Consider the following 72,089-nt stretch of genomic DNA (forward strand, 5'->3'; position numbering starts at 1 on the left):
TTAAACTCGTGACTGAACAACACTGATAATTAACTCATGTGCTACATACATTCGGGAATTAATGTGTTGTTCTGTCACTCGTTTTGTTTGAATTCTTCCATTAGTTTTTCTATAATTATTTATCAATTAATTAATGTTATGAATTGTTACACAATATGGTTTTAAAACAATCTATGCGGTAAATAATACATGTTGATTTTATTGTAAAATATTGCTACCATGGTTAGACCCTCCTTGTTCAAACTCTTTAGTATACAAGATATTTTTCTGTCAGTCGATTTAATGGTATGATACAAAGTACATTTGAATTCAGAATAATGATCTGTTATGTGCTCTATATTTGGTGCTGTGTATTGATAATACTGTAACATCTTGTTTATTGATATTACTGTAACATCTCATTACTAACATTTACCAATGTGTTCCTGTATCATTCATGTACATCATCAGTTAATAATTAAATATTTTATGGAATTAATGATGTGTTTATAATTGTCTTAATTGCATTGGACTGAGACAGGGATTACTATCCAGCGGCGTTAACTATTTGTATAAAGCTTTATACTTAAGAAAGTAGAAGACCTAGATGCTCTATATTTTGTATGCAGGACTGCGGTTCCTTATGTTACCAAGTTTCTGTCCATCATATATAAATACAAGAAGATGTGGTATGAGTGCAAATATGACTATTCTCCGTCCAAGTCACAATTTGTAAGAGTAAACCATTATAGATCAAAGTACAGTCTTCTACATGGAGCCTTGGATCACACCAAACAGCAAGCTATAAAAGGCTAAAAAAAAATATGCCCATTATCCTTGATCTCATATTCATGGTTCTGCGACTGCTTGATAAAAAGATACAGTTTTCATCATGTGAATTTCTCACTATTATGAGTAATAGGATAACTATATTTGGTATATGGGTTCCTTGCAACAGTTACATGTCTGACCGACAGGGTTCACCTGACCTTGAGGTCAATTCATGGATCAGTGATTAAGGTTAAAGTTACAAAAGCGGGTCTGTTTCTCAGATACTATAAGCAGAAGGTCAACTATATGCAGTGTATTAAATGATTGCATGAAATGATTGCAAAGGGTACATGTCAGTCTGAAAGACTTCATCTGACCTTGACTTTAATTTCATGGTTAATTCGTCAATGTTAAGTTTTTGTGTTTTGGTCTGTTTTTATACGACCGCAAAAATTAAAAAAGCTAATATATTGTCGTATATTGGTATCATGTTGTCGTCGTTGTCTGCGTCATCTTTGTCTTCATCTTCAGGTTCGGACGGGTGATTTCCAGGTAATAACTGTTCGTATTAGTAAATAGAAATCAATAAAATTTTAACACAAGTTACAGTTACTAAATAAAAGATTTCAACCTTAATTACAATGCTTGAGCAAACATTAACACAAACTTAACAAGTAAGCCAACCCAACTGTTACTGTACTCCGCATGCATAAGCAATGACTACCAGTATAACAAAATTTTATGAATAAAGGTTAGATTTTTAAAGTTACACAGGACTCTCAACTTAATCACCATATAGCTAAAGGATAATTGAAACTACTAGTATTTACAAAATTTATGTAATTTCAAGGTCAATGTGATGGCTGCTTAAAATCCAGCATAATATAAAATTAATATGCAAATTCAGGACAAGAAAATGTTATTGTGATATGAATATTAACCCTTCTTTGTACTAGACTGACATGCTGAATTTTAATATACTTGTTAACAAGGTAACAGTCTGTAAGAAGACCTTACTCAGACACATTACATGTATTATGAATCCAAGCCGACCAGTCTATGTCCTCACTCCTTAATGGGGTGTTCTTAGCAGAGAAGCAGCAAATACCAATTTAAGAGTCTTTGGTTTTAACACACAACATCTGACCCTCAAGTACACACTACCACAAGACCACTGATGTGGTTATCAATGTCAATTAGTTCAAAACATATTGCCATCACATAGACAGACAAAACCTGCATTCTTCCTTGGGAAGTAGAGTTATATTTTCATAGGCATCTATCAAGCTACTAAAGATAAATAGCTATCTGTGATGATAACTTTTAAAACAACACATTTATTATTAATAAACCAGTTGTTGGCATGACACGGGTTATGTTCTTCTCATATATGTTATGATGGTATGATACTAAACCCCTCACGGGGAGGATTGTACCTGATATTCATATGATGAAGACATAATTTTTCAATCAGTTTAATAGAGGTCCGGAGCTGGCATGTCAGTTAACTGCCAGTAGTCTGATGTTATTTATGTATTATTGTCATTTTGTTTATTTTCTTTGGTTACATCTTCTGACATCAGACTCGGACTTCTCTTGAACTGAATTTTAATGTGCGTATTGTTATGCGTTTACTTTTCTGTATTGGCTAGAGGTATAGGGGGAGGGTTGAGATCTCACAAACATGTTTAACCCCGCCGCATTTTTGCGCATGTCCCAAGTCAGGAGCCTCTGGCCTTTGTTAGTCTTGTATTATTTTAACTTTTAGTTTCTTGTGTACAATTTGGAGTTTAGTATGGTGTTAATTATCACTGAACCAGTATATATTTGTTTAGGGGCCAGCTGAAGGACGCCTCCGGGTGCGAGAATTTCTCGTTGCATTGAAGACCTGTTGGTGACCTTCTGCTGTTGTCTGCTCTATGGTCGGGTTGTTGTCTCTTTGGCACATTCCCCATTTCCATTCTCAATTTTAACATATTTCTAGAGAAAGGTTAAAGGTGGATATCTATCTTGCCTTGGTCGGCATTTCAATTCTGAATTGTTTACTTATTCAGGAGCAAATAAACAAATAAACAAAAGATAATCTTGAAAATTTATTTCCAACCTCATATATAATATGATATTACAAATAAGAAGAAAAAATGAGTAAAAAATATATTGCACATGCAGTCTAACAACTACCTGGATTTCTATCAGCCTTTTCAAAAACTATGTAATATTTCTCAAGAATTCATTGTCTACATATATGTCCTTAAAGAACCCAAAATTCAGCATAATATATAACATGTATAAGAAAGCTGGACTTTTCCTATAATGATTAATTCTTTAAAAAAATAATAACTTAAATTCGAAATATAAAACAATTTACTATTTACAACTGTGAATCTTTGATAATCAACAACACGCTATCTGTTGCATATAAAACAGGAGTGAATCCAGCCATTTTTAAAAGGGGGGTTATAACCATATGTCCTAATTCAAATGCATTGATCGTAAATAAAAAAAGGGTGGTTCCTACCCCTCAGAACCCTGCCCCTGGATCCGCCACTGTAAAGTGAGCAAAAGTGAGTAAGTATTTAAGTAATAATAGTTTCTCCTAAAGTTATTGAAATTAAATGAGATCAATCATTTATTATACATTTTTTATTCTATAATTCTATTTTTTTGGCTAAAGTTTATAAAAGCTATCTGTCTCATTTGTGTAGTGGAGACTACAACTACATTCTAAAATGTCCTGTGTACTGATAAATACGCAACTAATAAAATGTAAAATGTATAATTTATACAAGTGACTTTAAATCATGCGTGTCTGTGGATGTTTCTGGGTTAAAAATTACATCTATGTATGTAAATTCATTCTTCCCAAGGATTTAAAAACCTAAACTTTTCTTAAATACAAATGATAATTCTTATTACTTTTTTCCTCCATAAAACTATACAGAAATAAATATGCAAGTAAAAATGTCAATAAAATAAAAAAACAATAAATTAAAAGCAACTGAAAAATATATATATATATTTTAAGGCCAAATAAATAAAATATTGAATAAATATTCATACAATCAACAACTGTAACATATGCTTGCAATATGAAATACAAGAAACAAATCTTTATTATTTTGGCCTACAATAATTTTAGTACATAAATGGTATGGGGACTCTGATAAATACAAAATCAATCTAATCAAAAAATAAAATGTACAAAGATAGAATTATATTTACAATTTAACAACCATTAAACTCATTAAAATCAACAAATCACACATGTCTTTAAGAGATCGTAACAAACTGGAATGCTTTTAGTGTACAACTGGGATACAAAATCACTTCTCTGTACATTTCTTAATAAAATATTGGAGTTGGTTCTTTTGTCTTTGAGTCTATTCTCGTTAATTCTGTAAAAACTTGATTCGTCGGATCCATATCTTGCTGGAAAGCATGATTTACAGCGATACAAGCGAACCCTGATAAGTGGAATTATTTAGATCATTCTTCAGTACCATGAACAGATAGAGTGCTATCCACAACAAAACTTCTTTTTTGTAGCGCTATCATCCAGATGTAATGCCTTTTCAATTTCTTTATCCTCCTTCTCTTTTAGAATGCTGAAATTTCATACAAAAATATATATCATATAATAAGTACATTCGTATAAATTTGTTCATAACTTCATTGTTTTTGGTTGTTTTCTTTCCACTTTTTTTGTTGTTTTTGGTTGTTTTCTTTCCACTTTTTTGTTGTTTTTGGTTGTTTTCTTTCCACTTTTTTGTTGTTTTTGGTTGTTTTCTTTCCACTTTTTTGTAGTTTTTGGTTGTTTTCTTTCCACTTTTTTGTTGTTTTTGGTTGTTTTCTTTCCACTTTTTAGTTGTTTTGGGTTTTTTTTCTTTGACAGAGGTATGTTTTTTCATAGAATAGGTTCTATTCGTAGCATCAAAATTTATATTTACTGGTTCGAAACATTACTGATTTTGATCTCTTGGCCAAATTTGATTGATGTTGCATGCATATGGGGAGAAGGATTACTTAATATACATTTGGATCCTTACTTACATCAGAAATTAGGAATATTTAAGTGAGTAGTAAGATATTATGCTTATTTTGATAATCATAGATGTACATATGATTTTTTTCTTACTTTAAAAACTCAAATTCAGAAAGGTCTATCTTTAAAATGACTACAGCATTTTATAAATGGCTTTATACGACAATGATGTGTCCAAAGCACTTTTTTGATCTAGTAAAATTCTGTTTAAAAAGGTAAGAATAAGTTTTGAGGTCTGACTCCCGCTTATATTCTTTTGTAATACATTACTGTTAATCAATCCTTACCTGGCCATAGCTTCCATACTTTCTTTAACATTGTTTCCCATCTTAGCACTGGTTTCAAAGAAGATACCATCATACTCCTGCAATAATCCAAAATATAATTTTGATAATAAAATGTTCATGAAATTTCTATCACTTACCATAAGCTAATGAAATTGACACAAATCTTCTTAGCAAGAATTGCAAATTAAATAATTGCTTGCCTGCTAACTTTTTATAATCACTGTGGGAGGTTTTAAGCACAAGAGGACCTTATACTCCTCTGATATTGCCATTAGTGTTTTTAATCTACTACTATATATATATATCAATTGAATAAGTATCTTTGTGCTTTTAAATAATACCCTTTTAACTCATATAAAACAGAATTTCATAATTCAGGTCAGCACCTTTCATGGGGGACATCCCACATAAATTGGGTAAGTTGGCAGCTCTGATGAAGGTCAAAGGTTGTACTGATGTTTTCAATATTTTAATGCATATATTAAGATTAACTTACAACAGATAGTTTATTGCCATCTTTTGTCTTTACAGCACGGTCAGCTTCCGATTCTGCTATGTCTGTTTTATTTCCTACCAATAAGACAACTGTGCCTTCCTCAACTCCTTCCTACAAAAAAGTAAATAGTTTGAACTACATACTGTGGATACAATTATTTCTGTGGATCGAGTAAAAAAATTACTTCCATGGATATTTGAGTTCATGCTCTTTCCAGAGTATATATATATATATATGTCTATAGAAAGTAAATTAATTAGTTGAAAATCTAATTACATGGTGCATCTTTAACCACAAATGAATGTAAAGTATTAAAAGTGGCTCCATAAATTTCAACTTGAAAATTTTGTCACATCCATTTGTTACTGTGATAAATCTAAACATATGTTAAATCTGAACAAACCTGCACACTTTCCATCCAATTTCTGACATTAGTATATGTAGCTTCTGAGTTAACATCATACATGATAACAACTCCATCTGCTTTACGGAAATACTGCTTGGTTATACTTCGAAATCTACAACAATATATTTCATATTTAATATTGAAAGTTGTTTTGTAAGATAATGAAAAATCTTAGAGATGCTTAATTATTATTCATAGAAAAACAAAACCTAAGTACCTACCCAAAACTTTTTTGCCACCACTTTTGAATGTATTTCCAATTTGTCATTACTATGACTGTTAGAGTTTATTTGTCTCACAGTTTGGGTAGTGTTCAATATTGTAAAAATTTAAACCCTTAAGTAAATGTATATTTTTAATTGATTTGTATTGCTGGGTTGATTTTTATACCAATATTCCTTTTCATTTATGATCCAATAGTTTTTTCAAGCTTGAAGTTTGCATTAACAAGTAAATCTGTGAGCTACTGCTTACTTATGATACCACTGCCCTGCTAAATGGATAATGTTAACAGGAAGTTGGTGAGTGATGAATACAAACACATATCACACGGTATAGCAGACGTGAAACCAAGTTACACAAATCCTTGTAAAGTAGTTCTTGAGAAAGATGCAAGGAAAAATATTTATGGGACAGACCAATGGACTTACTGATGAATGAACAGATGGACGGACAGAGGTAAAACAGTAAACCCTCACTATTTTAAAGCAGGGGTATAATGACAACAACTGGTGTCTTAATGGTAAATGGACAGATTAATTTCTTGGGTATGACTGTGTTTCTCTAATTTTTTAGTTTTATTGTGTAGTGTTTGTGATTTTTAACTTTTTTTTATAAGATTCTAAAAGTTATGAAAAAAGCTTCCTCACCTTTCTTGCCCAGCAGTATCCCATAGTTGTAGGACAATAGACTGTCCACCAAGGTTTAAAGATTTTACTTGAAAATCAACACCTGGAAAAAATTATAACAGTCAACAATAAGTCATGGCACTGCTCTACACAAATTCACTATTACTGGATTTAACTACAAATAACCTGACATTTATGACAACCACATTATAAATTCATTGAAATCTGAAAAGAAATGCTTTGGATGAATTTATGAAATAAAAACTTTGCTCTTGTGACAAAAAAATGTTTTTGAAAACTTTATACATTTTTTGAATGAATTAATATAAAACAAATGCACATATAATGCATAATGTCTTAATTTGATATATTTTTACAAATAGGTTTGTAATTGATTTCAAAATTTGAAGCCGAAACTCAGTTCTTAACTCACAACGATAAAGGAAAATATAGAACCTACCTATTGTAGCACTGAATGTAGGATTGAAGTTATCATTACAGAATCTATGTATAAAACTACTCTTCCCAACGCCAGAATCTCCAACAAATACAACCTTAAAGATTCTCTGTCTCATAGCAACAGTTGATTCAAGGCCCTGAAAAAAATCACAAATTTAATTGAACAGATTTGAACTTTTTCACATCTTTATTTAATATTTTTTTACCCCATTGCACATATTTACATATTTTGTTTTAATACACAGTGCTTCTTTTAGATAGTCTTTATATATATTAGCAATGTTAGCTTTGAAACCAAATTAATACTATTTCATACTAATGGAAGTATCCAAACTTTTATTTACACAGTGGTTGTTTTGAATCCTTATGACTGGCACTCAGAGACCTGTTGGACTCAATGCAACATATTTAATATTTTAACACAAATGTGTTACCTTGCATCTCCTTATAGGTGGATAAAACTAAGTTCATACATTGTGAAAACTCAAAATCTAGATATCTTATACGTAACTTGATCAATGTTTTTATAAAAAAAACCTGTGAGAGTAATGTGAAGTTTTGTCAAGCCTATTTCATGCAGTTTTGCATTAACAAACGTGACACTTTTAAGTTATCCAAATATGTCACTATGATTTCGCTATTTTATTTAAGCTTGTATATATTTTTTTATTTTTTTTTACCTTTTCATTAGTTTCTACATCTGCTCCAACAGGCTGTCCTCTGGTTCCCTGTAATGCTTCATCATTACCTTGGAAATCACTGTAAAATGTACAAAAAAAATAAATTAAAACTGAATGATACCAGTTAATTTGAATTTTATAATTAAGATTGAGAAAAAATATATAATTGACATTTAAAAAGCTTGTACTTTTAAACTGAATATCAAGGAATTTCATTGCAAAGCTTTAAAAGTTTGACTTCCAAAAATAAGCAATTTTTAAAAGAAATAAATCCTTTGTGAAGCATCTGAAAGATTACTGTGCTTGTTCTCATGCTATAATAATTATACCACAATGTGCAAAACAAATTAAGCATGCATATTTGATATCATCTCACCAAAACTTGAATGACCACCACCACTAGTGCTTAAAGGTTAAAAGCTGAGATCCACTTGCACAGTGTTAGTATATATCTACTATTAACTTAATTACAGTGAACAGTCAAGTTATCTGTCATTTTAAGGTTTATTAAGGTATTTATCCCAGGAAAAAGTTGCAGGTTCATAGCCGTCACCATCAGAGTTTTGTTCACAAGGATAGTAAACACAGTTACGGGGACATTTTTTTCTTCTGTTGTAAATATACTGTCACCACTGCATGAAGGTATCCACATTTCATAATATACAAAGTTATAATGTACAAAAGAATAAAAACATACATTCTATTCCGAACAGGACCATCCATTGGTATAACAAACCGATCATTATGTTCCAGCACCATTGTTGTAACACCTATGTTAGGTTTCACTCTGTTCATTTCTATAGAATTTTCATCATTGTCAGAAACTCTGTTATTTCTTTTTAACTTGAAATCTTTCTTATTTCTAAAGAAATCCTTTTGAGAACCACCTTCTAATGAATTATCTATATCATTTATCTTTCCACCTTCCAACAATCCAAGAGACTCAGTTTTTTGAATGGTCTCATTGCATACATCTTCTCGATCTAAGTTTGACTCAAATTTTTCATGTGGCTGATATTTCTCAAATTCTGTATTAGTTGAAACACTAACTGAACAAACAGGAGATTCAGATTTTAATTCCTCTTTTGTTTGTTCTAGGTCATCAGTGCTTGTTGAACAATCGATTGAAGAAGAGACCGCCATTTCTTTTAATAACTTATTTTGAATATCATCAGCAGATTCAATGTCTGTATTAGTCGAAGAATCAACAGTGTCAGATCTTGTAAAATTTTCATCAGTATTACTAGAGTTGTCTACCTTAGGTTCAACAATATCAGTGTTTGTTGATGAATCAACACTTATTTGAGAGGTAAACTTTTCTAATTCTGATTTTGGTATCATTTCTTCCTCAGTCTGAACACCAATAGTTTCTGTGTTTACAGATTTCAAGTTTTCGAAAAATATAGAGCACCGTTTACCAGTTGGACTTAAAACTAAGCTGTCCTCGAAAGCAGGAGCTACCATCATGTCAATGTTATCTCCACTTTCTTCAAAACTATCATCTACACCATCACCACTAGATGGAGCTACAGGTCTCTTGGAATGCATGCTAGGGAGGAAAGACCATGTTAAGAAATCTTACTTTACTAATGATCACCTTTAATTTATAATTTTTTTTAAAAAGTAGTCTTTTTTTACAAACTGATATATTCAACTTACAAAAAATATCAAAGAATGTTAACTCTTTTACTGCAAGTGAAATAGCCAATGTTCCTAACTACATAATGCCAAAGACAATTGTACAATTTTCCTTCTTTTTTTTTTTTCTTTTTTTTTTTTTTAAAGGTGATCATTAGTAAGTGTTAAGTAACTATAAGAAAGTTAGTCATGTGAAGAGGACTTTCCTAGGAAATTTTCTTTACTAGGGTTCAAATATTGCTGCCATAGTAATTTCATTTAATACAGTCAGGTCTAAAATTCATGTAGTATAAAAAGATTCACTTTTTTCCCGAAAATTTCATTACAAATTCTGCTTAAACAATTTTCTTTTGAAAATGCTAGTTTTATTCTAACATTTCATTTTAATTTTTGCAGTTTCCCTGAAAAGTCCTTAAGTGCATAACAGTATAAAACAATGTGAAATGTAAGCAACTGTGAGAAATTAAGGATGACCAATAAATTTAAATCTGATTCATCACTTATTGCATTTGTTATATAAATAGTTAAAATTACTTCAGTTGTTTAGAATATTAATTTCAACTTTCCCACACTGTAACTTTTATTCTAAAGAGATTTCAGAATGAACAAGAAGTTGCCCACTTGTTGTGCTTAGCATACCCTACTTGTAATTCAAGATTGTATTGGTAACCAGGAAGTAAGTGTCTGACAGATACTACAATGGCTGATAGTAACTTTTTATCATTGTCAAGCTGCTGACATGAGATTATAACAGTTGTGGACACGAAGTGTGACGACCAAAATATCTTGTGTGACAAAATAATTCAAGTTTGTTTTAATAGGAAGTAGATTCTAAGAAAAGTGCTCACAAGTTTCAAATTCCAATTCATCATTTTAAAACTGCTGACCAAATATGAAGTAATTCATTTTGTTCAGAAATACATATATGTATTGGACAATTTGAATTCAATTTAGCCACCGTTCCTAGTTCTGTTCACTCTTAAGGAATTGAGGTGTATCAAAATGTCATTCCAATTAGCGGCAGTTTATATAAAATACCTTCTGAAAATAATTTGTATTTCTGTTGGATTAGACTTCTTTTTATTGAGTGTGGTCTCTCCTATCAGACTGGTAGATAACTACCATGTAAGAATCACGATTTCAATTTCAATCCCAACCTCATTATCATTTTTACGTAGGTAATCAGTTTAATTGATTTTTACCATTTTTTTTACAGATTCTTACATGGATTTTTTGAAGAATAATAAGAAATCCTGAGTACATAAGAGCACACTAAAATATTCTATTGCCAAATCTACAAAGCTTTTTTACACTTACCTAATAGGATGGAAACCAGGTTTCTTTGATGCTATCTTTCTCTTAGGTTTGTGTCTGAAAAATGAAATAAAATTTTCAAGATTCAGATTCAGATAGATGGTGATGAATGGGTGTTTAACATCTAACCATAACTAAAATGCATATTGGGAATACACACGTTTATGTAATATGAATGCTAACCATGCCTTGTACTAGACCACACACAGCAGGATTTTAAATGTGATAGTTCAACAGTCCCCTTAAAGTCATGTAATTCTACCAGGACTCATTATTCTAACTCTGAGCCAACAAGTATTTTCTCCCAACTCCTAAATGCTGCATGCTAGACAGAGCAGATACAAAGTATGGATGCACAGCAAATAAACAAATGGTAATACTATCACTATCACAGTAACACTGTATACAGCTATTTTAGTAATCAATACTTATATCTACACATTTGCAATAAAACCCCATCTACTTATATTTATACATTGGCATAATAACAATTTTAAATGATTACAACTTGGTGCAAGTGCATACTAGATCAGCATCAATTTTCAATTAACAAACTGTTTTCCATTCACTATACAGACCTTGATTTGTTGGAACCAGTCTTCCCAGCCTCATCTTCATCACTAGATTTTAATTGGTCCGGTATGTTAGAATCATGTCCATAGTAACTACCTTTAATTTTATCATCAGAGTCCCCATATAAAACATCATTATTATTTAAATTAGCACAATTATGTTCAATTAAATCATCATCATCACATTCAATGTCGTCATCCGAATACCCATCTTCCTTGCCTGAATCTACATCTAAACTTTCTTCAATTGACTCGGCTGTTGATTCAAATTTCCTCCTGGAAAAAAAGGAAGTCATATATATTAAATGAACTCCATAGTATTTTACAAAATAATTATACTTAACAGTATTCATATGATAGCAGTCCATATTTCAATTGAATTCTTAACTTACACAACAGTAACTTTTTGGCAACAAATCATGACATAAATAATTAATATTCAATCTTACTTTTTCAATTTTCCATTTCAACATCCAAAATTGTACACAGAATGAGAATGTAAATAATAGTGAACTTGTTTTATGTATGATAAAAGCACACTAAATCTTATATTTTAAAGGTGGTACCTAACACTACAGAGAGATAACTCTGTAAAATCATCTAAACATTTTAATCAGGTTGTATTGTAAAGGAAATATTAAGCTTCTCAATGATCAAAATCAGTGTTGGTCAAACTGCTATATATCAAATGAAATTTTCCTAGAAAGTGTGTAGTTCTAGTTTTTTTAAATTTATATATTTTGTCAAAGGGTCAAAGTAAATATTTTGTAAAATTTTATGAAAATTGAACTAGCCAAATCAATTTTAGTCATGGTGTTGGGTACCACCTTAAATATTCCCACACCAAGCACCATATATCTATTTTTAGAATACATACCTGCTGGTTGGGAAGTAATCTCCGAGGATTGAACCTTGTTTGAATAATTCTTTTTTTCTTGGTGTAGACCTGCCTGCTTCTGCTTCCAGAATCTGTAACCATAAAACATGTAATTTGTGTTAATACAGTCAAATGGTACTATATATACTCTTCTAATCTTGTGTTTATAACAATAGATAAATGTCAATTATAATTCTTATTTTTCGCTCAAGGATTAATTTTGTAAAATCTTATATTTAAATGAAACATAACAAAATTTTCACAGCAAATTACACCTCTATATAATATACAAAAAATGTGTAGCACTTAAAAAATCAAATTGACCACAAGAAAAGATCTATTCCAAGAAAATTAGTTTTTTTTATCGATTAAAAAGCATTTAAAGGATTTGGGGAATATCCAGGGAAATAAGCCCACCTGAAAACCTTTTTTTTTATAAATCATACTGAACAAACAAGTAACAACAACAACAAAGTTTATGTATGAAATCTAAAATGAAAGAAACAATTTAAAAGCAATATTGTTACATAGATCTTTCATAAGGATTATATCATTAGGTTTGCAAACAACTTAGCCAACTGGAACATGGTGTTTCAAAGTGGTTTGTATCATATGTCCCAATGAAACAAAACATCTATGACTGCACCTGCTTTCCCTGACAAAATTAAAAGGGTTTATAAGAATTTTTAAAACATTTGTATAAAAATGGTAGACCTATTCAACTCAATTTCCTGGTTAAAGAATTTCAAAAATGGAATTAAAAGAATTGAACGCTTTCTTTTCTTTTTTTAAGGATAGAAAAGTGTTGATTTTTTCGCACATTTTCTAGCATATCCGTCCCCAGGCTTCAGGCAACACTCCTATAACCCAATAAAACTACCAAAAAAGCATTCAATTCTAAAATAAAAATTACATTTAAAGACATTTCAGCCACTAGCAATGATTTGAATGGATAATATCTAAATGCTTTATTAAAGATGAACTAGATATCATTGAGATGGGAGCCATCTCTGTGGGCCCCGCTGTGAATAATGTGCATTAAAAAATTGTATCTTTACCATAGGACATGGGTTTGTCAACTGAAATCAAAGTTTTTGACCTTGACCTTTGACCTAGGAAGTTGTAAATAAATTATGACACACCCTTTGGTGTTGGTTTATAAACATGTCAAGTATAAACTTTGAAATGATAACTGTTCTCAAGATATAGAGCGGACACGATCTTTACCATAGGACATGGGGTTGTCAACTGAAACCAAAGTTTTTGACCTTGAACTTTAACCTAGGAAGTTGCACATAAATTATGACACACCCTTTGGTGTTGGTTTATATACATGTCAAGTATAAACTTTGAAATGGTAATGGTTCTCAAGATATAGAGCGGACACGATCTTTACCCTAGGACATGGGGTTGTCAACTGAAACCAAAGTTTTTGACCTTGACCTTTGACCTAGGAAGTTGTACATAAATTATGACATACCCTTTGATATTGGTTTATATACATTTCAGGTATAAACTTTGAAATGATAACGGTTCTCAAGATATAGAGTGGACACAATCTTTACCATAGGACATGGGGTTGTCAAATGAAACCGTTTTTGACCTTGAACTTTGCTCTAGGCAGTCGTTCATAAATTATGACACACCCTCTGGTGTTGGTTCATATACATGTCAAGTATAAACTTTGAAATCATAACGGTTCTCAAGATATAGAGCGGACACGATCTTCACCACAGGACACAGGTTTGTCAACTGAAACCAAAGTTTTTTGACCTTGACCTTTGACCTAGGAAGTTGTACATACATCATGACACGCCCTCTGGTGGTGGTTAATAAACATGTAAAGTATAAAGTATGAAATCATAATGGTTCTCTAGATATGGAGCGGACACAAAGTTAAAGTGTTACGGACGGACGGAGGGACGGACGGACGGACGGACGGACGGACAGACTGATCACTATAGGGCGACCCGCCTTAAGGCGGTGCCCTAATAATCTACCATGTAGTTTAATATCGTAAAATAAGAACTGGAGAAAGCTAGTGGCCAAAACATCTTTTTACATAATGTAATGCAAGGTTCCCTTTTGGAATTTCTACACAAGACAAACAATATTAATAACAATTGCTGGTAAATCAACTGCAACATTTAAATAACATGCAGGAAATGGTGATTTTAAACTAATTGGGTGAACATAAAAACATGGCGGAAATAATAAAACCTAACAAAAAATTTCAACTTTCAAAGATTTTGATATTTCTTAGCAAAGTTCTATGCCAATTGTTTTTCTTAGAATCTCTGAAAATTGATAATCACAAATAAATAACTTCATGTAAGTAAAACAAACAACAAATTGGATTAAAGGACAAATAACCAGTTTGTTTCAGATCAGGCAGGAGAATACCTGTTCAAGGTCATCCGTCTCAGGGTTACTCGTCAGATCCTAGAGTTAGCCGTAAGTATAAAGGAAAATGGAGTACAAATATTATCAAGCTAAATATTTATAACATACCAAGGATTGTATTGTATCATATGTTCATTCAATGAGTTAAATAATTATATAGTCATTTCAATATTATAAAAGGTTCAGAGTTCATTCAGAATACATTTCTAGATGCATGGGAAATACATGCTCAAGCAAATCTGTTATTTTCAAATAAAGGCAATGCTTATATGAAAGATGCCTATCAGAATGAAACTTGCATCTGAAAACAATTGTTTTGATACACCAACTAATGTACCCTAAGAGATATAAGCATTTTCATTAAAAAAAAAATCTTTCGATTGATTATCGTCAAGAATATAAATTTTTATTTGAGAATTTGAGTGTTAGGTAATCTCTAATAACAATTTATTTGCCTGAATCAAACTAATCCATAAAATCTGCTTCTAAAGAAATGTTACATTAAACTTTTAAAATAGGTGATTGCAGCCTTCTATTCTTATTACATAACCATGCCTAACTTGTTCAAGTGTACACTAGGTGTAAAAAGTGAAATGCATTTTCTTCCTATTTTATGTATAATATATATCATGTGCAGTATGTGTTTACATGCATTATCAAAATATAATCTATTATTGGAAAATATCAATAGTACATGTATATATAATGCAATAATAATTGGATGAACAACTTTTTTAATATTATTGATTTTAAATACTTCAATAACATATATGGTAGGCATTAGTAATATAATCAAAGTTAAAACTTTAAAGACAGTTAAAACAGTAAAATGACGAGTTAAAAAAGAGTAAGAACTGAAATTAGTCATGTACCGGTAGGTAGAAAAATTAATAGTTGTTATTTCTGACATTTTAAAAAGACGAGAGAAAACATGTAGACCATGAAAAATTAAGTCATGCAAGTTGAAAAATAATATTAGTTTTTAGAATTATAAAGACAAATGTCATGTATAAAAGCTCTTTTAGTTGTAGATTTTTTTTTAAAGACTTAAACCTAGACAGATCTGATAGACATGCATAGAAATTTCAGAATAAGACTGTCTGGGAGGGGTCTCCTGTCTGAAAATAACAAACGGTTTATATACCCGCCTTATCTCTGCCTCATCTTTGTCATCTCGTAACCTCTTGTTTACATCTCTAAAAAAGAAAAAAATACATATTTAACTTTTTTCCTCTGACTCAAGTATTTCTTGAGAGCTGAATACATATTAAACATTCATTAGCCTAAACCAGTATCGAGAACAAGCATATCTAAATTATCAAAAATTTGAATGAAGAAATTACAAATTATAAAAATAAAGTATATGTCAAAACACTTAATTAACAGAGAGTGGTGGTGTTTCCTAGCCTTTGGTTGTACATTATTCTTAGCTCTTTATAAAATGAACTTGTGTGGTTTCTTTGAAAAAGACTTCCCCATCATAAATTATAACATACATACTTGAGTGTGTCTAGCTGCTTGACTAAACTTTCTCTTTCCAAGGCAATGCTTTCAGTCAACTTAATGGCAGACCTGTAATGATATATAAATATATAAATTACACATAGATAAGGAGGGTGATAGATTTACACTGTGACAAGATTGTTTCCCACTGAGCCATAGAATAAAGTAAAATATCTCCTTTGCTTCAACCAATCAAAATTTGACATTTTAATAAAAAGTATCATATGTTTTATCTACACATCCTGGAAAAATATGGAATCAATGCAACGTAACTAAATTGAGAATGGAAATGGGGAATATGCCAAAGAGACAACAACCTCATCAAAGAGCAAAAACAGCTGAAGGCCACCAGTGTGAAACAAAGCTTATTTCTTGGATTTATAAAGTTCAATGATCTTTGTCAATTTATTTTTAATGCAAATAAAACTGCAAAATAAAACACCAAAGGACTCCCAATGTAATTATACTAAATACTATTTTGTCACTTATGTTTGTTCAACTCAAATTGTACTGTTGTATTTACCTTGCTCTGTCTTGTTTCTCCTTTTTCTGTTGATGTCTGAGTTGATCTATGTACATCTTAGAATCTTCTAAACCAACCTGAGACTTCATTAACATGTCTTCTAACTCTTCCTTGTCCTAAGAACGAAGCAGATTCAAGATTTAGTGAGGTTCTGTTAAAACCACATCTTTATATCAAAATATCTGTGAACGAGAATCATTATTTGCAGCTCTTTTATTCTCAAACAATTTCTACATCAATATTTAGAATCTTCTTAACCAATTGAATTGATTTATTCTAGTTTTCCCAATTTTGGTCGGTCTGCATAAGTTAAAATATTTAAAATGCATTTTTTTTATGAAAAGGGGGGAAAACGGGGTTGTTAGTTGCAAAAGGCTATGATAATCAAATGTTATCTGATGCCTCTATTGAATAAAATAATCATCATTTTGCATTTCTCATCGACAAAAGATATAATTTGATATTGCTATCAAAATCATATCCTAAAAGTGAAACTTTATCAACATTAAAATATAAATCTTAACAAGTACTAAATATCTATTTTGTATGTAACTTTTGTACCAAATTTAATATAGACTTTTATAGTTCAGAATCATTTTAATTCTTCATTTTACCTTTGCTAATTTCTCGTTTTCTTGTTTTGTTTCTGTTTCTACCAGATTTAATGTTTCCAATTTCTTCTCCATCTAAAATGTAATGTGTATATATACAGTTTAAATAATGGACTAATGATAGAAGAGAAAATATAACAGCTCTGATGTAAACATCCATCAGTGACAGTGCAGCAGTTACATCAGCTGACATATCAGGAGCAATGTAATCCTCCAATTTCAGGTTTTTGGTCAGAAGTTGTCTCCCCTTAATAACATTATCTTATAAATTCATAAATACCATTTTGAAAAAAGACACATTTTTACTTTGGTTGAATAATCACTCAAGTATGCAAATTGAATTATCCACCAGCGTCCCAATACAGAATACTTAATTGTCAGGTCATGAGATTTAATAGAAAGGCAGTGTATCAATATGTATTTTTCATGGAATGAAGTAAAATAGCTTTTGGTGAATACATGTATTTGAATTTGTGGTTTTGTCAAAGTTTGCATACAAGCCTACAGAAAATTTGACCTTGGTTGAAAGTTGGTATCCCATTAATAGTAATGAATCCAGTTACAGAAATGTTTCATTTTTGTTCCTCACTTAACATGAGAGGAATAAATCCCAATTAGGAAATTCTTCCCTAGTCAATAATATGACTGGAAACCAATTAAAACAAAATTTTAAAAAATACATTCAGCTGAGTATAAATTAAAGAACCTTAGTGGGCTCACATACCCCACGTCCCCACATTGTCACTGGAGAAAAAAAAAATAACTGTAAGAAAAAAAAATTGTTTAAGAAAAAAAATTGTTTAAGAAAAAAATTGAATCATAATTACCTGTCGATAATCACATCTACATAGTATGAAATTATTATCTAAAAAAGTTTCATGAAATTCTGTTGTGTGGTTTGAGAGGATTTGCGATGAAAAGAAACAGAACTGACAGACTGACAGACCGACAGGTCAAAAACATTATACCCTTCGCAACTTCGTTTTGTGGGGTATAATTAACCTACACTGCTATAATAATTTGACCCTACCTCTGAATGTCTGTTTAACAGTTCCTGTAACTGTTTATCCTTCTCTTCTAAGTCTCTCTCCAGAGTTTCTCTAACATTTCTCTCTTTTAATTGTTCCTAAAGACATGAATTATCAATTAAGTATTATTGGGGATAAAACAGTTCATACAGTTGGGAAATAACAATATCAATATTTCATCACTATTTCCACAACAGCTAGGATTTGAAATGTCATAAAATAATAGAGCTTAATATCAATATATAATTCTAATCAGCAACATTTATATCAATGATATCATTAAACCCCTATAACTATATATCTGACATAAATATTGTCAGAAGTTGTCTCCCCTTTATAACATTTTTTTTCTTCAAATTCATGAATATCATTATATATCATAATATCAAACTTGTGTAAATGTTTCACCAACTGTAAAATATTGTGTTTTCTTTTTCAACAATTTATTTCAAAAATAATTTCCATGTGCCTTCTTTTCTTTAGCAATATTCAACACAAATATTGTATTTGAACCAAGCTAAGATTTATTAAACATCTGTGGATGGTTGACTGTGTGAATTATAAAACATATCAAGTGGTTGAACCAAGTTTTTAGGGAAATAAAAATCTAGGTATAAATGACCAAGTTGTGCCATATTTAGGTTGATCAAAAATCTAAAAAAATATTAAGTAGTAAAAACAAATTTTGTATGGTAATATTAAACCTGTGGAGTGTGGATGGTTGACCATTTGAAATTATAATTGTAAAATCATTTCTTTAAAGCATCACTGAAGGTAGATGTACTTTAAACTGAGACAGCAGTACAAAATCAATGAATGGTTTATAAGTTAACTATGAAAGGCTTTTTACAGTGAACTAGACTGTTTAAAGTTTGATGGCAAATGAAAAAGAGTTGCATATTTTACACAGAATGTGTACTACACACAGCCAAATATGGCATCCCAAAACATTGACTTTTGAATAGAAGTAATATTTATGATAAATAGGATTATGAAACATAGGTTTTTATACCTTTAATTTAAGACATAGAACTTGAAGTTATAAATAAACTACTTGTACTTAAAATGACAAGAGGGATAAAAGTTTTGATTGAAATGATTTTTTATGCACTGTAATAAGAGTTATTTATTGGGGACCTAGATCAGAATACATAATGTCCATACTTTTATATATTAAGTATTTATTGTTTGACCTGAAAAATATATAGTAAATGTATTATTTATCTATTAAAAAATCAAATCAATCCTGTTTTAAATTACAGTTCAATACAACCAAGCTGTTACATTTACTGACATGGATGTTATTGAACCAGTGAAAAGACAGATGAATCATCACACATTTTACAGTATATTTCAGTGGGAGGATAATGGAACTCTGTAGATAAACTATGTTTTTCATAAAAAATATAAATTTACTGGGAGGATAATATTTCTATGCAAACAAAATATGTTTTACACAGATATTGATTAACTAGGGGGATTATAATTGTTTTGTAAATGAAGTATTTTTTACATACAGATTTTATTTACTAGTAGATCTTTGTAGTTAAAATTATCTATTACATAAAGAAACTTGAAGTCCACCCTCACATAAAGTATTTGCTTAAAACCCAAAAAAAAAAGAACACAAAAACTTATAAGTAGGTGTGCAATGGCATTACATGATTAAGACTCTGAGAAAATTTCATTAAATTCATATAAGGGGTTTAGGAGAAATGAATATAAAACAGATATCCTAAAAAAAAAAACAAAGACAAATTCAATGATTTGCTAAGGGATCATTCAAAAAGTCCAGTTCGTAAATAAAATACAAATTGAAAAGTTGTGGTTTGACCCACTTGGGATTCGAACCCACGTAACCTCCTACACTCTAGTAAGGCACTTTACCATACATCATAAGGCAGCATCTGTATGATTGGTGAATAAATCAAACACATCCTATTCAAGTCAAATTTTTCTTGTTTACTGTTCTTGGAAACCATTTCAAATTAAGTTTCTTTATAAGCATTCTTTATACAAATATAAACAGATAAAACTTTTCATACCTCACTCAGAATGCGTTCTTTCTCCTTCTTAATTTGATATTCCATTTCTTCGTATAGTTTCCTGACTTCCTCGTCGTGGGCAGTACTTTTACTGCAAATAGAGAAATATTCACAATTATACTTTTCCATACAAAAAGTATTTACCAAAAAGTGAAAAACTTTTAACCTCACACTCTTTGAATTCAAATTATCAACAAGTGAAACTGCGAGCTACTGCTCACTGATGATACCCCCGCCGCAAGTGGATAATATTAATAGTGTAAAAATATGCAAATGTTCGGTAAACAGGAAGTTGTCAAGTGATGAATCTGAAAACGCATCACACGGTATAGCTGACTTATATAAATCCTGAAACCAAATTTCAGAAATCCTTGTATTGTAGTTCCTGAGAAAAATGTGACGAAAATTTTCAACTTGGCTATCATGTGTAAAATCATACAAGTGTTCGGTAAACAGGAAGTTGTCGAGTGATGTATCTGAAAATGCATCACACGGTATAGCTGACTTATATAAATCCTGAAACCAAATTTCAGAAATCCTTGTATTGTAGTTGCTGAGAAAAATGTGACAAAAATTTTCAACTTGGCTATCATGTGTAAAATCATACAAGTGTTCGGTAAACAGGAAGTTGTCAAGTGATGAATCTGAAAACGCATCACACAGTATGGCTAACATATATAAATGTTGATACCAAATTACAGAAAGGGTGGATGTGTAGTTCCTGAGAAAAATGTGACGAAAGTTTCATGGGACGGACTGACTGACGGACTGACGGACTGATGGACTGACGGACGGACAGACAGAGGTAAAACAGTATACCCCCCCTTTTTTAAAGCGGGGGTATAATTAAATATTTTAAATGTAAAGTACAGAATATATTTGGAAAAAACTGATGCATCTTAAACCTTAAAATTTCTTTCAATATTTTAACAGTCAAATGATTTTAGTCCAATTTAAAAACTAAATTCTAATTAACAGTTGGATTTTAAGGTAAAGAGTTTTATAAACTTTTTAATATTCTCAATATCTCTATATTTCTATTTCAATAAGTCATGCATAACCTTTTAAATACCACTTTATGGAAATGGAGACTATATTTTAAGATGAATAGAATGCTTATTGATGCATGACTCTTATTTTGCACATCATCTTGTGTTTAATATACTTCTTGTACATTTAAATATAGGGTTTAAAGTGTCATACCTATATATCAATTAAAGAAATTATGCATTCTCTTATACATGTATAAGATTTCAGCGCAATAAACCATGCAAGCCAAAAAGATCACAAAAAAGTTTTTTTTCAAGGATTTTGAAATAGGTATTTGGCAGAGTTTTTTATGCTCCCTTTGCAGCAGAGGGGGATTAAGATTTACCCTTATCCATCTCTAGATTTGTACCTTTCAGAATTTGTTTTTGTTCTCTTATTTAGTCTGCCTCAACTAAATGTTATGAAACTTATTCACAATGCTTAATTTAACCACCAAACACAGATCAAGTTTGAATTTGGATGGCAACATTTTTACAAATCTTGAGTTGTGTTAAAGACATTTTCATTAGAAAGATGACAACAGTTCACCATGATAGAGTCCTACTAACCGAGATTATATGACTCAAATTTGGTTACTAAAGTTATGTTCACCTACAGAATTTATAGGTGTAAATACTTCCTTTTTTTACTTTTAAAATATGTCATTCCTTATTTCAGATTAGATTTATATGGATGAGCATGTTAGGTGCACATCATGATTAATTTTGATCGCTGACAAGAAACATTAAAATAATAGCCTATGGCATAAGGACATTGCCACCTATAAGTTATCAATAATATCATCCTACCTATTTGATGAAAGTGAAAAATTTCCCAGTAACAGATACGATAAATAAATCCCCCAAATTTTGTGATGACTGACTGGTTTTGTAGGTGCACTTTACAGCCAAATATCAGTGACAATTTTACAATACATGCATGACCTAGGGCAATATATATAATGTTGTCGCTTAAAACAAATTTATATGGCTCATATAACGACAGTTCAGTATTTAATCCTTATATTTGTTCTTTAAATACACCATGATTTATCATCCTTGGTCAAATAAGAGGATTATCAAAATTGAGATGCACTTTTCATGTAAATAAATACTAATGATTTGTTTTGATACATATTTTCAACTCCAAAATTTAACAGTACTTTCGCATATTTAAAACTCCTAAATTTTAATAATACTTTCACATATTTAAAGCTCCAAATTAAATAACACTTTACAATTATTAGCAGGTTTTAAATGTGAAGAAATGAAAATGTCTATTACACAATATGCACTGGAGAACCATGGAATTATTAATTTACGCATGTTTTCTGTCCCCATTTGTCAGGTTATAAAAATTGTCTCTTTGACACATTCACAATTTCCATTCTCAATTTTATTTTTATCATTGAATTAGATTTTCTTGATACTTTTACTAGCTGAGTCAGCATAAATATGATCTTAATTTATGTAGCATACTTGTATTTTTAAAATGACAAATATTTTGTTAAAAATGTGATTATTTTTTTCTATGCCTTTACTCGTAAATTTTTTTTCAAATATAAAAATTACAAGTATGTTTGAAATGTTAATGCCATCTAAATCATACACTATTAATACTCTGTATAATATACTGCAGTACCTCTGCAAAACCTTGTGAAAAAAATGTTAGCTTAAAGGCAAATCAAAGTTTCCGATATCATAACAATTACTTACATCAGCAAGTATCCACAAACTTTAACAACAAACTGACAATCTTTTCAAAGTAATTATCACAAAATTCAGGAAAAATTTCAGGAGATTGATATTAGTTATCAATGATAAAGACAGAACCACCCTGAGTAAACAAATATAATGCAATAAATTGTTTCTTCCTCCTACATGTGTATGACTTAAAGTGATCTTCTTAGGGACAAATCAAAAGGTATGCATATATTTATTAACAGGTATTTAAATTCATACCTGCCAAAAATCTTGTCATCCAAGGCCAGGGGAAGTAACTCTAAATTTCTTCACTTATTGAAGAGATTCATAACATTACCTTTTCAGAGCATTCTCCAGTGTGTCAAAGTCTGCCTTCTTTTTGCGTAAATCTGTTGATGTTTTGTAAAGAAACTCCTCAAAATTTCCAACCATTTCTGGTTCATCTCTCCTAATCTTCATCCACAAATTTTTAATAGTGTTTTCACTGAAAGACAAAAGTAATTGGATATAATACAATGACAAGATTAATACAGACCGCCTTGGACCTTAACCCACAACATAAAATTCTGAATCTACAGTCTGCACCATTAGCCACTAGTCTGATGCCCCAGATTAGTAAATATTGTTTCGGACTAGTGAAAATTTTCCAAGTTTTATAGTTAGATAGGGAGGGACAAGTTTTGATATTTAGTTTTAGAGGAGTAGATGAAAAAGTTTTTGGCTCAGACTGAATTTATGGTACAAAAATTAAGGAACAAAAGCATAAAAGTAATAATAATTTCTAACTTACTCATCAAACAAAGATTTTGCTCCAATATTCTCCATCATGTCTGTGAATTGTTTCTCTTCCTCTTGTCGCTCTTCTCCTTCGTAGACATTCTCCAGAGTATCGTCACCTTCCATTGTACTGTCTCCCATAAAGTTAATACCAAGGTAACTTCCTGCAAAAAACAAACAAAAGTTTATACTTCATACTGCCCATTGATATTTATTACATCTTTTGCATTGTCCTATTCAGTTAGTACTGAGAGTAACTTTATAAACTAAAGGCTCTGAAGGGCATGTGTCTCTCACCTGTTACTACATATAGTTTTAAGTGCATCCTAAACAAGAGTGCACACACTGAAATGTCTCGCCTTCTTTACTTATAAATTGATATTATGTTGATAGTCCTAAATATAAAGCTTTATTACAACTGTCACACAAACTTAACATTAACCACAAAAACTAAACATTGACCAATGAACCATGAAAATGAGGTCAAGGTCAGATAAACCATGCAAGGCAGACATGTACAGCTAATAATTCTTCAATACAACAAATATTGTTGACCTATTGCTTATACTTTAAGAAAAACAGACCAAAACACAAAAACATAACACTGAACAATGAACCATGAAAATGGAGGTCAAGGACAAATAAAATCTGTGCAACTGAAATATAAATCATAAAATATTTCCATATACCAAATATAGTTGACTTATTGCATATAGTATTAGGAAAACAGACCAAAACTCAAAAACTTAACTTCGACCACTGAACCATGGAAATGAGGTCAAGGTCAGATGACACCTGCCAGCTAGACATGTACACTTTACAATCATTCCATACACAAAATATACTACTCTTATTGCTTATAGTATCTGAGATATGGACTTGACCACCAAAACTTAACCTTGTTCACTGATCCATTAAATGAGGCAGCTGAAATGAGGTTGAGGCCAAGTGAAAACTGTCTGACGGTTATGAGGACCTTGCAAGGTAAGCACATACCAAATATAGTTATCCTTTTATTTATAATAAGAGAGAATTAAACATTACAAAAAATCTTAACTTTTTAAGTTGTCACTGAACCATGAAAATGAGGTCAAGGACAAGGACATTGGACATGTGACTGACAGAAACTTGTAACATGAGACATCTATATACAAAGTATGAAGTATCCAGGTCTTCCACCTTTTAAAATAAAAAGGTTTTACAAACTTATCTAACGCCGCCATAGCCGCATAGCCGCATAGCCGCCAGATCACTATCCCTATGTCGAGCTTTCTGCAACAAAAGTCGCAAACTCGACAAAAATGGGCAAAAACAAGAAGGTAAATAAAGTCATCATAGATACCAGGATTAAATTTTGTATTAATAGAGGACGCACGTTTCATTTAAATAAGACTCATCAGTGACGCTTGAATCCAAAAAAGTTATTCAGGCCAAATAAAGTACGAAGTTGAAGAGTATTGAGGACCAAAAATTGTCATTAAAAAGTAATAATGGTTACTCCTTGTCACATTTTCTGGGTTACTTCTCGTCCATTTATCAGTCAGAATTCTTTATGTATTTATTCTATCTGTTAGGATTTTTATGGAAAAGGATACCAGTAAATATATTTGTTATTTCCTTGGTGAATCAATTTTAAGAACTCCTTTTAATTCATATACTTCATATTTCTGAATATTGCAAAGATATGAAAATAACATGGAAACACTTAACAATTTTCTTTAGATATAGTAATAAGGCACTGGAGTATGGTTGACAATGAAACTATCCACCAATATATTGTATATATTTAATTTGATAATTATGAAGTAAACACTGTGGCTAGATTTATGTTCAAAACAGAGGCCAAAGATAGAATTTCTAATTTTAAATTTTTGAAGTACCCTGACCTCATTAAAGTTTTTCCAAGAAAAACTTCTTTGGTCATAACAATCTATTTACACAAAATTCAAACAAAATCATGATTCAGATAGGAGACACAACAATACCAAGAAACAGAAATAGCAATTCCCAATCTTACCAAGGTCATTTGATTAACAGTTTTCTGTTATTTTTATAATTCTTTTGTGTCTCATCTCTATTGCGTTATTAAAGTCAGTTAAAAAATGTGCAAAGCTGATGAACCATGCTCTAATATAATTAATCAACTAGCTCACTTCTAAAACAATAGAAACCCATGTAGTCATTGAAATTCACCTACAATAAAATGTTTAAGTGAAGAGTACATTGAATTGATTAATTGATTGTTGGTTGCTTAACATCCAGTGGCAAATATTTCATGCATGTTCAGGACGAGAACAAGTTAACAATAAATACAATAGGAAGGTCTAGTAGTAGAGGCCGTCTGGGAGGGTCGGGACATTTAGACTGCCACTGGAAAATGAGGGTATAGTGAATAGAGACGGAAATTTTGCCTTGCAACAGGCCACCTACAAACCTCAAAGAATTGTTGCAAGGGTTTTTAAGGTGCAAAGAGCGTGGCACAAGAGTACATTAAACAATTCAATTCTAATTTGCACATAAATAAAAGTCTTTCTCGTCAGTCTATGTATTTAAATCACAGAGTTCAACCTTTGCTGAGAATGCTCAGATGCCAGAGTCATCAAAAACAGTATGCTTCAGTCTCAAATTCAAAACTGCCAAGAATAAATAAACTGAACACTGATGTAAAAGTTTTTTTCCTTGAACTATCATATTCAATTACCTACTTACTTACATATACTTCCTAACTGAAACTGATGCATCCTAATATATCTATTTTCAAATCCTATTCATTGATGAATTTACTCCAACTCTAGTGCTAATACCACAATTTCAACAACAAATCTATTTATTTTATGTCTAACACAATAATTTACAGAAATGCATATTTATATAACTGTATATATAAATGTTAGTGTGTATGTAGATCTCAAGATTATTTACCTAACCATGACACACTGTCACACTTGAATTTCTTTAAATGTAAACTTGAGAGGCACTTTACTTATCATGTATAAATTATAATTTGTTCAAATATTATTTCAAATTACTTCCCTTATCTTCATCTCAAGGGTATCATGAGAAAAAATCATTAAACAAAAAGGATATATTTTACTGAATTTCAGGTTAAGCACTGAAAAATATATACTTTTTGGGGTCCAATAATTTGTAATAACAACTGTGATTTTATTATATTTGAAGGTGCTCAATGATTTGTTTAAAATCTACAATTTCAAATTTTGTTTGTAATAAAGTATACTTTTAAAGTAGTGAGTCATAAGAGGGAATACACATTCAGAATATTGTGCTTCCAGACAAGTAAAAGCAAATTTCCTATAGATGCAAACTTTAGTATTGTATGTTTCTGTTTTATTTAAAATGAGTGAATATTATGCATTTACATACATTTTATTCTAATTTCAAATCTAGATTTAATAATATTAAGCATGAATAACCATAAACAGTTCCTTGTGTAAACCAATCTTACTGTTTTTTATATAGCCACAAAGGCTGCATTTCATTCTTTTTTTTATATTTTTCTATTTAAATGAAAACTGTGGATAACTTACGCCTTTTACTATATTTCCTATGAGTAATCATGGTTATCATTTAATACAATAAGGTATTCACAAAATAAACTCCTTTTCCACTCCACCTTCAGATTTCTAAATGGTAAAACTTTCCCAAATTTCATTTGATATAGAAGTGGATTCAAAATTACTCAAAAAAAAAATGCCAGTTTCTTTAATTAACTCATAATGTCAATATACTGATTGATCCAATTAACAAAATATCTTAATTAAGACATTAGACTAATCAAGTGATCTAGGCTTGGGGTAATTAAAGATGTTTTTTTCTAATTAGCTGACATCAAAGAGTTGTGATTCTTTGAAAATTGGCAGGTATCAATTTAAAAACAAACTGATCAGTGCATTTAAAGTTTGCAATCAAAATAAAATTTAAAAGAAGGAAAATTGTACATGTATTTTTATAACAGTATTTTATAACATCTGTTTCCCATAAAGTGTGTACTGCACGAGGCATCTATTTTTCACCTGCCTTTAAGTTATATGGAAAATTTGCATAAATCATTTTAAAACAGCTTATTTGTGCTGATGTGGCATAGAACAAATTGAATGAATCTTAACACACTTTAAATGTACTGGATTTTATTAAAACACTTAAGATGAAAATACTCTTCCTAAGACAATGTGAAATAAGTAGACTGGGACTGGGGTTATGTTATAACATATTACACAGGAAACATGTACTTTAAACTTCCGTGTCATTTGAAATATTAAATATCTATATTTCACAAAACGTTTTGTACACTAAATGATTATTTAAAGCTTAAACTGTAGACTGATGTTGAAGTCTTTGTACTCAGTTCAAATACATCTTTTGTATCCTATATATATTGAATCATTTAAATGCTAGCTGAAATTTCTTTAATTGGAAATTTTCTATAAAATTGATATTTTGTAACAAGTTTAAAATGATTTATGAATTTAAGACTTTAAAATGCATGTTATCTAAGGACAAATGTATTATGATCTATTAAATCAACCAGGTATTACTAGAAATTCCTGATATCAAAGCACAAGACCACAACGCTCTTCATCATTATTTACAAAAATTGAAAAATAATTATTTTTAAGTACTAATGCTTATTGACATGTAACTTATGCAAGTCAATTCCTAAGTAATTAGATTCATTTTATTATCATTTGAAAGCATTTTTAAACATATTAAATTCCCAGCTAAAAGATACCATAAACTATCATACAAAACAATTAAACATAGGTTTTTCTGATTACACTCCATTACAAATTTTCTTCTGTAGAAGATCTGCCACAATTGCAGTTCAAACAATTTTAGTGATGGCTTTAACATTTAAATAAAATTGTTTTTGTGCCCTTCTATGATAGGAAATAAATCTGAACGCTTAATTCACAGCTTATATGATTAATAGATATATATATATGTATTTGTATGCATGGGAGTTGTTAGTACATGTGAATCAAGTTATCATATTATTTCTGATTTGTACAGATTTACTAAAAAACTATGTCGTTTTAAAACATGTTGTCACATTTGGAACAATATTTATGCATGCCGGAGGAGATGGCGAGAACATCTGGCTTGGCATATGAAACAAGGAAATATTGACTAAATATAATTGAGACAACAACCTAAGAACACAAAAACTGCTAAATACATCTAAAGGAAAACATGTATATATATGTATTGGAAAGAGGTTACAAGGGATCTTTCATCCCCATCAAGTTTTCATGAGGACAAAAACACAATAGACTACTTCAGAGTTATCTCCTTCAACAGAAGAGTTTGTCAATTATGCATGCTTTAAAGGGAAACTTCGCAAAAAAATCAAAAATTGATATTATGTCCATTCTGTATAAAAATGCTCAAATTTATAGATATTAAAGTTTTATTCCGCTAAATAAGAGATCACCATCGATTTTAAATTTTGAGTATCAGTTCTCTGCTCTCCGCCATCTTGTCACCTTCTCCGATGAAAAATCCCGATATGTCTATAAACCACAAAGGAACAAAACTACAGTAAACGATGTAGTCGTAATTGCGTGTCGATATCTTGTCAATCGTACGGTTGTTTTATCTGACTGGTCTTATATTTTTAAATAACCATATAGTCTGTTATTTTCAAACTGATAATATTGTAATTAGTTAAAAAGTCAAAGTTCAAATCATAAATAAGTGTTCCGTGGAAATTGTTTTCGAAAATCTAATTCGTTCATAATTCTTTCAAGTAATAAACTTTATTTAAATAAATTCGGATCTTCCCTCATCTGATCACCAGCATGGCTAAAGGTATTACTCCCAAAGGTATTGGAAGGGGTGTAAGGTGACACGTCCAGGTATTCAATCGATTTCCTGTCCGGCTGGCTTGCAAGTTCATGCATCGTTTCACTTCTGTAGGTATTGATCAGTGTACACGACCGTTACTTATAACTTTCCATTTTGAACTATCAGGTGCATGTATAATATACATTTTTGTCTTGCGTGTCCGAAAGTTATATTTATACTAGTCATTACTGAACTCATACGCTTGTTTATAAATAACATTTCTGGTGTAAAGAATATTATCTATAAAAAAAAATTAATACAAAAAAAAAAATTGAAGAAATACAAATCTATTTACATATTTTTCCAAGGGTTAATTTGGGAAAATGTAATATATACTCATTGTCAATAGTTTAGGACAGATTGGAACATACCAGAATTATTGATTTAAAAAAATGTGCGCACTTGTCGACGATTCGTGTATACATACGCCTGGGTAGAAAGTTACGGAACTATAGTCAGTAGCGCAATTTAAAATATGTATACATGTATACATTGAACATAAGAAAGAAACATACATTTTGTGTAAATTGTGGTAAAAGTTTTGTAAATTATTATAGACTAGTCCACGTATGCCAACAGTATGTAATCAACGAATTCGATAGACTATTGTATACCAAAAGAAGAAGAAGAAAAAAAAGAAACAATTTGATTTAAATACAGGTCAATTTATAACTTGCTTTGGTTCATCGAAGTTAAGAACATAGTAAACTCACAGATTTATATATCAATTAGATTGTTCTCGAATAAAGGACGAAATTTGTCATCATCACAATTGTTCCAACATTCATGTAAAATATATGCAACTGGACGTACACTAATAATCCCCAAGGGATGTGAATATTTTCTAGGAAAACTATTGAGTATCAATTTCGGGATTTATTTTCTTTCTTGATATTCAATGACAGCAATTTAAAGAATAAACTGCTTGTCGGATATTTGTCCGCTTTAGGGGTATTCTTGCAAGTTGAACAGACTTATAATAACATTCAAAAATAGGGAATGATAACATTAAATTCGTTGTCTTTTAATTTTAAACATCGTTGGTCAAATAGTTATTTAAGTATATATATACGTTGGGAGACGACGATTATTATAGTAGTCTCAGATTTTAATAAGGACGTTCCCGATTATGAATAAATTTGGTTGACGTTTTTCACACTTGAAAAGAATATCTATTCGTAATTTTTCGATTCCATTCCAATACAAAAGTATTTTTTCTTTATTCGTACATATTATATTCCGCTTCGGTAGAGTTATCTTCAGATAGTTTCATATATTAATTAATACATGGCTTTCAAAAGTCTAAATGTAAGTGTTCTCGTACATTTTTTCGCCCAATAAAGACAAATAAAAATGATTTAGTAAAGCTATTTCTAATTTCTAAGTCCTCCTTTTTTATGAGACATAAATCAAGGACAAGACTTGTATATCATTTCATTCTGACATATGAATTAAGTTTCCCGTCTTTAACCGAAAATTGTGTATTTCTTAGTAAATTAACTTATTTGAATTCAAATAAATAATAGCACCAAATATAATTAAATAATTCCACGGCGACCAATTTTTATTTGTCACCAACTTGAATATGTATTTTTAATGTGTGTATTAAATGCTCCCACTGATCCGAATAGACAGTCACACCTGGCAAGGTGTGCCCTAGAGGCGTGGTTAAATACCGAAGTGCAAATAACAATTTACCTTTCAACAAGCCATCTACGAGTATTGCCACAGAACCGTGAATACACACATCGTATAAACCTAGTCATAGCAGAGATAGTAAAAGGTCAATAATCATGAGTACACCAACATATTGTCTTTACAGATTATTGTACTTTAATTTGTTCACCTTATCAGTCCGAAAATGCATTTATTAAAAATAAATTTATAACTTTTTGTGTTGTCTACAAACATAATTCGAATATATACGTTTATCTCACGAATGAGTACAATTGAACGTCTGTGCGTTTTATCTTCTTATTATCGGATGGTTATTAGATAAAGCATAAGTCATCGGCGCGCTTACGATTACGTTAAAATATGATTAAAAACCAAGACTTTTAATGATTGTATTTTAAATCCCGGCATGCAAAAATCAGGAGAAAACGTCACGACCTACAGGAAGTAGTTGATATTTTTTCATTAATTATTGAATTTCTCCTTTATTACTGCACATATAGCGATAAAACTTTGTGAATATATATATTATGTCATAATGAACATATTTAAACCATAAGTAAAAAATCGTGAATTTTCCCTTTAATGACGTCATTTACCAGATAGAGGGTATTAAAGATGAAAGACTTCAAGAAAATTGATGGACATGCAGGTTCTGACTGTCAAAATGTCATCAGGTCCATCTTAATGTTTTGCACAGGTCAGATTGATCGACTGTTGCTTACAGACAAAAAAGGTTGTTGTGACATTGGGTATTGTGGCAAATCACAAAACACTTTTAACGCCATGTTAGCCTTAAATATTGTTAACAGAAATCTTCATTTTTAGAACCCTTCGAAAGTTTACTTGAAAGTAAAACCAAACTGAATGCAGTGTAAAATGAAGGTCAGATGTACCTTGTTTGTCTGTAGCTGTCATACTCCTTAAGATACATCATTATCCCAAGTTATATGATTGTAGTTCACTTAGTATCTGACACATTAATCTTGGACATCTACTTTTAATGAAGTTATAGGATAATTATCTATTTTAAGAAATGGGAACATACTAACCAAATCCTTCAGTAAATTCCTCCAGAGTAAGGTATCCATTGCCATCATCATCCAAAGAATCGAAAACTGCCTCTAACTGATCTGGTAACAAGGGTAGCTCATTCTGCAAACGTTGCATATCACGTTTGGTAATAAAACCTTTCTGTTCAATGTCACAAACGCTAAAAAGTTCATGTGCTTTCTGTTTCGCCAGTTCTTGAACTTCTTCTTCTGAAACACCACGCCCATCTTTTGAAAGATGATCATCATAAGCAGACGACATGATGGCACTATTTTACCTCCAAGAAGGAAGAGCTGAAATTTGAAATACAAATATTAAAAATTAACTTTCAAGATTTTTTATGCAACATAACAGGAGGCTCTTTACACAAAAAAATCTTAAGATAAAAATTGACCTTAAGTTATACTGAAATTTTCATTACTTAAGATTATTTTTGCTTTAAGATTTTTTGTGAAATGAATCACAGTACTTTCAAAAATACAAATTTACTCCATTGACAGCATATTTTTCCTAACACTTTGATAACATGTTTTTATTGAAACTTTGATAACATATTTTCTTGGAACTTGCTTCAACAGTTTTTCCAAGAATGATATCTATTCTAATTGTTGCATTGTTACCTACCTGAGATTTATATAATAATTTCACCTGCAATGAACACTATGCTATATGTACCAATACTGAGCCTTAGTTAAAATAATCCATTTGTTAACATATCCCTGCAAAAACACTTGACGATTTTAAGTCACTACATTTATTTTAAAATAAGATTACCAACAGATAACACGCTAACATTCTGGTGATAAAAACTGAATACATGTATACATGCGTTTACTTTACCAGATATACAAATTATTGATTTTGCATATATCTCAAAATTTTTGATCAATTTACCAATTGACTAACACGGTATTGGACGAAGACTAAGCATATTATTGACTTGTATGTAACAGCTGGGTAAGGAATTCACAACAAGGCCGGCCTACTTGATGGGCTATCATAGAGTAAAATCTAATCACAGGTGTACTTTTACAGGTATTCAGATATTTTAATTAAAAACATTATTGCCAATAATTTGCAAACCAACCTAAAATAATAACATTGATAGGTTAGAATGACTGGTAATCAAAATTATAACTTTAAAGTATATATTGCTCTAGGACAAGGTTAAATACTTTTTACAAGGTTAAATCCAATACTTTTTTTGTACCATTCTGACATTGTGGCCATTATATTTAAACTCTGATAACTTCTCTCACCTCAACTTTTGTCAATTTGAAATAAACAATAACAAAAACTCTCCTGAAAACTTGTAATTTTAAATTTTAAAATGCAAATGAACTGTAAACACAAATTTTAAAATTTAAAATTAAAATTTGTGTTTACAGTTCATTTGCAGCTTTTCATCCAGTTTCCATTAGGCCCCAGCATTAGACCTCTGCATTAGACCTCAAGACTGTAATATGTCTCTTAATAGGGATTTCCAAATATACTTTACTGTACCTCTGACACAAAATAATGTTAACTTTTCTTTTAATCAAATATTCATTTAAAACAAATTTAGTCTTAGATGCATGATTTTTTTTAATATATGTTAGAGGCTTTCAACTAGCTGTCAGTTAACTGCCAGAACTCTCAAGATCTGTGCCTAGTGTCTTCATGTTGTTGGGATGTACAAGTACCCGTCCACATCCACTTGTATTTTTATCCATTTGATGAGTTAAGCCTTTTTCAACTGATTTTATAGTTTAGTTCTTATGTTGTACTGTTACACCACTGTCCCAGGTTAGGGGAGGGTTGGGATCCGGCTAACATGTTTAATCCCGCCACATTCTGTATGTAGGTGTCTGTCTCAAGTCAAGAGCCTGTAATTCAGTGGTTGTCGTTTATGTGTTACATATTTGTTTTATCGTTCATTTTTTGTTAATAAATAAGGACATTAGGTTTCTCGTTTGAATTGTTTTACATTGTTATTTTGAGGCCTTTTATAGCCGACTATGTTGTATGGGCTTTTCTCATTGTTGAAGGCGGTATAGCGACCTGTAATTGTTAATGTCTGTGTCATTTATACTCTTTTGGAGAGTTGTCTCATTGGCAATCATACCACATCTTCTCTTTTATACTGATAATCTATTACCTCCATTTTTATTGCAGGAAACACACTTTGTTATGACTTTATAATTATTTTATTTGACTTTGTGAAATTTTAATAGTAGAATAAATAATGTGTGATTGAAATTTGAAATCCAACTAATGAATCAAAACACTTATAACAGGCATTTAAAAAATATTCAACCAAGACAAGAATTCAGTCAACTGATTAAAATTTAAAACACCTTTTAAAGTACATGTACAGTAAACACCAGACACTGTATGACCTTATTGAAATTTTTCTCATTAAAATTTTAATAACATACAAGAAAACCAATAAATTCATCTTTGCTCATTGTTGAAGGCCGTACGGTGACCTATAGTTGTTATTGTCTGTGTCATTTTGGTCTTTTGTGGATAGTTGTCTCATTGACAATCATACCACATCTTCTTTTTTTATATAAGCAACCAGAGGATAGAAATGCTTACAAAATTTATTTTTATTCTTCAGGTGCACCAGATGAAGTTCCTTATTAAAGAAATAAGTAGAAACAAACTTGATAGCTGTCTCATCTGCAATTATTCCACATCTCGTAATATTTATGACATTTATTTAATTTAATCAGAGAATTTTTTTCTATATGATGATCAGTAGCACAAAATCTTTGAACATTTGTATTGAGAATAAAAAATATTCTAAATAATGAGGTAGAATGGAACAGCATACTCCTAAAAGAAAGCATTTTTTTTTTTAGATTTCATTTTTTTAGTTTTGTAGTACTGGTTTTTCGGATACATGAAAGCATTACTGCAATTTTTCAGAACAAGACAAAAGTCTTTTTTTTTGTATCAAATGCTGACATGAAATATAAAGTACACTTACCGTACAAACTTGTTCGTTGTGTTAATAGTCATACTTCCTTTCATAGAGTTTCCTGTAAAAGTACAACAACAATTAACTCTTATATAAAGTTTATAACACACATGTTTATAAATATATGTATATAAATATAGGTGTCTAACAACAGTATATTTCACCTCAAATGAAATATTTAAATATATGCTAGCATTTTTAAATTGTGCATGAAAGCAAATTTATGAAAATGACGTCTTAACTTTATATGAGAAAATAAATGCCAAATATCCTACATGCATATTAATATAATGTAAAATAAAATTGAGAATGGAAATGGGGAATGTGTCAAAGAGGCAACAACCCAACCATAGAGAAGACAACAGCAGAAGGTCACCAACAGGTCTTCAATGCAGCGAGAAATTCCTGCACCCGGAGGTGTCCTTCAGTTGGCCCCTAAACAAATATATATATACTAGTTCAGTGATAATGAATGCCATACTAAACTCCAAATTGTACACAAGAAACTAAAATTAAAAATAATACAAGACTAACAAAGGCCAGAGGCTCCTGACTTGGGACAAGCGCAAAAATGTGGCGGGGTTAAACATGTTTATATCTCAACCCTCCCCCTATACCTCTAGCCAATGCAGAAAAGTAAACGCATAACAATACACACATTACAATTCAGTTCAAGAGAAGTCAGAGTCTGATGATAGAAGATGTAACCAAAGAAAATGAACAAAATGACAATAATACATAAATACATCAGACTACTAGCAGTTAACTGACATGCCAGCTCCAGACTTCAATTAAACTGATTGAAAGATTATGTCTTCATCATATGAATATCAGACACAATCCTTTCTGTGAGGGTTTTGGTATCATAACATCATAACATATATGAGAAGAACATAACCTGTGTTATGCCAACAACTGGTTTTTAAATAAATGCATGTGTTTAGTTACGATGCAAAGACCCTATAAGTGAATCAATATTAACGCCAAAATATGCAATCTTTAATGACCTGACAATAGTATCATAACTATATCCCTTCTTAATAAGTCTATTTAAAGGTTTTGTTAGCTTCTAAGGTGAATACTGACATTTTTGTGCTTTATAAAGAATATTTCCATAAAATATCGGATGTGAAATACCTGAACGTATAAGAAGTCTGCATGTTGAGCTATATTTACGAAAACCCTGGTGTAATAATTTTTCAGTAATACATAAATTTCTCTCGTTAAAATCTAAAACATTGTTACATACACCGGCGAATAGTACAAGTTGAGATATATAAACACTGTAAGATGGTGACAAGGGAACGTCACCATCTAAAAATGGATAATTAACAATAGGAAATGAGGAATCATCTCTTTTATCATAAATTTTAGTATTAAGCTTTCCGTTAATAATATAGATATCAAGATCGAGGAAATGGCAGTGGTCATTGTTAGTATTAGCTTTATTTAAAGTAAGTTCAACAGAATAAATTTCTTTAGTATACATACTGAAGTCGTCATTATTGAGAGCCAATATATCATCCAAATCTCTAAAAGTGTCTATTTCTGCATCAGGATATAATTAAATCTCGACTTCCTGACTATTTAACTGGCTATTCCGAAATTCCAGAGAATAAAGCTACTGAATCCCTAATTCTAAAAACATGACAATCCGCCAAACTAGGTTTACATTTCATCCACAACTTTTTCTGGATGTATATTCAGGTGCTTTAATTGTTTAATTTGACATTTACTCATAATGCTACAGAGAGGTCTGAAGTTCATCTGTGGATATTTCTAGAGGACTACAAACTCCTGTATTTTAGTAACTATAGGAAAATATTTGATCATGTCCAGAAGGGTCAAAATATGGAACTATGAACTTGTCATTAAGAGTCATTGATATAGGTCACTGGCACTGATCCCTCAAATTTTCTTAAGCTAGTCAATTATGACACAAAATAGCTGCAAGTATATTGTACAAAGTAACATGTTACCAGGTTTGTGTTTACCAGTCAAAAATTTTCAAAGGGGGTAGAAATTTAGGTTAATCCATAATATTTCATCTAAAAATTGTTTTTTCTTGATAATTTAGGATAAATATACAGTACTGTCCTTTCACTTTTGTACTTTAGTTAGGGGATTTCTCCTGCCTCTATCCCTTAGAGAAAAAGCAACAGGCACTTTTTAATCCATTAATACACATGAATGATTGTTAAAGTAATTGGAATTTTTGTAAGTTTTGCTTCAAATCATAATTTAATGAAAGTTAAATCTTTACAAAACAGATTGTTTAATTAATCGTAAACCACCAACCACTTATTAAAAAGTTTAAGACTAGAGATAAAAAATTGGAAAAACCCTTTTCTAAAGGTAAACAAACACCATTTAAAATAAAGTTGTATTCAAGAACCTTGCTTTGATTGTTCTTGGTCCATAAAAAAAACTTTACATTTCTCAAAATAGGCATTTTTTATAGGACATAGGTAAGGTGGCCTATTGTAGTTTTCTGATCTTTGGTTGGGTTGTTGTCTCTTTGACTTATTCCCAATTTCCATTCTCCATTTTGTTAATTTTTTTGCTGTCAAGTTAAAAAAAACTTTTCTCTATCTGTACACAATAAGGCTATTATCAAAGGAGTAGGTTCAGTAAGACCCCTTTTTGGCCTCAAAATATAGCAGTTTTACAAAATTGTGAAAATGTAATATTTCAGCTATTTATTGGAATGTGGAATGCTTCTGCTACACAAATATGGGCTGTTTTTGACAATACAATGCACAGATATCGGGTACTAACATCAATGAGTCATGCTAAATTACTGAAATCTTCACAATTTTAGCATTTTAGTTAAATTTTAGACGGTTTCCGTCTTAAATGAAAGTGGCCGCATTCGTGTTCATTCATAATATTGAAATGTAAGTTGTATTTAATGATAATACATAACATATATAAAGGTTGAGGATGAACACGGATGCGGCCACTTTCATTTTTGACAAAAAACATCTGAAAAGTGACGATTTTTTGCATATTTTATAGATTTTTCATATTTAAGCTTGAATCGGAGCGTTTTTAATGACTTAATCAGTTAAAATCTTTCATATAATCTAATTGAATCAATTGAAATAGACACTTAAGTGTTTAAAAAGTGTCCAAAATATTTCGTTAGATGAACCTGAAATTTGAGGCCAAAATCGGCCCTTACCGGACCTACTCCTTTATCTAAAATCAATTTATCAAATCGTATTTGCCATTCTTTTTACACAAGTGAAAAGCACTTTAAGAATAAATTTTAGGGGAATCATAGAAATTATTTCTATAACTTATTTATATATGTATACTTATGTAGCACCTAAGGCAACATGGAGTAAAACATATATATTGTGTGTTTTTTCTTGATAAAATTTTCATTCATATTTATACATTACTTACCTGTTTACGAGGAACAAATTTGTCGAATATATAAAATCAATACTTTTTCGAAATATATATAAAATCAATACTACTTCACACACTAGTGTCTCTATTTGAACTGATTAGAATTATATAAAATTACCTATATTTGTAAAAACTCTTTGTAAGCACAGTCACATTGACAGTATATTTATACACCTTTTATTTACCCTGAGAAAATCACTCATTCATTAAATCCATTGCTTACCATTTACAATGTAATCTCATTTAAATCATACATAACTGTTTTTATACATTGAACTTCATTGTGAAAATTGAAAGTTTTGGCCTAGAGCGTATCAACCATATCAATAGTGACATTATCAGACAATAAATGTAATCTGATGATACTTGGACATACATCCAAAGATTATAGACACTTATGTAGTATCATTATTTCTAGGCAATCCAAGACTTCCTAGACTGGTTATTTTCTTTAGACCCTTATAAATACATGTATGTGAATTAGGTCACTATGAAAACAAGGCATATTCAAACATACTGTATTTTAACTTTTGTCTTTAAAGATGATGGGAGTTTTTAACAACCTTGACTTTAAGCTAGACAGATAGAAATTTTATACGACAAATCAAGAGCCCAATCTAAATGTAATCGTATAAACAATATTTTTCAACAAGATTTCGTGATAAATTTGCATTTAAAGTTCTAATATCAAAAAAGATACACCAAAAACAATATACTGAAGTATTGTATATCATGAGTTTTCAACATCTTTTTTTAGATGGACTGAGCCAGACAAGCAATGATATAGACATCTTCACACTTCATAAGCCCTTTTAATTTGCTGATCAAACAAAATTAAACAGTTAATTGAGATAAAATTTATTGGATCATTACTCTCCTTTTAATTTTCTTTTTCAGAACCCAATAAAAACATTGAATATCATCTTTACTTCCTTTAGACTAAACAGCTTTTGGAATGATATGTCAAGCACATTTCTTGTTCCATCATTATGCTGATATAAGTTTTTATAGATAAACAAACTAGAGGCTCTCAAGTGCCTGTGTCGCTCACCTGTTACTGTATTTACTGATGTCGGCCATCTTGGTTGGTTGGCAGGGTCATTAGACACTTTTTTTAAATAGATACCCTAGCAATGATTGTGGCCAAGTTTGGTTAAATTTGGCCCATAGTTTAAGAAAAGAAGATTTTTGTACAAGTTACAAAAATGACAAAAAGTTGTTCAATATTGACTTTAAAGGACAATAACTCCTTAAGGGGTTCTCTGACAATTTTGGTCATGTTGACTTATTTGTAGATCTTACTTTGCTGAACATTATTGCTGTTTGTAGTTTATCTCTATCTATAATAGTATTCAAGATAATAACCAAAAACTGCAAAATTTCCTTAAAATTACCAATTTTAGGGCAGCAATTTTTGTATTATATGTCTCTGATGTAAACTAAGATAGGTTTCAAAGTCATTAGACTGTGACTGAGGGGCGAGGCCAAATATTTTCCATGGAAATGAGATGTGCCAATGCTTATACAACTGAATACTAATTAGCATTGGCCTACCACTAATGGTTCCCCTTCAACTGACCTAATCACAAACTAATACATGATAACTTAGAAAAATATTTCAAAGTCAATAGACCATGACTAAGAGGGTGAAGCCAAATTATCTCCATGGAAATGAGATATAAGCCAATACTTATACAACTGCAAACCAAATATCATTGACCTACCACTTGTGGTTCCTCATAAACTGACCTAATCACAAACGAATACATGTTAAATAAGAAAAAGTTTTCGAAGTCAAGTCTTTTTTTTTCTTTGCTGTGAATACCACTGTCACTCTATTATATAATTAAAATCAATTTAAGTCAGTCTACCTAGTGTTTTGCAAAAAGAAATCATATTTACTTTCCTTTTCATTCCCGCCGTTTCTAGATATAGCGATGTACCAATTACGAACTATAACATTAATGGTCCGCAACGGACAATTGATCAGTTTTAGTATAAATAGACAATAACTGTTTAGTGTCTTTAAATATCAGCTGTATTTGTACGAGGCTAGGAAACAAGGTGTATGCGAGCTTTTAGCGAGCTATTACACCTGTTTCGAGCCGAGTACAAATACAGCTGATATTTAAAGACACTAAACAGTTATTGTCTTTATCCTGCAATTAATTCTGTATATTATTTGTGTTTTGTCTATAGCTATCAAGAATAGTGTAGGGGAGAGCATGCAGCCTTGTTTTACACCAGTATTTACATGGAAAGGATTAGTGAATGATGATTCATGCATCACCTGTACTGTGAAATCCTCGTACAACGCCTTGATTGATATTCACAATTTTTGTTGGTATACCATAAGGCCTTAGCAGTTGCCACAGCCTTTCTCTGTTGACACTATCGAATGCCCTTTCAAAATCGACAAAGTTGATGTAGAAGGATGATTGCCATTCTACTGATTGTTCAATAGTGTTGCTATTTGGTCAGTGCAGCTTCTGTTTGATCTGAAACCTGCTTGTTCGTCTCTATGTATGTACCTGATCAATTGCATCTTTAATTCGGCTGAGTATAATTTTGCACAGTATTTTACTAGCTACTGATAGAAGTGTTATACCTCTCCAATTCTCATCATATATCCCTAAATATCCTTTCTTACGCAGCTTCACTAACAACCCCTTTTACCATTCTGTTGGTATAGTTTCTTCCTGCCAGATCTTATTCAGGAGTTTGTACATGTATTCTTTTATGTCATTGCCTCCAGATTTGAAAACTTCAGGTGATATTTCATCTATGCCTGCAGATTTCCCATTTTTGAGTGATTTGAAGACCTTTTTCACTTCATATTTATCTATTTTTATGTTCAAATCTACCCAGCTGGCTCTACTCTTACTGGTTGGTCTGGTTCAGGTCTATGGAGGACTTTGACAAAGTATTCATTACATCTTTCCATCTGTTCATTAAGATTGGTTAGAACTTTTCCATCTTTATCCTTTACTGGTTTAGACTTAGCTGTTTTATGTCTACTAACGGTTTTGGTGATATTTTACAAGGTTTTAATGTCGCCCTTATATGCAGCAAACTCTGCTTCAGTTGCAAGGTAATTTACATATTCGCTCTTGTCTTTCCTACGGTATTTTTTTTCACTTCTTTGTTGAGCAACTGGTGTTTGTTTTCTGCTTCTTGTTTCTGAGCCCTTGTTCTTGCATAGTTTACCTTTTCCTTCATATTCCTTCTCTCTTCTACTTTATCCCATGTTCCATGTGACATCCAATCTTTCTTTTTGTTAGTTTTTCTTCCAAGTACATCTTTACACACTTCCTTGGTGATATCTCTTCCCACTTCCCATTCGTTATTTACGTCCAGGTCTGGCCTATCTTTAATTACTTCAAATCTGTTTCTGAGCTGGATTTGGAATTGATCTTTATGATTTATGTCTTTGAGCTTCTCCGCATTATACTTAATACGTTTTTTCAAGTTTCAAACTACAAGTTTTATTTTTACTTTGGCTATGATAAGATGGTGGTCTGAGCTGATATCTGCTCCTCTCATAACTCTAACGTCTTGAAGTGAGCTTCTCCATCTCTGACTTATCATGATGTGGTCAATCAGATTTTTTGTTTTTCCATCAGGTGATTCCCATGTTTCCTTGTGTATGTTCTTATGTGGAAACAAACTGCCTCCTATCACAAGCTCGTTCATCTCACAGAAATCAACTAGTTTTTCTGCATTCTCATTTATTTCTCCTAGACCATGTTTTCCTTAAGTTTCCTCTCTGTCTCTTTTGCAATCTTAGCATTCATATCACCCATGACTATTTTGATGTCTCTTTTGAGAATGTTGTCCCAAACATGTTGTAGTTTTTTTTACATCCTCTTCGGTATCATTGGTTGGTGCATAACACTGTATGATAGTTATGTTTTGGCATTTAACTGTTAGTTTCATCCACCTTAGTCTCTCTTTTACTGGTTCCCATTCCATCAGGCTCTTCTTTGATGTCTTTGAAAGAATTATTGCTACTCCTTTGGTGTGGTAATTATTTTCATTTTGGTTTCCCGGGTATAGAATCTCCTCACCTGTTAACAGTACGGGGCGCCGAATGGGACTATTGTGGTTTTGTACAAAATTCAATTCTGGCATAACAAAATCATTTTTGTCTTACAAAACTATGTGAAGCAGACTTGTTTTATGAGAACTTCCATTTTGTGATAAAAAGTCAATTTTGTCAAAAAGGTATGCAAATATAAACTTATTTGCATACAAAAAAAAAGTAAAATCACAAAACTACTGAACTTAGAGGAAAATCAATTCGAAAAGTCCATAATCTCATGGCAAAATCAAGTAACAAAACGCATCAAAAACGAATGAACAAGAACTGTCATATTCCTGACTTGGTACAGGTATTTTCAAATGTAGAAAATGGTGGATTAAACCTGGTTTTATAGCGCTAACCCTCTCACTTTGATGACAGTCTCATCAAATTCCGTTATATTTACATTGGTGCGTTAACTAAACAGACACAATAAATAAAATAGTCAAAATATGGGTACATCAGTCATCATCGTATAACAATTTTAAAAGGAACAATTTAACAGAACACAAAAACATCTATCTACAAACACATTCATTGATTTGTGTGTCTGACGTCAGAAAATTTTATACGTCATATAGATTTGTCGTTCCATGTGCATACAAACAATTTTAAAATTTACATAGGCAATGTTAGCATATAGGGTTAAAAAATCAAAAGTATGTAAGAATAAATTTCAGAAATAGATCGTCGAGATTGAAAATAGTTCAAAAGTTATATATAGAATTTATAAGAATCCACAAATAGTTAATTCCACTACGCGATTTTAATGATTTTGACGTTTATGGTTCAACGTATTTTGTAATTCACAGTAGAAATGTATCATAGTGACATAAAATAGAACAATATCATACTGACGGGATCCTTTAAAGTACAGAGTCACGTTATAAGAACCAAAGAAATACAAACGGTCGCATATACAAAACACTCCACCAAAAAATGAAAGACAATACAAACACATGAACGAGATGTATATTCACGAGCCACGTCAAACGGATATCACATAAAACCATTCAACAGTAAAAGTACTATTAATAATAGAACAAAGACAAATGAAAGAACTATAAAACACGATGTTAAGATGATAGATAATAGCAGTACGCAGAATCTATACACCAAGACCATCGTGTATTATTTGTGAAGTTGATACGGAATATTTATCAACAAGGTCTTGGTACCTTCCGATGAACTTTTTTAGAAAAAGGACGAGACGTTCTTTGACATACCCCTGTTTCATCAACTCATCACTCAGACACTGATGACGTTTTACAAAGTCTGAGTAGGAGCTGATAACTCTTGAATATCGTTGGGAAATATGTACCCCATATGCAGGTGAAGTTGGTATATTGCTATAAGGGGGGGGGAAATTTATAATTTTAAAATTAAAATCGTCCCGTTTGTCATAGATTCTGTTACTGAGATGACTGTGTAAGTCCAATTCGAGATATTAGTTAAAAAATGCGGAGGAAACCGTGTCTGTTGTTTCTTTAATCTCTTGTTCTGGGGGATATATTAATGGAACCCAATCAGAAAAGTTCGGATTGTTTATGGAAAGAACATCATCAATATATCTGAAAGTGAAATTAAATAATCTGTCTTCTTTGATCCTCTTGTTTTTGATAGGTGTCTGGAGGAACTCCGATTCATAAGAAAATAAGAAGAGGTCGGCAAGAAGAGGCGCACAGTTTGTTCACATAGGAATGCCGACAATTTGCTGGAAAAGTCTACCTCCAAATTCAAAATTCAATTTTGTCTCACAAAAGTCAATTTTGTCTCACAAAAGTCAATTTTGTCTCACAAAAGTCAATTTTGTCCCACAAAAGTCAATTTTGTCTCACAAAAGTCGATTTTGTATGCAAATAAGTTCACCGAATCCAAACTAAACTAATTTGCATACAAAATTGACTTTTGTCGCCCAATTTTGAAATAAGGTAACAAAAGTCAAGTCTGTGATACAAAAATGAATTTTGTCATGACAAAAGTAACTTTTGTCTACTGAAAGATAATTTTGTATGAGAAAATTTAAATTTGTAGTATACTACAATCAATACAGTATACTACAAATTTTGTTAAACTGAACTCATTTTTGTTGAACAGAACTCACTTTTGTCCGTACAAAATTGAATTTCGAGTACAAAACCACAAGAGTCCCGTTCGGCGCCCCGTAAACAGTGTCAAAACTCCACTTTGGTTCCATCTTGCTTCACTTATGCCAAGTATGCTTATATCCTAGGTTCTAATCTTCTTTGCTATCTGAGCACATTTTCCGCATTCGTACATTGTGCGTACATTATCTATGGAAATAGTACTATTACGACTGTCTTGTAAAAGAACTAAGAATAGATGAGCACTTAGATAATCCCAAATGGAACACATTTCATTTGACAAGGATGAGATTTTGGCTAATCACAAGTCCTTTATGGCTTCAATGAACATTACATTGAACAGAAAATCTGAGGAACTACCTTATTTTTATGGATACCCAAGCTTAAAAATAAATACCATAAAACGAATACCATACGTAAGAATTGTTCATTTCATTAGATTGACAAAAAAAATCTATCAGCAGTGAAGGAGGGTCATTAGAAAAACTTTGAAACTGTTTACTTCAGTAGTAGTATTAATCCTAAATACAATACTCTTAAAAAATTCTGGACAATTTTAAACCTCGATCTTTCTTTGAAATTGTTTTATTGAAACTTTTGTTCAACTCTTTTTATTATAACCACCATCTCCTTTCAGTGTAAAAATGGTAGCATAAGCTATGGATTTATTATTTTTGGATATCATACGGCATATTTATTTAATTGTGAGCTAAAAGCAAAAAGATAAAACATAGAGGAACAAATGAACAGTATGCTCGAGTTTCTTATTGACAATATATTTGTTAAGTTTGGAGTTAAACTTTTTCAACAGATTGTCGGCATTTCTTTGGGAACGATGTGTGCGCCTCTCCGCGCCGATCTTTATCTATGTTACATGAGTCACAGTTCCTTCAGACAATTGCCAAAAATAAGAACATCAAAGAAGCTAGATCATTTAATTCAACAGTCAGATAAATTGGTGAATTTCTTTCCATTAACAATCCAGACGGAACTGAACGGATTCCATTAATATTACTCCAAACAAGAAATCAAAGAAACAATATTGAAAACAACTCGTTTAATAATTTCTTGCGTCCGAAGCGCTTTTCTGGACTTACCTTCATCATAAATGCTCAAAGCCAAACATTTAAAAATCTGAAGATGTATAAGGAGCGAAAGCGTTGAATATCTATATGTCAAATAACCCTAGAAAAAATAGCCAAATTCATCTAAAGCCAACTTAGCCTGAGGGAGTTGAAACCTTAGTTTATTAATAATTTCAAAATTTATAAATTTTAGTAAAGTTTGTTAAATCATGTCAGTGCCGAAGTACCATCGGGGACTGATAGTTCACCAGCAGAGGCATCAACCCGGTGGTGAAAAATATTGAAAACAACACGTTAAATAATTTCTTGCGTTCGAAGCGCTTTTCTGGATTTACCGTCATCGGGAACGTTCAAAGCCAAACATTTGAAATCCGAAGATGTATAAGTAGCGAAACCGTTGAAGAGCTATATGTCAAAAATACCTAAAAGAAATAGACAAATTCACCTAAAGCTAACTTTGCCTGAGGAAGTTGAAACTTTAGTTTTTTTTAATAATTTCAAAATTTATAAACGGACAATTTTAGTAAAGTTTGTAAAATCAAGTCAGTACCGAAGTACTGATTACTAAGCTGATGATACCCTCGGGGACTGATAGTCCACCATCAGAGGTATCGACCCAATGGTGAAAAATATTGAAAACAACATGTTTAATAATTTCTTGCGTCACAGACACGACTACTTCCGCCTCAATTTTAGTCTCATACCTCGAATTTGACAGTATCTACTATCTACTAGTACTGCAAATGAGATAATTTTGATTTTGAAATTATCTATTTTCCCATCTCAGTTGCAATATACCAACTTCACACGTATGGGATATAAATTTCCCAACCCATTCGCTATTTAATGAACTCATCATAGATTCAAGGATTCTATATTGTATTTGCACCAGATGCGATTTTCACCCACAAAACACTCGTCACTGACGCTTGAATAAAAAAAGGTAAAACCGGCCAAATAGAGTACGAAGTTAAAGGCCATTGAGGACCATAAATTCCTAAAAGTTTTCCATAAACAGCTAAGGTAATCTATTCCATAGTCAGAAAAGATTAGAATTTAAAAAATAAATTCAAAGTTTGGTACACAGTAAATTTATAATTTAGACCATTAGCTTCTACTCAGACTTTATAATACGTCACCAGTGTCTAAACAGAGTTTTCATGAACCTGGGTTATGTCAAGGAATTTTTCGCCCTTTGTCTGAAAAAAACAAGAAACAGTTCATTGGAAAATACTAGACCTTTTTTAAAAATACAAGTCAACCTCACTCATATAATAGTCTCAAACTAAGGTATTGAATTTAAATTATTTATAATCTTAATTACGTGTTATAGTGATATTCTATTTGACTTTGTATATTATTAATTTTACTGTTACTTCATTTTTGGTAATTTCACTTTGGCGTGGCCAAGTAATTATGCATCCCGTCATTGTGTTATTGTGCTACGGTCAATTTTTGTATTCTTGTCTTTCAAGTTATATATGCGCTTCGTCTAGATGTCTTGTTTTTTTATTGTTGGCATTTATCTTTATTTTTATAGTGATTAAAATAATAACGCAGTGTTGACTGTTTTACATTTTTACCTATTATGTCTGCTTGTTTTGTTCCCACATTCAATATAGGTGCTATACCACCATTGATTTTCCCCTATTAGTCTTTGTTAAATTTGCACAAAAACTGTACAGAATGTATCTTTGTTTCAAATAAAGAGCTACTTGGCATGAGTAAAGTTTTATCCTGTCCAGTACTATAGAAAAAAAATCACATGCCATTTCATCGCATGTAAGAAAATAACCATCAGTTGAAGTTAACCAATCAAATTTTTTCCCTTATTTAAACTGCGTACAAGCTTTAGTAATTAGTTATCAAAGGTACCAGGATTATAATTTAATACGCCAGACGCGCGTTTCGTCTACATAAGACTCACAAGTGAGGCTCAGATCAAAACAGTAAAAGCCAAACAAATACAAAAGTTGAAGAGCATTGGAACCCAAAATTCCAAAAAGTTGTGCCAAAGGTAATCGATGCCTTGGATGAGAAAATCCTTAGTTTATCGAAAATTTCAAAGTTTTGTAAATAGGATATTTATAAAAATGATCATATAATTGATATTCATGTCAACACCGGAGTGCTGACTACTGGGCTGGTGATACCCTCGGGAATGAAACGTCCAACAGCAGTGACATCGACCCAGTGGTGTAAATAGTTATCAAAGGTACCAGGATTATAATTTAGTACGCCAGACGCGCGTTTCGTCTACATACGACTCATCAGTGACGCTCAGATCACCGGTCAAAGCCAAAAAAATACAAAAGTTGAAGAGCATTGGAACATGTAACCTAAAGTTTGCAAAATATTCTATAGAACCTAAAATAAAAAAAATAATGGTGTTTTGAAATAACCAAGACATATGTTTAATACACAGCAATGTTTTACTGTAATACAATGTAGGATTAATTACCTACAACTGTCAAAATCAAGAGAATATTTTTTTCGACCTATTGTCGTATACAACCGGATGTGACGTACCATGATTTGGTGGTATTACACTTATAATTCACCATTTTATACATGAGGAAGTGTCCGTACCAAGTCATTATTATGACAATTGTTTCCATTCGTTTGATGTGTTTTAGCATTATTTTCCCATTTGACAAAGGACTTTCCGTTTTTAATTTTCTTTAGAGTTCGGTATTTTTGTTAATTCACTTTTTATAGAAATAAGAAAACACTGGATAATGAAAAAAAAACAATTTGAAGCATTTTAAATGAAGAATAATTTAGCATTCATCTGAAAAGTATAGTGAAAAACCAGGGGAAAATAACAATTAAAGACAACTCAAATCAGGGATACGTATTCATATGTGATTTTATATCAGAGAAAATGTAGGCGGTATTCTACAGAATCACGAACTAACTTGATTTCTTGCATTTATCATCACGGGAAATGTGTTTGATATGAACAATTATTTGACATAAACATTAATTTGATATAGTTATCAAAGGTTATAATTTAGTACGCCGACGCGGGTTTCGTCTACATAAGACTCATCAGTGACGCTCATATCAAAAAAGTTATAAAGCCAAACAAGTATAAAGTTGAAGAGCATTAAGGATCCAAAAGTCCAATAAGTTGTGCCAAATACGGCTAAGGTAATCTATGCCTGGGATAAGAAAACCCTTAGTTTTTCGTAAAATTCAAAGTTTTGTAAACAGGGAATTTATAAAATGACCACATTTTTGATATTCATGTCAACACCGAAATGTTGACTACTGGGCTGGTGATACCCTCGGAGACGAAACGTCCACCAGCAGGGGCATCGACCCAGTGGTGTAAATAGTTATGAAATGTATCAGAATTATAATTTCTGTACAAACAAGTACAAAGTTGAAGAGCATTGAGGATCCAAAAGTCCAAAAAGTTGTGCCAAATACGACTAAGGTAATCTATGCCTGGGATAAGAAAATCCTTAGTTTTTCGTAAAATGTATAGACAGTTCTCCTTTTATAGTTAATGTCTATCCATCGGTTTTAGTTTATAATCCGGATTTTGGTTTGTTTTCTCTCAATCGATATTTGATTTTTGAACGCCGGTTATACTACTGTTGCGTTTATCTAATGTATATTTTAATATTCCTGTAATATTTACTTCAACCTAGAGCGACGTATCTAATCAAATTCATTGGTTGGTAATAAGGTTCGTAGGTTTAGTTACGTACGTTTGAAATCTCTAATATAAGAAAGGATAACTGGAACTACCATTCATAAAAGACAATACAACAGACACATTGAGTACCAACAACTTATTCCTAAAATTAGCAGGACAGAAATGTATCTATGGTGGAGAGTTGGCTCAAGTTCAATTATACCACATCATATTATTTTTATACAGGAAAACAACAACAAACAATACCCGGTTCAGTTTACATAGCTTTGTATGCCAATAGATGTGATAGGAAATAAAAATAAAATAAAAATCGATAACAGGGTCAAAAATAAAGTCACAAAAAAACTGAACTCCGAGAAAACTTTAAAAGGAAAGTCCCTAATCAAATCGCAAAATATAAAGCTCAAACACATCAAACGAATGGACAACAACTGTCTTATTCCTGACTTGGTACAGATATTTTCTTATTAGAACATGGTGGATTAAAACTGGTTTTAAAGCTAGCTAAACCTCTCACTTGTATGAAAGTTGCATCAAATTCCGTTATATTGACAACGATGTGTGAACAAAACAAACAGACATAATAAGGTAAAACATGTGTATGATACTAAAGTCAACAGGAATCAAAACAGCAAAAAAAAAAACCTACAACACTTTTAATCTTTGTTCCCCAATGCTCTTTAACGCCGTTCTCTTAATTTGACATTTACACTTACTACCTCACTTTAAATCCTAATGGATAACTTCATTGCCAATTAATAGTAATTCACACAACATCTTCTCACTTTTATAGTAACTGTCAGAGGCATGTTATTATTTAAAATGTTGCTGTTATTTGTTTGTGTAGGTTTTATGTAGATATTTCTAAGATTACAGTTACGAATTTAAGACTTTTTGGTTTTTTTTTAAAGAAGTAGACGATGCCTGGGGTACTTTCAAACTAATAAATATAAGAGAATCTGATAACACCGCAAAAAAGAAAGACAACAAAATAACAAGAAGACAAAAAATATGGGATTGAAAAAAAAACTGAAAAACTGAGACATCCCGAAATACTGTATGGGGGAGGAGTTATTAGATGCACCTGAAAGGTATGCAGATTCAAGAAATATTGCTAAAATGAAACTAAAGAAATCATTTGTGTCACATTATCTCCGCGCTTTTCTCGATCAACTTTTGGAGATGCTTGTGAAAAAAAAGATGGTCATTGGACCCACCAAAAACTATAAGCCATTTGATTTTTAAGTTTTTTATTCCCTTGTTTAATGATTTATGAGGCATCATGATCATTAGCACCATATATCTTTAATATATTAGTATTGGAGGGGTCAAAGATAAAGAGAAAGGTGTATTCAAACTAGCAAACAAACTGACAATGCCACGACAAAAATGAATAATTACCAAACGAAAAACAATTGTACATAAAATGCAACATAGAAACTTAAGCTGTTACAAAATGTTCGAAATTATTATCAATTAAGGAATGTATTTCCCTCATGCAAAGCTCTCATTCCTTTCACGGATTTGGCTATATTTCTTTGACCTTTTGGATTATAGCTCTTCATCTTTTATATAAGCTTTGGATTTCAAATATTTTGGCCACGAACATCACTGAAGAGACATGTACTGTCGAAATGCGCATCTGGTGCAGGAAAATTGGTACCGTTAATATTATTAAGACCGAGCAACACAAATGCTACCAAAATACTGGATTTATCGCAGCTAGATACTCTGGAAAGGTAAGCAGATCCTTGTCCATATTTGGCACGCGTTGTGTTGGTTATGTAGCACTTCAAAGTTGTGACATATGAATAAAATTGACCCACAAAATGTTTATTCTATTCTTGTTTTTTAATACCCAAAAGCTAGCTGTTTGTGTGCATATGTATGTATAAATTTTTTTCTCAGTTAAAATGGTGAAATATAATTCCTTTTTATTGTAATCATGGACACGTTCTGCATTTATTTATCATGATATATTGCAATATATGTATTACCTAAACATTTGGTTCAAACTAGAATTGCAATCCCTTTAGTAATACCTTATCTGAAACTATTGACAATAATCTATCAAATGATCGAATCAAAATGAGATATCTTTCGGCTCATTCTTTTTTGTATTGAAAATGAACCACAAGGTTTGTGTGACAAGTAGGTGAAACAAATACAGTACTACATTTATTTCTAGACTTAAATTATCTCTGGTATGGACTTACACACAGTCCATAATACATACAATACAGAATCTTGATGTTCATTTAAACTAACTTTAAAGGGTATATTGATCTTCAGCTATTTAACAAATGTATTTTATTGCACATAAGCTATAACATTTGAAAAACTCAAAGAAGCCAAAATGCTAAACTACACACGGTGACACACCCAACAATGGAGTGCAACCTCAATTAAATACTAAAAAACAATTGAATATAACGGTTGTTATCCATTGGTTTAATGAGTTTGAGCTTTTGGTTTTGCCATTTGATCAGCGATTATCTATTTTTAATTTCCCTCTGAGTTCGGTATTTTTGTGATTTACTTTTTGCTCCTATTTGAAGGCCGATTTATTGTCAAAGAATACGTCCTTAGAGAAGGTGGTTTCACGATAATTTTCTAGCCCTGCTTTAGATGTTTCGTTCAGCACTTGGAAGATCAAGCCATATAACGGTGTTTGTAAAACACGTAAAGGAAATTAGGTATTAACTACGATAAAGAAAGATACAGCTCTTCATCTTTGGTTGAAAAGGGTGGCAATGATTCTACAGGATTTCCTCCTTGGTAAATAGCTATAAAAGGTACCAGGCTTATAATGTGTAGTGGACATTATTTCATGGGGGACATTATTAAATACTAAAAGGTCATCGACAAAATGAAAGTTATAAAAACGAATGGGTCTATTAAAACACTAGTTACACCAATCTGTAAATGTAGGATTTGATAATGTCCCCATGAAAAAACGTCCACCGGACATTATTTCATAGTAAATACTGTCCATGGACAACATTTACTTATTTAAGTCCAGGACACAATTTCCTATGAAAAAGTGTCCATAAACATGGACATTACTCAATACTATAATTCAGTTTACGTTTGTATATGAATCAATTTTTAATAAAGCGTTTAGATTTTATTAAAACTCAAATATAATAAAACATTTTGATGACCTTTGTATTACTTCCGTTAGAGAACAATATTTAATAGCAACTACTAAGAAAACTTTTCCTGAGGGTGAACACTATTTCATTACTTTTGCAGTAAAAATATGTCTACTTGACGGACAACATTTCATGGCAATGGACATTATCCAATACCAAAATTCTATGAACAACTGTCCAGGTGGACACTTTTTCACAGGACACTATTATGTCTTACACCTTAACCTGTTCGGAAACAGTAGTTCCTAAAATTGATAAGGAATTAATAGAGACAACACCCTACCAAAGAGCAGATAAAAACCGAAGGCCACCAATGGGTCTCATCCTCAGCTGGCCCCTAAATAAAAATATGTTCTAGTTCAGTGAAGAAACATACAAGACTTACAAAGGACAGAGTCACCGTACTTGAAACAGGCGCAATAATGAGGTGTGGTTTAACATGTTTTGTGATATTAAGTCTTAATCATATAAAAATTAAGCACAACCCCTCCCGTTGGAGGTTTAACATCATACTTTTTATGAAATATATGAGAAGAACATATATCACCGACATCATGCCAACAACGGGTCTTGAACAACTTTAAATTAAAAATCGCATTCCTTTTGTTTAGGGAGAGGTGTTGCAAAATGAATACTGTTAACCCTGTGCTATATTTTTCGATGATGCAAACGAGCATAGAAAGGGTCGAACAGTTTGATTAATATGTTGCTTCACAATGTCCTTTACATTGTTATATATATAAACTCATCATAGATACCAGGACTAAATTTAGTATATACGCCAGACGCGCGTTTCGTCTACAAAAGACTCATCAGTGACGCTCGAATTCAAAAAAGTTAAAAAGGCCAAATAAAGTACGAAGTTGAAGAGCATAGAGAACCAAAATTCCTAAAAGTTTGTCTGATATATGAACGCACATACCGGTGCGTTCCTTACGCTTTCTTTTTGTTTCACCGACTTATAAATAATTTATACATTACGGTCACATTACTTGTCAAAAAGTATGTGATTGAATAGTTCCTTTTCTAGCTGTAAATATCATATTGACGAGAAGGTTCAAGAGGGTTCTTGACTAAGAATCAACTTCTGAAATTTATAGTTGAATAAATAAAAAATAAAACTGAGAGCTGCTGCTAACAATGTAAATTTAAAATTGAAAAATCCACGTTTTTAAAGTGCCACTTTTAATTTTGAAAAATCATATATGTTTGTTGTCATACTCTTTTTTACCTTATGATACCCTTTTACCTTTACTTGGGTAACGTTTGTGGGATTAATTTGAGTGATATATATATACTTCAACCATTAAAACATCATTTATTTTGCCATCTGTGCATAAGGTAAGTTAATTATGATATCAATGCAATAACGACTAGGATGAAGGTTGGTTCTGTCTTTATTCAAGAGAATTGTTAATTACACATACGAACATTTGAACATAAGTAAAACGTTCTTAAAATCTACGAATTGATCTGAGTATCAACATTTATATAGTATAAACCTAAAACCGAATTATGATAATACAGCACAAAATGTCATCGGGTTCAACAAGTTTAACCTACAAACAAACATCCATCTTTATCTATCTCATCCGTATGTTAGAAAATTTTCACTGTCATAACTTAATTTGACGATGTGAGAAGTGCTTGCTATTTTATTTGGCTACTAGCTAAATTTCTCTGCTGAATGCTACCGCTGAAGAAATGATAATCACTCCAAACAGGTTTGTGAAATCTCCTCACATATCGATTTGAAATTTGCAATATTTGTAAGAGACCAGTTATGGTATAATTGTTTGAATATTGTATGTATACCAAACTTCTTTTAGATAGAAAGGAATTAAAAATAAGGAGATGGGGTATATAGGTTGAAAGATACGCCTCATCTTTGCGCCTGTCCCTAGGAAGGAGCCTCTGGCCTTTGTTAGTCCTGTTTAAAAAAACTTCAGTTCATTTATATGTTATATGTATGACGTCCATTTTCACAGAACAAATTTACAAAATTTTTTATTAGGGCCCATTTAGACCCAATTCCGGGATCGGGATTTTCTCGCTGCGTAGACCAATTGGCAGCCTTCTGCTCTTTGGTCGGGTTGTTGTCTCTTTGACATATTCTACATTTGCATTTTCAATTTTTATTATATATCGGTAACCGAACATACAAGTGAGGTGTTTAGCAGCTAGCTTTAACATCATGTTTAGCCACTATTTTTTACATAAGGAAATGCCTGTATCAAGTAAGGAACATAACAGTTGTCGTCCAGTTGTTTGTTGTGTTTGAGCTTTTAAAACTTTCCATTTTCAACTTGATTTCAGTATTTTTGTGGTTTTACCTGTTTTTTATCAATGGACAAGGATATGAACACGTATTTGTAGCAACCGTTTGACACCAATCAATAACGCATCCTACTGAATTTAAGTTTTTGTCTTATGTTGTGCTGTTATATCTCTGTTAAGGATAATAATCAAGGTTGATTGCTCACAATCATGTTGACCTCAATTCATCTTTTATATCAAATTATAAGCCTGGTATTTCTGATAACTATTATTATTTTGTACTTAATCTGTAGCCTTTTTTCAATGGTTTTTGGTGAGTTGTTGGCTGTCTGTATATTCCGTTTTCGTTTATTGTTTTGTCAGGGCAGCACTCAGGCTGTTGGTTTTCTCATTTTGAATTGTTTCACGTTTTGTCATATCGAGGCCTGTTATATCTCAAATTGGCTATTGTTGAATGCTCAAACTGTGGTTTGCATTATGATCGGAGTAAATAATGACCTGACATATGCATTCAGTTTATAGTTTGAGGTATACTTTGTTTTGGCCACAGAAATAATAGAAATAACTCTACGTACATATATATAATTTTGATTTTCATCATCAACATAATCAATGCGAGCCAAAATTGCATTTCAAATTGGTGTTGTATAAATTAACAAATTAGAGGTAATTAGGCATTCAAAACTGATAAAATAAAAGATAAACTGGACAAGTATGATTTAAATTGGTCGAGTAAAAATCAGACATTTAAAAAGTAGAAGCAAAAATTACCAAACTGGAACTTTGCAAGTTTACTTTGAAAAGGTGGAATTCATAAAAACTGAAAAAGTTGGTCGCCTATATCAAGCAACGGAAAAACGGAAATCAACTGTATTATTTTGAACTTAGTAAAGGCATTTTCCGGGAAAAATTATAAGTTCAACCTGCTGTAATAGCTATGTAAAAATACCACTTGAATGACATTTGATGTAGATAAAATTGCATGAGCAACCCTTAAAGACATATTTGGTTAACATGACAATATGTTTGATCCAGTGGTCAAAACTGTGTTATACATCACTGATATATAATACAAAAGAGTAAAACAACTAACAAACATACAAATAAATAAATCTGAAGTAGACGCCAAATCAAACAGCTTTTGTAATTTATAGTGTACACAGTATAAAAAACATTATGACTAACATATTTTCGAGAAAAAGGACAAGGCGTTATTTGACAAAACCCTGGCTAATTTCTTTCCCCAGACAACAATTACGTTTTACCAAATCTGGAATATGGTATGAGTTGAGAAATGTATACTCTGTGCATATATGCTAGGGAAGTTGAAATATATATAATTTCGAAATTTACATCGTCTCGTTTGTCATAGACTCTGTCACTGAGGTGGGCGCTGTAGTCAAATTCGAGGTATAAACATTTTTTTTTTTACACCAGTAATGAAAACCTTCTTTCATTTATGGATAGACTTTACATAGATAAATTTAGCCGTATAGGAAAAGCAAAATGAGAATGTTGAATTTGATGTATGCCTTTTTGTGCTATTATGTTACATTTGTTGTTTATGTAGTGATATTAAGATGAAAACACAATATTGACTGTTGTACCCCTATTTTTGACATTTTTACTCTTTGAGTATGTTTGTATTGTTCATGCATCGTTGACAATGTAATGGAATTTGATGCGACTGTCATACAAGTGAGAGGTTTAGCTAGCTATAAAACCAGGTTCAATCCACCATTTTCTACATTAGAAAATGCTTGTACCAAGTCAGGAATATGACAGTTGTTATCCATTCGTTTGATGTGCTTGGACTTTTGATTTTTGATTTTCCTTTTTGAATTTTCCTCGGAGTTCAGTATTTTTGTGTTTTTACTTTATATTATGCGGAGAAAGATGTATTTTTGGCTTGTTTTTTCTTTAATTCAGAATGATATGTTTTTAATGGGGATCAATAAGAAAAGTTTGGTTCTTTAACTGAAAAAAATCATCTATTTACCTGCATGTGAAATAAATATAAAAGATCCAGCTTGTTTTACCTTTTTGATATTTTAAAGTGTCATAAGGATATCCGACTCATCTGGAAATAGATATATGTCGCCGAGGAAAGGAACGCATTTGGTTCCCATAGGAATGCTCACAACCATCTGTAGTAATTATGCCTTCAAATTCAACAAATATGTTGATACCAAGAACCTACAGCATACTGATCACTTGCTCTTTTATGTATTATGAATGAACAGGCTTGGTACAGTTGAAATTTAGGTACAGTTCAAGTCGGGATTGGATTTAGATTGTGTCAACCTTGTCGACTAGTTCATATTCAGTAGGGTCTAGATAAGGGAGAAAACTGTAGAATTGAATTTTCTTATTATAGACTTTTACTGATTCGTAGTGCCACTATCTTTTGTTAACTGCCAAAATTCTTTCAGTGCTGAATTGTCAATACATTATTTCTGGAATGTCTGTTGTTTTCATTTTGCCATAGTTAAGGACCTTTCCGTTTTTGAATTTTCTTGGAGTCGGTCTTTTGTTATCTTACTTTTTACCGATAAATTATAGAGATGTTTGGCACCTCTGTTATTTCTATCATTTATTTGGACAACACACATTTTTATTGAAATATATACCTTAAATCATATACTAAAACCTGGTTGAAACCTTTTGTTTCATTGAGAGCTATTGATCACTTTATTGATTTTCGGCGTTATCATGAAAAGAAAGATTAGAACAAAGACAATATGCGAATTGCAGGAGGCGTACATAAAATTCAATCGTGGATTCTACATTTCCCTATGTTGTTGTTCCTATATACCAGTAGATAGCGGCTAAAATGTTAAACTTGAAGACTTTATATTTTGAAATACTTATTACAGAAATAATTGAGAACTTTTTTTACTGTGTTATACCACTTTTTTTATGTTCACTTTAAATGGAGCAAAGTATGCACATCATATTGAGTGACTGAATATTATCAACGTATCTGAAAGACGTAAAATTACAAAAAAGTGAACTTCGAGTAAAAATTCAAAACGGAAAGTCCCTGATCGAATTGTAAAATCAAAAGCTCAAACTCATTTAACGAATGGACAACTGACATACTCCGGACTTGTGCAATTAGAGATGAAATTGAAGAACGTTTCAATATGCTCTTCTGTTTGTCTTTGAGAAGGTTCTGTACAACATTTGCTTCGCATGAGTACCAAAATAGAAGGCCACTGGTTGTGCACTGCATATAAGTACCCTTTTATATACCGACTGTCTGCTGAAATATCAATCACCAACTCTATAAATGTGTTTTTGAACAAATAGTTCCGTATTTTTATGATATCATCTTCGGTTTAATTGTTATGAAATCAGCGTGCTTAAATGAAAGATACATTTTTCTATTACAGATGAAGACTCGATACCATTATGTGTTGTTCTTTTTATTCACAATCATAACAGAATGTACGAGTTCTACATTCTGCCAAGAACAAGAAATACCGGTACTACCATTTCTTTTTATTTTTGGTAAGCAAGTTCTGTACACGATTAATTGTGACATCTACAATTTTCTGCATTTTCTTATTATATAAGTAGCCACACTTCCATATGTAGCTTACAATATCCAAAGTTGCTGGAATATTACAGTTAATGTCATAGATATAACAATTATCACAGTAATTTTTTCAACAATGAAAGATTGTTCCTTCTCAGCATCATTTTGTTAGTGTGACACAAATTGTATCTTTTTGTTTTTAGTTTATATAACAAAAATATTGGTGATATTTTTTCACACTGAGTATGTCAGGTACAGTTGTAATGTGAGTATGTTTTACTTAATGGAGAGTAATGATCTGTAACAGTTATATTGTCAGATCTCAAATAAATATGCTGTGCATACATTAAGGAAATATGACAGTCTGTCATCCTTTTCATTGGAAAGTTTGTAAACTTCTGTTTTGCTCTATATACATATGTATCTCCACATGAATAGATATTTCGATACTGCCCATATTACAGTTTGTATTAAAAGTCAGCAGTTGATGTTTTCAGATCACTGTTTCAAAGATAATACAATTATATCTTAATCCGCATGTTGTGAATTCATACTTAAACAAAGGATACAGCCACACACTTCGTAATTCAACTAAGCTGTGTTTGTGTACTTTCCTAATAATTTTAGTTTTTCGTTGTTTTTCTGTGGGTAAAATGTCGAAATGTACTATTATATTATTTATTTCTGTATGTATCTGTCTTTAGAGTTTAAGCATGTATTTGTATTCCTGTCATTTGTCATGTTGTCATTTCAGCGATATATTTAACATTGCCATAAAGCGCGGAGGTTTTGCTAGCCACAAAAACTAGGTTCAACCCACCATTTTTCCTCAAACTCTCCTATACCAAATCGGCCATATGGCAGTTGTTAACCAATAGTTCGTTTCAATGTATGTTGCATTGTTGTTTGCTTTTTGTTGCACTTTTGTGTTCTGTTATTTCGTTGTTTTTCTCTTATAGGATTTTTTTTTGTCTCATTCGATTTGTGACTTTTTAACAGCGGTATTGTTGCCTTTATTTATAAACCAACTTTCGTGGATTCCTTGTTCATATTTAAACCACGAATTTAAATGCTCAACGAAGTATACATTTTCTAAAGGCTTCTCAACAAGCTTTAGTGAAATACAGAACAGATGGAGTCCTCGACATAGAAATTCAGAAAACCAAAAGCAAAACTGGCTGTGATCGCTGCTTCATTGCCTGCAGCGAAAACTTATCGTTTGTGTTCTACTTGCTTTATAGTAGTGCATTCTTTTTTAAATGTCGTTTAGTTTTTGATGTAAACCCATCCACTGATTGTAGTATACTTTATTTTATTCTTTGCATAAGAAATGTTGCAGTATATTTTTTAAGTGCATTATCTTATGTAGATTTTTATACCAAACATCCAATAAAGATATAACGCTGTCTAATTTTAAAAATACTATAATGCGTGTTTATATTCTAGTTTGTATAACAATTAATGTTTTTTGGCGTTGATTTCTGTGTGTTTTAGACGGTAGTATATACTATAGTATTTTTTCAGTACATAATGATATTAACATTCCTGCTGTTCGTTTTTCTGATTTCAGGAACAGGAATGACCATGGGAAGTATGATGTGTCCAACATGTCCAGTTATCAATTGTCCAACGAATCAATCAACTTGTCCCCCAACAGTATCAACATCGACAAGTACCATACAGCCTACGACAACTGGCCAATCTTGTGATGTAAACGAATTACAAGCACTGAGAGACGAAATTGTAGAGTGGAATTTTTGTCAAACTATAGCTAATTCGGAAGACTGCAATAATAACGCTAGATGTACTTTGAATGTAAATTGTGGGCCAATACAAAATAAATGACACCCATTATCATCAATATACTTCTTTTGTTTTACTAAAACGCCTCATTGTGAATATAAAATCAGAATGATGTTTGCGATGAAGATGCCAAACCTTGAGTTATTCCATTCACCTGCAGTTACTTTCAAAGCTAGTTTTGTGTGATTTAACAATGGATAAACTGATAATTAGTAAAGTCGATAAATGTCAAACAGATAAATGTATCTGAAGTAAACAAATTATAATATATCAAAAAGATAAGTGCATCTGAAGTAAACAATTATAGCATATCTAATTATTCTTAATTGAGAATAGCATATGACATTATTTTAGTATTGTATATGTGATTTAAATCACTATATATTAATGCCAGTCTTTGTTAACACTTCTAGACTCGAGAATGATTAGAAATAGCTTATCAGCCATATAGAATTATCATGATAATGCTCAGGGCAATTACCATGGATAAAGCAAGTAAAAATGTTCATTTTATACGAGTGACGTTTCAATTGTCGTTAAAATGGAACAGGTACTGTGTTTACCATTCCGGAAATGATAAGTTCATACCTGTGTTGTTCAATCGTTAGTTTTCTATGTAATATTATTTTTAATTGTTGTTAGTCCTTTTGTCGTCTTTATTATTAATATTTGCCATGGTGTTGTCTGTTTTTATTAAACTTATGATTTTTGAATGCCCCTTTCCCTTATATAGTTATCAATATCATTGAACTATATGCGACTGTCATACAAGTAAGAGGTTTATCTAGATATAAATCCCAGTTTCAACCACCATTTTCTGCATAAAGAAATCCTGCACCAGGTAAGACATATGACAGTTCTTTTCCCTTCGTTTAGTGTGTTTCAGCTTTTTATTATTTGCAATCTGATAAAGAACTTTCTGATTTGAAATTTTCTTCATTTTACGACACTCGTTGAATCTGACAACATCAAGCGACATCAAAATAGTCAGTAATACAAATTCACTGTGTATACGCGTCTGGCGTATTTAATTATAATCCTGGTACCTTTGATAACTATTTATATATTTTTTCGGATAATATAAATCACTCAAAATAATAGACAGTACAAGAGACCACTCATAAAAAACCCATATCAAAATAGGCAAACAAAAACTAAAACCGAACGGCCTAGATAGCTGACTTAATAAAGGCACACGATGTAGTCATCAGATTCCATTTTTCGTACACACGAACTTCCTCAGTAACGATCTAAATGAAATTTGAAAATTAAAACCCCCAAAACACTCCTAGCAGATTTACTGAAGTTTCAGCACCAACACTCTAACAAGTATAATGAAGTAACATCATCGTTGAATGAGGTGTCGTCATCAACACTCAAACAAGTATAATACAGTTTTATTCTCAGCGCTCCTAACAAGTATAATGAGGTTTTATCACCAACACTCCAACAGGTATAATGAAGTGTCATCATCAACACTCCTAGCAGTTAAATGAAGGTTCGTCTAATTGATCGATTTCAAAAACTAACAAGTGTACTGGAAAAGCATTTCAAACTATACAGACAGCAAAAGCTGGTATTGAAATTTGATTTATTTCATATCAACACACGTTTTTGTCGAACATTGTCTGGAGGTGGTTGAGAACTAAAGATGTTTGGATCAATGGAAAACTCAGAGCCGTTTTAATGTGTTCTAGAATATGGTTTTCCAGGTATAACGAGTACCAGAGATATTGATATATCAATAAATAACGCTTAACATGATGACATTTTCAATACATCCTTTAAAGTACTACAACTTAATTTGTCATGATATACATGATCGAATAGTTCCTTCTATTTAACCCAACACCATATTAACACGTAGGTCCGCAAGGGTTCTTGCGTTCAAATCAAATTATAAAATTTAGGTGTAAAATGAAAAATTCTGAGTTCTGCTGGCTTTGTACATCGAAAACTTCGAAAAGTTTATTTTGAAAATTTAAACTTGAACTATTTATAATCGTAAATATTTTTAATCTGTTTTACCTAATGATACCTTTATAACTTTTTCTTTGGTATCATGGTGGTACAATGATTTAAACAGTGCAGTCATTTCAAAATGTTTAGTATTACATCTATTTCAAAGGTAAGTGTATTATCATAAGCAGAAAAATAGTACAGAGCATGATCTACGGCTCAATTTATTTCATATCTATAATTTCAATAATATTCAGATATTTTCATACTTTGAAAACAGAGACGGTCAGGTTTCTTTCTTACATTAAAAGGCGGTGCATTACACTACAAGGAGATAACTCTGTAAAATTCAACTGAACGTTTAATCACATTCTGTTGTTAAGGAAATATTCAACTTCTCATTGATCAAAACTAGTGTTTGTCAATTTGCTATGCATGAAACGAACTTTTTCTGATAAAGTTTTTTGAAATTTTATATTTCTATCAAAGAAGGACGAAAGATACCAAATGGACAGTCAAACTCATAAATCGAAGAAAAAAACTGACAACGCCATTGCTAAAAATGAACAGCACAAACAGACAAACAATGGTACACATGACACAACATAGAAAACTAAAGAATAAACAACAAGAACCCAACCAAAAACTAGGGGTAATCTCAGGTGCTCCGAAAGTGTAAGCAGATCCTGCTCCACATGTGGCACCCGTCGTGTTGCTTATGAGATAAGAAATCCGGTAAATAGTCTAATTCGGTAGGTCACATTTATGAAAGGGAAGGGATTTTAGTTACGACGTAAGGAACATATCCGATATCATTTGTGAAACGGTTAGTCCATTATGGTCAACCAACTCGTGATGGCGTCCGTAAAATTTACGAAGAGATGATTTCAACTTCTCCATTTGGAACTCTTGATTTAAAAGCTTCCTTGTGAGCAACTAAGGATCAGGGTAAACATTTTGTTAAAATTTTATTAAAATTATACGAGACAAATTAATTTTATTCGAGGAGTTTGGTATCACCTTTTAAATGAAATGCTTGAGAGATTATATATTCAAGACAAATAAGTACGACAGAGAGAAGCTTTAATTTTTCGTATTGAAAACATGAAAACAACACGTTAAAAATTGCATGCATCCGAACTGTTTTTCTTGATTTACATCATCAGTAACGCTTAATGCCGAATATATTGTATTTGAAAGCCGAGGATGTATAAGAAAAACAAAAGACGTGTATGACCAAAACATACCTAAACAAAAGCCAAATTCATCTAAGGGCAACATTGCCTGAGGGAGTTGAAACCTTAATTTCTATAAAATGTATAAATTTATAAACGAACAATTTCAGACTGACTACTGAGTGATAATATTCTCGGGGACCGGTGGTCCACCAGCAGCAAAGGCATCGATGAAAAATAATTATTCGGGCTAATGATTTGTACATCAACGAATGTATCATTATCCACAGGCTATCAATATTACGGGCAAAATGTACGTTCACATCGTGTGATATTAGCGAATATAGAAAGATATGCAACAGGTGGTTTATGCCGCCGAAACTTGATACGCCAGGCGTGCGCTTTGTCTACATAAGACTCATCAGTGACGCTCAGATCAAAAAAGTTATAAAGCCAATCAAGTAAAGAGTATTGAGGACCCAAAATTCCAAAAAAGTTGGTCAAATATGCCTGGGATATGAAAATCCTTAGTTTTTTCGAACAAATTCAAAACCAGGTTCAATCCACCATTTTCTACATAAGTAGATGCCTGTACCAAGTCAGGAATATGACAGCTGTTATCCATTCGTTTGATGTGTTTAAGCTTTTGATTTTGCCATTCGATTACGGACTTTTCGTTTTGAATTTTCCTCCGAGTTCAGTATTTTTTTTTATGTTTCTTCTCTTTTTGTTATACATATTCTGTTGAAAGATTTTCGTTAATGGATTTCAAGGATAAAGATATTTTCTGGTATGTGTTTTATTCACTGTTGAAGGCCGTATGGTGACCTATCGTTGTTAATGTTTGTGTCATTTTGTCTCTTGAAGAGAATTGTCTCATTGGCAAACGTAATCAAACCTAATGCCATTTTAATGCCTTTTTCTTTTAAAGAAAATAATCGGTATAGAATACAGTATTATTTTATCGCACATAGTTGTCTATTTAAGATATAGACTGGTATAGAAAACGCCCAATTTACAACAACACATGATTACTATAAAATGATGTTTTAACAAACTGTAGTTTGCATTATAATCGGTATAAACTATGATCTGATCCAGGTCACTATATTATGCACCAGCTACGAGATAGAAAATATAAAATAAGATTTATTTTGTTCAATCATTAATGAAAGTAATGAAAGTAAAAGGTGAAATAATATATCGCGTTAGCAGCCAGTATGGTCCAATTTTGTCAAAATAAGCTCAGAATCATCGATGATGAATTATTCACTTGCAAGTTAATAATTCGACATCATTGAATCCGTATTCATGGGAACTCAATTTATACTCATGGCTAGAGATGGATACCTCATGCATTGTTTTAAAGGAAGTAAATGACAACATTAAAAATGTAACAATGGTAACTAATTTCATTGACTGATTCGATCCACATACAAATCATGTTTATACAGGTAAATAAAGGCAACAGTAGTACACCGCTTTTCGAAATTCATAAATCGATTGAGAAAATAACAAATCCGGGTTACAAACAAAAACTGAGGGAAACGTATCAAATATAAGAGGAGAACTAGAATTAGATGGCGTCTAGACTAAAATACACACAAAACGAAACTTCATATTATCAAGCTCATGCACGGTTTTTTGTATATTTTAGACTTTTTATGATTTGGATAAATGTGAATTTGAGTCAAATCGGAGAACATGAATTTGACAGCTAGTGCACTTTTCATTGAAACTTGGCTTCACGAGGATTGTGTCTTCAAAATAATGACACATCGTTGTGAAAGGGAATAACTGCAATATAAAAATAAACCCTCAGAACATCAAACTACAGCCACTAGTTAAGTCTGGCTCATATCTTGACTTACATCTAAAAATTGACAATGAGGGTTGGATGAAAACAAAACTTTACAACAAAAGAGATGATTTCAGCTTCCCAATAGTGAACTTTCCCTTTCTATGTAGCAACATTCCAGCAGTGCCTGCATACGCAGTATATATCTCCCAATTGATACGATATTACAGGGCTTGTATTTCCTATCGTGATTTCCTTGATAGAGTGTTGCTGCTCACAAGGAAGATATTAAACCAAGAGTTCCAAATGGTGAGGTTGAGATAATCACTTCGTAATTGTTACGGACGCCATCACTAGTTGGTTGACCGTTTCGGAAAAACGGTTTCACAGATGATATCAGATATGTTCCTTGTGTCGTAATTACAATACCCATCCCTTTTCACAAATGTGACGTACCGAATTTGACTATTTACCGGATTGTGTAATAACATAAGTAACACGACGGATGCCACATGTGGAGCAGGATCTGCCTACACTTTCAGAGCACCTGCGCGATCACCCTTGGTTCTTGGTGGGACACGTGTTGCTTAGTCTTTAGTTTTCTATGTTGTGTCATGTGTACTATTGTTTGTCTGTTTGTCTTTATTTTTTTAGCTAAAAACCTCCAACACACCAAACGAATGGATAAACAACCATTATATTCCTGACTTGGTACAGGCATTTTCCAAAGTAGAAAATGGTTGAAAAACCTGGTTTTATAGCTATCTAAACCTCTCACTTGTATGACAGTCCATTTAATTGACAAACCAAACAGACATAACAGGTAAAAATGACCAAAAATAGGGATACAACAGTCAACATAATATTATTATCTTAATCATTATGAAAAAAAGAAGCACAAAAAGGCAAATAGACAAAGAACATTGGATACTTTATTTACTTTAGTTTCCTTACAAGCAACGTTATTTTGTTGTGTCTTCCAAAAGTTCCACGAAACCTCTTCAGTTTATTACTATCTGTGTTATTAGCAATCAAAGCAGGACTTTGGTTATTGTGAAACTTCATTTTGTTCAGGCGGCGTAAATTAGATGTTGATACTAAAACAATCAAATAGTCAAATACCAGCTAATATTAAGTCTTATATGTATATGCATCATTTGTCTTATAAGTTATGACATATATAATTATGTGATTCCTGCATTAAATTTCAACTTATAGATCTCAGTAAAGTAGTATTGCAAAAAATATACAAATTAACATGTTCTAGTCCTGGTGTGTAATAAAAGTAAAAGCTGGATATCAAACATTCGTCAATCAATCAATCAATCATTCATTCTTTCCATCAATCCATTTATTACTCGAATCAGAGTCAATTCAAATGGATTGTTTAATACAGTCTAAGCATTTGTAATTCAAAGGAGACTGCCATTTCACTGCATGGTACACGATGCACTTGTATTTTATAGATGAGAACTGGCTGCTGTCATGTGTTATTGTTCTATTTATCTACAATTATAACAGAGAAATTGAGTTATGCACAATGCCAACAACAAGATTCATCACCATTACTGTTTCTTTATGGTCTTGGTAAGTAAATCTCAGATCGTATGACAAAATAAATTAATCAATTATAACCGAGTTACGAATTGAAAAATCCACTCACAGCTGCAGACAATAAATACGTAGCCGTTATCGCTGACATTTGACAGTCGGAAGCCATGGGCTCTCTGACTGCTAAATTTGTTTTTGTGACCACTGTTTCTCTGGAGAGAAATACATAGATGTGTTTTAATCTGTGTAAGATACTGCTAATGTGCAAACTATAAAGCAGACATATTATACAAGATATTGGCACCCTCATTCTATGGTCATATAACTTCGTGAAATACAAGACTTTTTCGTTATTTCTCTAACTACTAGATCACCTGCCGTTTCTTCTCTTTAATTGTTTTCCCTTATTGTATAGATATGATGCTCTTAAACATTGACAACAGAGAGATTCCTTGATAGAGGAAAGTAGCTAACTTTTTTTAGAAAATAAGTACTTGCAACGTAATTTAAAATTTGAAATCATAACATTTGTGTAATATTACAATACTTCACCTAGTTGCCAATCATTTGTTATATACCCAACTATATAGGGATGACCAATTCATATTTGTGGGAGAGAATGTTTTTGCAGATGGAATAGTTTCACCTAATTGTTAGAAGGGCTTATTTATTTAGCGCTTGTTTTAATTTGTAAAACAATGATTAATTCCAGTTATAAGCAGGGCAGACTATTCATTTCCAAAATTCTTCCCTTCTACCGGATATCAAATGGTCATCCCCTTAAGCTATATGTTTAGTAAAACAATGCATATTAAGACTTCTGTTGGTTTTTTTTTTCTTATTTCAGGTTCAGGAATCACAATAGGAAGTTCCATATGTCCTACATGTCCTACATGTCCTACATGTCCTACATGTCCTACATGTCCGATTGTCAGATGTCCTTTGATACCTCAATCAACAGTGACATGTCCTCCTGCTGTATCCATATTGCCAAATACTATTGAACCATGTCAATGTCCTACAACCACCACAAGTCAACCGTGTAATCCAAACGAATTGCAATCATTGAGAGATGAGATTGTGGAATGGAATTACTGTCAAACTATAGCTAATACAGCGGACTGTGAGAATGACCCAAGATGTTTTCATAATGTTAACTGTGGGCCCAAACAAAATAAATGACACCTTTTGATTTTATTCTACTTTGAGAATTTATATTTTCCAATTGTTTTCATAGAACTGATCAGATTTTACATTGAATGGTTTTACCTAATGTTTTAATTCTTTTTTGATCATACAACTCCTAGTTTTCATCCTAGATATATATGTAAAATTAAGGTGTGGTATGATTGCCAATGAGACCAATATCAAAAAGTATTAAAATGAAGTGGATAGCTTGGTGTAAGGTGTGAGCCAAGGCTCCATACCTTATATATTGGTTTACTTTCATTAATTGTTACTTGGATGGACAGTTGTCTCATTGGCACTCATACCACATCTTCCTATATATATGGATGTACGTAATATTAGGCCCTTGCATTACCTCCAACAATGAAAAGAAAACTCACAAAAGTAGGCTACAAAAGGCCACAACATGAAAAATATGAAGTAATTCATAAGAAAAAAACATGCAAAGGTTATTCTAAAGTGTAATTGGTGTGTAGACTTGCCCTCCACCTAAAACCTAGAAGGACTGCATGTTCACTGACAAACTGGAAGAACTGTATGTTAATGATCACTCACAAACTGGAAGGACTTTATGTTCGCTCACAAACTTGAGGGACGTTCTGTTAAGTTTTCAAGTGAAAGGCTGAGTTTATTATAAACTTTGTACAAATAACCTTTAAAACTGCAATAAAATGCACTGGAAATTTTGCCTTGATCAAATATTTTATGAACACTATTCTACCTATGTAGGAATTTGATATATATTTATTTACAGCAATATGTGACAACAGCCTTCCTTACTGTATGATTCATTAGATAACAATCAACCAGCTACTTCTAGTTACGAGTTCATAATTTGTTAGAACCGAGTTTGTTGTTTATTTTCTTTATTTGTTGGTAATGATTTTATAATACAAGTTTTTAATATACATTTAATACACATTAAGTAGTGGACATAAAAAAACGATGAAAAATACACACATATCCACCCTTGATTGCACAAAATATCCATTCTTTATAAAAAAAATTCATACACAATGTAATAGTTAATAAATATTTGAAAATAGATCTATTTCTTCAAACTACCAAAAAAATATGGAACACTACAACAGTACACAATATTTTTATAATTTAAAAATAACAATAAGTATGATGCATCATCTCTGAAAGGACTATTAGTTTCTGAGCCACTGAATATGCACACTGGTGCACAGCATAGACATTTAACTTAAATAGAGGATACAACACCAGTGCTTATACAACTGTTTTAAAAACAATACTTATTAAATAAATAAACAATAAAATTCATAAAAGTGAACTTCAAATTTTGTTTGCACCATGCTGACTTGAAGCTCAGAATGTTAAACAAAATAGAAATTGGCTGTACACAGATCAGCTTTCCCTGGAACAGTTCAACTTGATGTACATTATTTATTTTCATTGTATGCTGATTTTTTATTTACATCACTTCCAAAGTCCCAGACATGTTATAAAAAATCTTCACAGTTTAAGCCATGACAGAAGGACCATATTTTTTGCCCTCTAATGTATGTCCTGAAGCTGAATATCCAGATGATCCCTGAAAGTACAGAATACATCGTTAATACAATTGTAATTTAAAAGCTATTCAGATTAAGTTGTTGTTGAGGGTATACCAAGTATTTCCATACAAAACAATACTGTGACTTTAAGATGAAGCAAAGTTCCTAAAATTTGGAATTTAAATTTAATCATGTAAGTGCATGAGGCATAATATATCATTATACTTTCTTTCCATTCCATAATGTTCCCTACAGTATGTAAGCATACCAACCTAGAGTATTGTAACTTTATTTTTAAACAAGAATGTTTCACAAGTACACAGATGCCCCATCTGCACTATCATTTTCTATGTTCAATGGACCATGTAAATGGGGGAAAATTTTTAATTTGGTATTAAAATTAGAAAGATCATATCATAGGGAACATGTTTACTAAGTTTCAAGTTGATTGGACTTCAACTTCACCAAAAACTACTTCGACCAAAAACTTTAACCTGAAGCGGGACAGACGGAAGGACGAACGGACGGACCAACAAATGGACAGATGCACAGACCAGAAAACATAATGCCCATAAATGGGGCATAATAAATGGGGCATAAAAATGAAAACAGAAACATGCATTACTTTATTGGAATACAAGACCAAGGTTCAAAATTTTAAGATAAGATTTTAATAATTTCAAAAGTAAACAAACCTCAAGAAATCTTTGGATTGCAGGTTTGCAGATTTGTCATAGTTTACAATCATGACAATAAACATATCAGTATATTATAAACTTTACTTTTCAAATCCAAATCTTTTCTACTTACTCTTTGTAATGGTAGGATGTCTTTGTCTGTCATTTTCTTGCCATTAATTGGATCCAACATGTCTTTCTTTATCAACTTTTCTACACATTCCATTGTTACAACACTGCCTCTGGAAGATAAAATCAATTTTAAATGTCAAATTAAATCAATTTTTTCATTTATAACTTAAGAATTATCCAATGTTTCATGTTTTAAAGAATTTATAAACTGAATTTTTTAAACAAGCAAAACATTCACATGCAACCATCCTTGAGGAAAATCAATTATCAAAAATATACACCAGTTTCAATTTTTGAATAAGATGAATAAGATGTTTTGTTCTCACTTTTATTTTTGCCCATTACCACTGTTGCTACTGTCTTTGAGATATTACAAAACAACTTTTCTATCAAGATTTAAGTAATAAATTTAGATATATACAGAAACAAGAAACTTTCGTAATATGTAATATGTAATAATATTATCATATCTTAAGAAGAACGTAGGGAACAATATGTTTGTTTTTTTTACAGAAAAAAAGATTTGTAATGTTATAGAAATTTGAATTATGTCTGTGCATATAAATATGTATATTAGTAAATTACACATATTTGATTATCAGATTTCTTAATACATTTTTAGTACTCACCACAACCGACCTTGCAACGGCTGTATAGCCAGTCAATGTCGTTAAAAACTTCCATTTGTTGTTACTCACCACATGTGCTTTATACTTTTATAATCCATACATAAGGCACAGAATCATTTCAATTTTTGTTCATTCACATTTATTCAATAATTTCCAATTCTAACTATAACTATTTTTTTCTCAATCAAATATATAGTTCTCATGTTTTAATCAACAGATGTATAATGTAAGTCAGTGAACCGGATATGCGATAATTATTATGTATTATAGTGTCAGTGATGTGTATCAGGTAAAATCAATTGTTTTGGTTATTTTTAGAAATGTAGTTATGTAAAACTATGGGAAGTTTAAACTCATTTGATATTTTCCCTGTCAAGTGAGGCTGTTAAAATACAGGGGCCCCTAAGTATGCAAGCTGGGCTTCTTAGGTATTTATATATCAGGAAATAATAGAATAAAAATATTTGTTATCATGAAAAAAAAAATTAAAAATTAAAAAATAGAAACTTACGAGGTTTTAAGAACTGCACATGGGACAGAATTTCCAAGGACATCATTTGTAACAGCACATACATATCTAGCCTGTAATAATAATATGTTATAAAGCCAGGAAATATATTTAGAATTTTGAAGATATTGTAGAAAGTAAAATGCTACAATGACGTATTATTAGTTACATAGTGTGCTAGTGACCTAATATGGTATATATGGGGTCAGTAAATTCCATATGGGGTGAGAGTGAAGCTCAAATCCCCATATGGAATTTATTGACCCCATATAT

The 72,089-nt window shown here is 31.5% G+C and overlaps 2 protein-coding genes and 1 long non-coding RNA gene across 11 annotated transcripts in view; 1 reads left to right on the forward strand and 2 right to left on the reverse strand.

Moving 5' to 3' along the window:
* Positions 1-2,830: 2,830 nt before the first annotated feature.
* Positions 2,831-39,083, reverse strand: LOC143082565 (EF-hand calcium-binding domain-containing protein 4B-like). Of its 7 annotated transcripts, XM_076258287.1 has the most exons (23): positions 38,960-39,083; positions 35,558-35,609; positions 32,583-32,876; positions 24,005-24,155; positions 23,552-23,698; positions 20,483-20,573; positions 18,440-18,535; positions 17,413-17,484; positions 16,799-16,914; positions 16,273-16,344; positions 15,917-15,968; positions 14,773-14,811; positions 12,370-12,461; positions 11,499-11,768; positions 10,924-10,977; positions 8,666-9,517; positions 7,969-8,047; positions 7,290-7,425; positions 6,851-6,932; positions 5,979-6,093; positions 5,576-5,686; positions 5,080-5,156; positions 2,831-4,355 (listed from the first exon to the last, which is right to left on the reverse strand). In XM_076258287.1, exons 3-23 carry the CDS (start codon positions 32,842-32,844, stop codon positions 4,268-4,270), a joined length of 3,054 nt encoding a protein of 1,017 aa, XP_076114402.1. In that variant the 5' UTR covers positions 32,845-32,876; positions 35,558-35,609; positions 38,960-39,083; the 3' UTR covers positions 2,831-4,267. The 7 variants fall into 7 exon arrangements, with proteins under 7 accessions (XP_076114402.1, XP_076114404.1, XP_076114408.1 ...); XM_076258289.1 differs by lacking the exon at positions 14,773-14,811; XM_076258293.1 differs by lacking the exon at positions 8,666-9,517.
* Positions 39,084-54,323: 15,240 nt separating this feature from the next.
* LOC143084466 (uncharacterized) lies at positions 54,324-60,739 on the forward strand. 2 transcript variants are annotated; one of them, XR_012981089.1, is made up of 3 exons: positions 54,324-54,399; positions 58,731-58,848; positions 60,447-60,739. It is a non-coding gene; the product is annotated as an uncharacterized LOC143084466 (long non-coding RNA). The 2 variants fall into 2 exon arrangements; XR_012981088.1 differs by lacking the exon at positions 54,324-54,399 and adding an exon at positions 54,661-54,782.
* An 8,329-nt stretch (positions 60,740-69,068) lies between these two features.
* The window catches only part of LOC143082566 (nitric oxide synthase-interacting protein-like), a 15,239-nt gene continuing 12,218 nt past the window's right edge, over positions 69,069-72,089 (reverse strand). For both annotated transcript variants that reach the window (XM_076258294.1, XM_076258295.1), the window contains exons 8-10: positions 71,820-71,890; positions 70,681-70,789; positions 69,069-69,908 (exon numbers count right to left, since the gene is read on the reverse strand). In XM_076258294.1, the coding sequence (XP_076114409.1) occupies positions 69,837-69,908; positions 70,681-70,789; positions 71,820-71,890 (252 nt within the window). In that variant the 3' untranslated portion in view covers positions 69,069-69,836. The remainder of the gene's footprint in view (positions 69,909-70,680; positions 70,790-71,819; positions 71,891-72,089) is intronic.

Source organism: Mytilus galloprovincialis, chromosome 7 (assembly GCF_965363235.1).
Source record: "Mytilus galloprovincialis chromosome 7, xbMytGall1.hap1.1, whole genome shotgun sequence".
Classification (NCBI taxonomy): Eukaryota; Metazoa; Mollusca; class Bivalvia; order Mytilida; family Mytilidae; genus Mytilus; species Mytilus galloprovincialis.

What these genes read in the sequence shown, in the direction of transcription:
- LOC143082565 (XM_076258287.1), bottom strand. Translation starts at nt 32,844, where the DNA reads ATGTCGTCTGCTTATGATGATCATCTTTCAAAAGATGGGCGTGGTGTT. An exon ending in TGTTAAACAGACATTCAGAG is followed by an intron (nt 17,485 to 18,439) that starts GTAGGGTCAAAT and finishes ATTACATTTTAG; the next exon opens with ATGGAGAAGAAATTGGAAAC. An exon ending in ACTGGTTCCAACAAATCAAG is followed by an intron (nt 10,978 to 11,498) that starts GTCTGTATAGTG and finishes TTCATTTTTCAG; the next exon opens with ACACAAACCTAAGAGAAAGA.